At 32.6% G+C, this 72,089-nt stretch overlaps 4 protein-coding genes and 1 long non-coding RNA gene across 16 annotated transcripts; 2 read left to right on the forward strand and 3 right to left on the reverse strand.

Moving 5' to 3' along the window:
* Positions 1-20,587: 20,587 nt before the first annotated feature.
* On the reverse strand, positions 20,588-41,114 carry LOC130814782 (uncharacterized). Of its 6 annotated transcripts, none has more exons than XR_009042489.1 (20): positions 40,768-41,108; positions 38,878-39,203; positions 37,289-37,477; positions 37,126-37,209; positions 36,803-36,862; positions 35,109-35,156; positions 32,136-32,335; positions 29,055-29,498; positions 27,956-28,079; positions 27,652-27,849; positions 27,353-27,442; positions 27,052-27,114; positions 25,748-25,822; positions 25,621-25,671; positions 25,341-25,418; positions 24,729-24,863; positions 24,509-24,616; positions 22,749-22,814; positions 21,454-21,576; positions 20,588-21,337 (listed from the first exon to the last, which is right to left on the reverse strand). XR_009042489.1 is itself a non-coding variant. In XM_057680983.1 (20 exons), exons 1-19 carry the CDS (start codon positions 40,832-40,834, stop codon positions 21,694-21,696), a joined length of 2,475 nt encoding a protein of 824 aa, XP_057536966.1. In that variant the 5' UTR covers positions 40,835-41,108; the 3' UTR covers positions 20,589-21,576; positions 21,681-21,693. The 6 variants fall into 6 exon arrangements, 4 of the variants coding, with proteins under 4 accessions (XP_057536966.1, XP_057536967.1, XP_057536965.1 ...); XR_009042488.1 differs by having other exon boundaries at positions 20,589-21,337; positions 21,454-21,762; XM_057680983.1 differs by adding an exon at positions 21,681-21,762 and having other exon boundaries at positions 20,589-21,576.
* A 3,256-nt stretch (positions 41,115-44,370) lies between these two features.
* On the forward strand, positions 44,371-46,992 carry LOC130815708 (uncharacterized). The gene is made up of 3 exons (XR_009042625.1): positions 44,371-45,402; positions 45,871-45,942; positions 46,364-46,992. It is a non-coding gene; the product is annotated as an uncharacterized LOC130815708 (long non-coding RNA).
* Positions 46,993-47,635: 643 nt separating this feature from the next.
* LOC130815424 (12-oxophytodienoate reductase 3-like) lies at positions 47,636-49,927 on the forward strand. The gene is made up of 5 exons (XM_057681891.1): positions 47,636-47,948; positions 48,038-48,178; positions 48,541-48,671; positions 48,896-49,078; positions 49,163-49,927. The coding sequence occupies exons 1-5, from the start codon at positions 47,863-47,865 to the stop codon at positions 49,822-49,824; spliced, it is 1,203 nt and encodes a 400-aa protein (XP_057537874.1). The 5' UTR covers positions 47,636-47,862; the 3' UTR covers positions 49,825-49,927.
* A 1,862-nt stretch (positions 49,928-51,789) lies between these two features.
* On the reverse strand, positions 51,790-58,538 carry LOC130815229 (uncharacterized). 6 transcript variants are annotated; one of them, XR_009042550.1, is made up of 9 exons: positions 58,295-58,536; positions 56,106-56,230; positions 54,376-55,102; positions 54,129-54,268; positions 53,071-53,377; positions 52,834-52,973; positions 52,671-52,744; positions 52,423-52,539; positions 52,159-52,293 (listed from the first exon to the last, which is right to left on the reverse strand). XR_009042550.1 is itself a non-coding variant. In XM_057681620.1 (7 exons), the coding sequence occupies exons 2-7, from the start codon at positions 56,181-56,183 to the stop codon at positions 51,934-51,936; spliced, it is 1,701 nt and encodes a 566-aa protein (XP_057537603.1). In that variant the 5' UTR covers positions 56,184-56,230; positions 58,295-58,538; the 3' UTR covers positions 51,790-51,933. The 6 variants fall into 6 exon arrangements, 4 of the variants coding, with proteins under 4 accessions (XP_057537603.1, XP_057537604.1, XP_057537601.1 ...); XR_009042551.1 differs by having other exon boundaries at positions 52,423-52,556; XM_057681620.1 differs by lacking the exons at positions 52,423-52,539; positions 52,671-52,744 and having other exon boundaries at positions 51,790-52,293; positions 52,834-52,922; positions 58,295-58,538.
* Positions 58,539-60,009: 1,471 nt separating this feature from the next.
* LOC130815970 (putative B3 domain-containing protein Os04g0347400) lies at positions 60,010-66,919 on the reverse strand. 2 transcript variants are annotated; one of them, XM_057682524.1, is made up of 7 exons: positions 66,798-66,919; positions 64,389-64,483; positions 63,116-63,515; positions 62,877-63,004; positions 61,741-62,026; positions 61,505-61,650; positions 60,010-60,983 (listed from the first exon to the last, which is right to left on the reverse strand). In XM_057682524.1, exons 1-7 carry the CDS (start codon positions 66,805-66,807, stop codon positions 60,531-60,533), a joined length of 1,518 nt encoding a protein of 505 aa, XP_057538507.1. In that variant the 5' UTR covers positions 66,808-66,919; the 3' UTR covers positions 60,010-60,530. The 2 variants fall into 2 exon arrangements, with proteins under 2 accessions (XP_057538507.1, XP_057538509.1); XM_057682526.1 differs by having other exon boundaries at positions 64,436-64,483; positions 66,798-66,849.
* Between the last annotated feature and the right edge of the window lie 5,170 nt (positions 66,920-72,089).

Genomic DNA, 72,089 nt, shown 5'->3' on the forward strand with positions numbered 1-72,089 from the left:
GCATAAGGTGTAGGAGCAACGATTTTTGGAACGTTGCCTAAGGTCATGTCATTAGCTAGAGCCTCCTTATCAACACCCACTTCGTCCTCAGAAGGAGCTTCAACGAATTCATTACTCTCACTATTAATACATCCCAAGGCTCATTTGTATCTTCTAAGTTAAAAGTATCATCATTAGAAGGAGAAGAGGAAGATGGCATAATGGGATTTTGGGTTTCTTGGGAAGGGCGTAGGAGAAGGAGCAGAAGAAGTTACATTCAGGAATGCATTTGTTTCTACAACATTGACATCTTGATTCCATAGGGGCACCTCTTCTACATATAACTCTAAAGAAGGAATAGAGGTAGACTTTGAATACTCCAACATTGCATCTATAGCTTCCTCATCCTCAACCGGATGAGCTAATAATTCTCCACACATATTGTATTTAAAACTTACATTAACAGTACTTCTTGTAGTGTCAATGTCAATCTTAGAGCATATAAGATTTTTAAATTCATTCAAGTCCATGTTTGAGTTGCATGCAAACAGTTTACGTCTTCCCCCAACATACTTAACATTGCTACTACTTGATCGAATTGAACCATTCCAAAAACATACAACAGTCACACGAAATGAAGCTATTTCTACAACAATACGTAAAAAATCAACATCACCATCAAGTTCATAAATATATAAATATATAACAACATTGATTAAATATAGGATTTGCATTCAAACATTCTCTAAATTAAACTCAAATTTAGGGTTTGCATTCAAACATTCTCTACATTAAACTGAAACATTTTCTACATTAAATTCATGGATAAACAACCTCATTATGAAGATCATGGCAAAAAACAAGTACATTTAACACATTCATAGAGTTTAAGTATAAATGACCACTATAAATGATATACATTTTAAAATCAACAAGAACTAAAAAATTTATGATAAAAACGTACCTTAATAAACTATAGATCAACAAGAAGTAGTAAATTGCAAATTTATGAACCTGCATTTATGTAAAAGTTGATAAAGAATTTGTGAACCCTAATTTTCGAAAAAAGAAAAAAAACACAAAAAAATAGTACCTTAATTGAGTGTAGAAAGATGACAGAACTAATTATAGTAGAAATTTGAAATTTGATGAGATTAATTGAAGGATTGAAGTTGATTTTAATGGTGGAAAGAAGAGGAAGATTTCGTGGGTTATTTCGCTGATACAAAATCGGGTGAAATGATGTAGGAGGAAGAAGCTGCTGTATTTACAGACGCATTAGATCGTTGTTACTAACAGCGACTTGACCTTGTTGACCAGTCAAACATTAGGTCACTGTTAGTAACAGTTACATAAGCCTTGACTAAAATTTTGACCATTTCTTTATACTCGCTGTTAGTAAGAGCAATTACATACCAAGCTTAACTTTGGAACCAAAGACGCTTATTTTGGGAAAAAAGTTTGAACGAAGCTTGGTTTTTGAATAAAGTTATTAAATCATCTTATTTTTTTTCAAATTTTCAACAAAAGCTAACTCTATCTGCTAATTTGACGTGTACGGTGTACCTAACCCGAATAAGTGAATTTGGGTTGAGATTTTTTACCCAATGAATTAATTGGATTGACCCGAAATGATTTGTTTATTAAATAGGTTACGTGAAGGTTAAAACTCTAAATCTTAAATAAAGTTGTATAACTTAATTTATGAGTTATTTTTTTGTCAATCAATCAGTATAACCTCAGCTTAATTCATTTAATATTATCCTATTTTTCATAGTAAATACAAAATAAACAACTCATAAATCAAAAGTTTAAATTAACGCCTAAAAATAAGATATATTTAATGTTAAAGACTTTGAAATGGCAAAAAATCGTAAACGGGTTAAATAGATTGAAATTAGGTTGATCTAAATCGAACCCAACCTGACTCGATCTGTTTGATTGGCCTACTCAATATTTGTAAATACTTTTTGTAAAAATTATAAACAATATATATTAAAATTCTCTTTTTATACTTCCATTAAAATCAGTCAATTATTATTAATTGTTTTTTTTTTTGCAAAATGTTACAAACATAATCAATAAAATGAAATGTTGGAGTAACAATTTAATTTTTGTTTTACACCCATTAGTAGCAAAATGACAAGAACTGATGAGTATATCCATTTGAAAATGTAATACCGGTAGCTGTCGCAAAAATTTAGTAATAATGTAATTATTTATAAAATAATACAAAAATTTTAAGGATTGTATGCATTTTATTAAAAGATATTAGAAATATATGGATAATAATTAATTGCAGTGGATGAGAAATTAATATTTTAAAACCATTGTGAAATCAAAATGACGAGAGGAGTAATTTTGTTATTGGATTTTGTTAGAATAGGAAACATGTAAAATGTATGAATAAAATAAAAAATAAGTTAAATTAATTAAATCAGATTAAGAGTAAGTGGCCGATAAAAATGAACAAAAACCCATAAAATAAAAAAAAATACCTTAAATAATACAAACTTTTAACAATTTTCCTATAATAATACAAATTGATTAATATTGAATAATACAATGTTGGAGATATATTTTTGGTTAATTGTCAAAATCTTTCACCACCCTTCACCAAGTCCTCCACCATAGCCTCCACCAAGTTCACCACCACAACCTCCACCTACCCTCCTACTGTCTTCCCCCACCCCCTAGGCTAGCTACGCTGAATGTCTCTCACTGTGAAACACCCCCACCCCCTTCCCCACCTCCACCCTTACCCACCCCCAAAACTCAAAACCCATGAACCCATCCAGTATCTCAACCCCTACCACCTACAGATCCATGAACTAACCACCCAAAAACCAACTCCTACCACCTTCAAACCCATGAACCCAGAAACCCATAAACCCACCACCAACCTACCCCTACCACCTAGAAACCCACGAACCCAGAAACCCCCCACAAAAAAACCCACCCTTACTTACACCCTTAATTGACAAGGGGAAGGAGATTTTGTTATTGGCGGTCATGGGGAGAAATTTCGTGAATGAAAGTCAAGGGGGTGGTTGCTGCTTATTCACTGATTGATGGGTGTGGTGGGCCTGGGATGGGGGAAATGGGATGGGGCAGTGCACGGTGGATTTAGAGGACTTGCGGTGGAGTGGTTTGGGTGAAGGGGAGGGCTGATTTTTTTATTTGAATATTATTTATCTTTTTTTTATTAAAAATATTTCCACTTTATAAGAGATTATCTTTTTTACAAAATTTATCCGGACTAGAAAAGATCTTTCGTATCTCCATATTCCTTCAATTCCTTTCTCTCTATCCAAACCACAGTTAGTGTTTTTAGCGTCCTTACAAAATTAGAATATGTGATAAAATCTTTTCTCAAACTCTTATTTTACAAGAATGATTTGTGCACTAGGATGTCATTAAATAAAATAATACTCTATCCGTTATATATTGTTTGTTATATTTAATCAAAAGCATAAAAGCTTTTTGGTCAAATATAATAAATTGGAGGAAAAAAAATGAATTTTTTAAACTTATTGTTAAATACTCTACAACAATTTATTACAAGTAGCTTTTCACATGAATGTCATCTACCACCTTAAAAGCTTTGGACCACTAAATAAATTAACTAAACATGAAATCTTTGAGTTTTCAGAGTATCATAAATTACAAGCTGCCTTCTTTTTTTTTTTTTTCTCATTCTCTTTGTTTTAGCCACCAAAAGTCCAAAAGAGAAGTTGTTCGTTCTACAATCCAAGATCACAATAAGTAGCTTTAATTACTTTTCTTGCATGATCGTTTCTGATAACATAATCTACTTCCACATGTCTATATAAAACTTCTATCACTCATAACCAGATATGCCCACTTATTTTTTCCCCACATATCAATTTTAAATTTATATTTCTTAACTAAAATTTACTGAATATAATAATAATGATTCCTTAACAATTTTTATAGAACTTAAGTCGTAATTTAGCTATTAATAAACCAATAAAATTGAAGTGTCTAATCGTTCGATATTCTCGATGATTAAGTAGGGAAAACTTAATTAGTTAGAGTTTCCACCTTAGGGCTTAGATTCCTAGTTATATACTAAAATTATAACAATAATTATTTCCTATTTCTAATACATCCTCATAGACGAAGTAAAAATAGAACGAATGTTGGGGCTAGATGTAAAAGTGGTGAACAAGGGAAGTAATAAACCACCGGTGATCATATCGATAAACTAAAAAAGAAAGGAATATGAAATATCTAAATATCACTACAATATAATTTGCTTTTAGTAGGATATATTTAGCGACATTTAATTTAAATGTCATTATTTTAAATTTCTAATAGTATATATAAAGGATTTAGTGACATTTATTAGACTTTTTGCAACATAATAAAAAATCATACTAAAGTTTTTTGCGACATAGGATCTAGCGACATTTTTCACAAATGTGATCATAGACTATAGTAACAATTACATATGCCACTAAAGACCAAATAAAGTGTCGCTAAATCACTTTATAGTAGAATTTAAAATAGAAACCAATATTATTACACTAAAAATATGCATCGGTGGCATTTTTTTAATGTCACTAAATCCAACGTCGCAAAAAGTTATATTTGTTGTGATGTATGTCCAAAAACCACGTTTTCATGAATAAAACAAATATCAATCATAATATATTTAATAAACTGATAAACGACTATTAAAAACAACATAAAAATAAAAACAACATAAATATTTTTATCATAATAACAAAGCAAAGGCTTTTTGCAGCATACATTCTAGTTCTAACAACAAATTTCTAACTATGTAGTTTTGCAAAGACATTAGTTTCAACACTATATATAGAAATAATTGTTTGACGCTTGGACGACTAAAAATTAAGTTCATCGTCCAAAATCACATAGTAATTAGAACTAGATTGTCATGTGTCAGGATATACACCCAATCAGCATCAATATAAAAAAAAATAACTAAAAACAGCAGATTGAAAAAAATAAATAAATAAAAATCAAAACTCATCGTACGTATAATATATCGAAGAATGAGCTTTGGAACATGAAAGTACTTTTCACTACATGAACAAACATAATTACTCAACAAATACAATATATGACATGTTAGGGCGCGTAATAGTGAGGTATTGACGAGTAGGCAGAAATTGGGTGACAAAAATTATCAAACTTAATTTTGCCAATTTAAAAAAGATCAAATGCTTTGAGCATACATTTGAATTTTGATCATGATCAAAAATGAATTGTGTGTGATCTTAGGTTAAAAAAGTCTTTAGTTAGTTTACCATGATAAAAACACATTTAAAATTTTTTTACCATGGTAAAATTACGTCTAATAATTTTTTTACCATGATTAGATCATAAAAAGAAACAATTTATACGTTTTGCCTTTTCTAGAAAAACATATGTGGTTATTTGTGCACGAAACAAACTTAAGCTATAAAATAATATTTTCAAAGAATGAAAAATTGTCACAAGAGATATTTATTTTGTCCTTTTGATTTTGCTTTAATTATTTTTTTTGGTTCTACTTAATTTTCTACATATATTTTCTTTTTAGAAAGAGAATTTACCCATCTCTTATTTATTTTGATACCATTAATGCAATATAGATTTTTGATCTTGTTCTGTAATAACTAAACCACTCCTTCCTACTATTTCTGAAAATTTTGCAAGTAGCAAGCTTAAGGATACAGTTATAACTGAGGGGTTATAAAATGAAAATGGTAGCTACACCCTGGTTGTAAGTAGGGGTGAAAATTCAAACTACGATTTTGACTTTTCACAAACCAAATCAAATCGTATTTAATTTGGTTTTCAAATTTTTTGTCTAAAATCTTATTTGTTCGATCACCATATCATATAAGTTATTTGATTTGATCTGATTTAATTTAAATTTTAATCCGAAAAAGTTTTAACTCAACTTCAAAGAAAAAAGATAACTACACCTACTACTATTAGCCTACAGGCACTTCCGGAAAAAAAAACACACTAGACACTATTGACTAGTGCATGGGTATTTGTAAAATAATTTACATTATCATATAATTTTAAACTACTTTGACACAATTAGAAGGTTAGATTTTCATATTACCTAATAGAAGTACTAATATTTAATAAAATAGCTACTGGCTGAAAACAATTTATTATAAGAGTAATAAATAAATAATTTTTAGATAAGCTCCTCTTATCAGATAATCATACTAGTTAATAAAATCAGTAGATTAAAATAAACACTATAAATATCTACTATCTCCATATCATTGTATTTGTTAGCGATAAGAACATTTTCTCACACAATAGGTAAGATAAATGAAGAATCGCATCTTAACTATAGTAAGTATCGCCTTTTTTAAGACAAGATCAAGGGATTCAAAGCCGTATCATTCTCCTTTCCTCATCCTATTTTTTACTACTTTGTAATAAAATGAATAATCCTTCTTGCATGAGACCATCTCACAATAAAACCCCATTATACAAAAATTTGTGTAAAAAGAAAAGGCAAATGGGTGGCAGAGATTGAGCCAAGAGTGGGTACGGAGTCTGAAACAATAACTGCAAAACTGTAAATTACTTTATCTGTTACTTTACCTCAAACTGCAGTAGACCCACTTCTATTTTGACTTTTATTTCAGTTTTAGGAATTCAGATCACTGGAGACTGGAGAGAGATATATAGATACTTAAAGATGTACTACTCCATCATGCGTAACTTACAAAGATACTCCTACTTCTATTTGGAGTTGTAGCCACTAGTCACTAGGGAGGGAAACATATCAATAACCATTACTTTCTATATGTTTTAAATTATTGAAACATTTAGAAAAATAACATTATTCATTTAATATTTTTAATTTGTGATTAGTTTTTACTTGATAGGTTAAAAAATAGTCAAATGAAATCTTTTTTATTCATCTAATTGCAAAGATTATTAATATTAAATTTTTATAATTTTTATTATACATTAGAGATATTAAAAATTGAATTAGTGTATTAAACTACGTGAAAAAGCAAACATTATAAGTAAATTGACATGGAGAAAGTATTACCATTGTAATATTCCTTTGTTTTTCGAATTTGTTACTTAATGTAATTTGAGAGTAAAGAAATAGACAAAGAGTTTTTTAAAATTTTACTTTTCATATTTGTAATCATCTTTTATTTCATATTTTTCAATTCTAATCTCTTTAACAAATTCATTTCTTTGTTGCTCTTACCCAAATTGTATGTGTCAGGATTAAAAACCCTAATTTAGAGTCAAAAATAATTGTTAATAAATCAAAAAACAGTGATTAATTGCTAAGATTTAGGACCAAGGAAGTGGTGCTTGATGTAGGGAGTAAACTATTTTTTAACAGGAAAGGAATCCAAGAGAAATAAAAGGACAGTGCATTAATTACAAGTTATCTCATAGGTATATCTACAGTACATAGGTCACTCAAGTGGTAATGTCAAAAGATTACTTTTTCAGTTGTGGGACACGTGTCAGACACTAAGGAGAGTAATTCTGATTAGGGCATTAAATACAACGCGGAGAGACTAATAATAATACGACACGTTAGTAGTTGTTTTAATCGAAACAAGGAGGTTTTTTTTTGGAATTGCTGAAGACATTTGCTGGGAGTATTGGGGACATTCTTTGACAACTCAATGGTAGGCTATAAATACTCCATTTTACGCCATAAATAAGGTAACTAATCTTCTACAAAAGAGATAACTTTACTCTAAACATAAGAACTATCTTCAAGAGACAATTGGAAGAACATAAGAACATTTATTTAACAAGACAAGGTTGAAATCATTAAATTTATACAAAAGTCTCACGCTAAGAAAAGCCTAAACAATCATCCACCTTGTTGCCACTGTGTACTTAGCAGGACTTGTTAGGCAATTTATATCTTACAAATACTAACTTGGGGGGTTGAAGTAGGTCCCCGAAAAACCATTCTTGGCCCTCGTAACCTTTGTTGATTGTGCAAGTTAACATGACATATTAAAGAGTAATCTTATTAGAAGATTTACTTGATGCCAAAAACAAACCTCTAATCCAGCTTAAACCCTTGTTAAAAGACAATTTTTGAACTGATCTTCATTTAGTTGTTAATTAATTGTATCCCATACACATACGAGAACACAAATAGATCGAGCATTTTGTTTGTTCCTTTGAATCTACTAAATAATAGTAGTACCTAAAAAGAAATATCACTTCAACTTGTATATTAATATAGTAAATTTAAGACTTTATCTGATTTTTAATAGTTGTTACACTTTCACTTTTTACGCTATCTAATGTACGTTTTTAATCTTTAATATCTTTAATTTAATATGATAAAAAATTTAAAAAAGTGAATATTATCAAAATATACATTAAGCCGAATTAATCAAGATTCTACTTAAGTATCTCTTAGATTGTTACATTGAAAAATATACTTCCTCCGTTCCATAATACTCGCTACATTTTTTATTTTTGGCAATTTCATATTACTTGCTACATTTCCGTTTTTAGTAATAAAACAATCATTTAAAGTTCTACCTACCTCTATTTTTATCATACTCTATACTCTATAATAAAATAATATACTATACTTTATAAAGTAACCTAATAACTTATTTTTTCTTTTTCTTTTTCAATTAACAATAATAAAATACTATACTCTATAAAGTAAATAATTAGCTACAGTGTAGGTCAATCACTTTTCTTAATTTTCGTATCCATGCAAATGTAGCGATTAAAATGAAACGGAGGAAGTAGCAATTAATAAAATTTAGAGGAAGTAGGAGTGAAAGTAAGTAGAAGTAGTAGCAAATTAGGGATACTAGCTAGATTAGATGTGATGATCTGAGTACAGGGCTGCAAATAGCCTGAGTGAGGCCCAGTCCCCCACCCCTCTCCCTCTCTGAAGTTCCTTCTGCTAATATCTGAAATGATATGATATCCCCTGCTATGCCCTTTCTTTCACCCTTTACACATTGATTGGACCTAAAATAGTACTCACTTCATAACCCATCAATTTTTATTTTGGATTCTTTTTAATTTATTGTATAACTTTTATTTTTAAACACTAATTATAATGTAATTTTTAAAATTTTATTCAGAGAATTTATTATTTATTTTCATTTATTAGTAAATATTTACATTTTTCATTAAAACACTAATTTTCTTTTGTCACTATCGTAAAGGAACAAAGGAGTATAGTAGTAGGACTACTATGCTTGTACGTTGTGTGTGTGCTTATGCTTGTACTCTATCAAAGGAGCAATTGACAGCCTATATTTAGCCCTACGTATTTAACTTTAAGCATGTTTTTGCCTTAAATTAAATTCTTGTAAAAGCAATATAATTTGTTCTTTTTATGTTTGGCAAATTTGGTGGGTAGGGATTCAAGATTCGGGGCAAAGGCAGCTGACACCACTCCCTTCAACTGACGATAGTCTGCTTTTCTTCAAGTTCTATACTTCTAAATAATTGACCACGTACAATTTCATTTAGAAAAATAAGTCTATCCTTAAATATCGTCATCCTTTTTATTTTATTTGCTACCCTTCTAATGAAATTATGAAATTGCTCTTGGATTTTCAAAAAATTACGATTTTACAACTGGACTTAAAATTTTCTATACATACCACAATGTCACTAAAAATTTTCTTATCACACTAAAAAAACAAACTTACAAAAGCAAATTTTTAGAGCAAAAACTAAAAAGTTTAATCCGCAAACAATTAATCGAGGTAATTTTTTTTCGAATCTTATTATTTTAAATTTTAAAAAAAAAATCGAAGTGAGTCGCACAAATCTGTGCGACTCAAATTTTTTTTTCTTTTTCTTTTTTTATGAATTATTATTATTATTTTTAATTATATTATTATTGTTATTATTATTATTACTCTTATTATTATTGTTATTATTGTTGTGATTGTTGTTATTTTTATTATTAAATTTTTATTTTTGTTTTGATTATTAATTTATTATTTTAAATATGTTTGTTATAATTGTTATTATTATTATTATTATTAATTTTTTATATTCTTTTGAATATTTTTTTATTATTATTGTTGGTGATGTTGTAGTTGTTATTGTTGTTGTTATTGTTAATGTTATTAAATTTTCTTCTAATTTTATTTTAAATTATTATTTTTGTTATTAGTGTTATGATTATTATTATTGTTTGTGTTATTATTGTTATGATTATTATTAATGTTATTTTTTTTATTTATATTGTTTTTATTATTATGATTATTGTGAATTTAGAAAATTAATTACTATAATATTATTAATAATCGTAATAATAAATATGTTGTAACATTATATTTGTTGGTAATGATTAGTTAAATTTTGATGTTGCTAATTAATTATTGTTTTTTTTTCATGTGGTTAATTTAACGTAATGTTTGATTATGTTCATTTATTATTAATATTTACTTAAATTATCAAAAATTGTAGTAAATGGCTGGTAATCAAGGAAAAGGGAAGGGTTTATTAGACACTTGTTGAGAGGTAATAGTTCTAGGCCTACCTTACTCAGAGGGGACCCGCATGAGAAGGGGGGTAACGGGTTCTGCTAGGAGAGCTAGGCAGGAAGAGGCTGCCAGACACAGTATTGCCAAAGGTCGAGTGCGCTGGATGTAGTGCGAACCCCTCTTGATGACCAGGCTAGCAGCATCCAGAGTAGTTGAGGGGTTTCTAGTGATGATGATAATGATGCTGATGATGTTGAATATGAAGCTCCTGATTTTTGCCCAGTGGACTGGACTATTATCCGGGGGCGCGACGGGAGATTCGCACGTGGTGGCCCTAGTTCTTTAGCAGCATCTGAGCGCGCAGACGTAGTTTCGTTGATAATGAGCCGCCACGGGAGAGGAGGCGCTCACAGTCCGCTGGCATGGACTGGTTAGTCATATCGCCCCAGCCCGGGGGGCCGACAGATACTCGACTGATCCCTAGCTATGGCGGAATGGACTCTGTACATTTTTGCTCCTAGGGCATTGCTGAATGAGTACCCACGCACCACCTTCATCGGGGGTATCACTTGCTTTGATATCGTCGAGGTTTATTTGCCGGAGCGGACAGTGCGACAGGTCAGCTTCGTGCAGGCTATTCCCCCCCCTCCTATGAGACCAGCGAAGGCTGTGCGACCGGCACACGGTACCTACTCCGTGACATTTGCTTCTTCGGATGTGTACTTGGAGGCATGGAGTAGGTTCCCCTATAGTGCCCGCATTGGTGAGCAGACACTTCGTCGGACATCTGTTCCATCAGAGGCTGAACCTAGTTACATTGACTGGGGTCAGAGTGTGCTCGCACCCGTTCTTAGTCCCTGGCGAAGGACTGACTGCCAGTCCTGGTCCATCTCAGAGCACAGCTGAATACGTGAGTGTTTTAAATTTTTTTGTTTTTTGTTATGTCTTTGTGTTATTTGGATGTTGTTTTATATCTTGTTAACACCGTTTTTCCTTTTGTTTTTTTCAGTTTCTCAATGAATGGCCCGGCCGATTCTCTCCATTGGCGAGACTACCTCCTGTCGCGGAAATGAACCCCCGGGAACGACATGCGTTGGATTTATACCTAAATGATTGTAAAGATTTATTTGCCGAATGGCAAGCATTTAAGAGGCACGGCCCTTCATAGTCTGTATTAAACTAATTTACATTAATGCGTTTATTGATTTACCTCAACGCTTTTTACTTAAATTTAATTCATGTTTACATTAATGTTTTTATTAATTTTAATAGTTACTATACACAAAGAATTTAATGTACATCTTCTATGGTAATCACTATACACAATAGTATAACAATGCACTATCTACAAATTTAATTCGTGTATAATTTCTATAATACAACTGAATAATGATTTATACAACACGTTAAACTATGGACTATCTAAATTTACAGCATCGTTAGCGGTGTTATTACGTGGTGGTGGTCGTGGCCCGCATAGATTATTCCAGAGCATAATCCTATTAGTGAAATGTGTTTCAATATGTCTGCAAAAATTATCAACTGCTTCTCTCCAACGTTGATGGATAGGTGGGAGTGGGGATGAATCGTCGTTTGTTAAAAGTTGAACGAAATAATTTCCATTCACCCAACATATATGTATAACTTTATTTACGCTATGCACGCCCGGTGCTTTCCTTAACGGAAGAACCAAACTGTTGTACATCGGGTTACTATCAACAAAACCGTAATAAGCAATGCCAATGTTAAGAAATATTGTTGCGGAGTACAATGCCATTGGTGCATCCATCCAGTGAATATAAGGAGCAGGTCCGTTGCTGTGTGAACCTATTCTGAATATAGCATCGTCTAACGACTCCTGGGATAAATACAAACTTAGGTATTAGTCTCTGTTCATTTGCATTTCCATACACATAGCACGTCTTAAGAGAGGCCATGCCTCTACGCCTCCCAACTCTGTGGTGGCAATAGCTCTAAATCCACAGTTACCATCACCTAACACATCAATCCAGTCAAACAAGTAAGGAGGAAGAATGAATGGGATGTCATTAGGCCATGGAAACTGTGAATAATCACGACCTCCTGAATCATCTGCAATAATTGAAAGTAAGGTTAACAAGATTAAGCTGTAACAAAGTAATGTAAATAACGGAAAGGTAAGTCATGTACCGGATAAGTTGAAACTAAACTTAACTTCAATGAAGATTGCGTTTCTCGACCGCTGGATCTACCTGTAGATTTGTAATCTATGCGTGTGCCCTTTTAAACATGGTATTGAATGAGCTATTACCGCTACCAAGGTAATACTTGAAAGACGAGTGTTGGCTTTTAACTCTGCTGGTAGTCTGGTAGTCTGGAATCCATGTTCCAGCTAAATACCGAACGACCTTTGTGTTCCTAACCAACCACGTATTCATGATCACTTGCCATCTTTCTTCAAATTGGGCGATTGTAGAACTTTCAACAAAGGGGTTCCATCTACCTTTCTTAAATATTTGCACTTGTTTATTTTTTTTCCCGCCACACAACTTGTCCACCATGTTCTCAACGTCGTTTGCAAAATGCCAAATGCATAACAAATGCCGCACATCTACATTAAACACAACATTGAACGTACATATTCAATAGATAGAATGACAATAATTAATTAACCAAACCTTTTTACCTGGGAAGACGTCACGAATAGCTGCAGATAAACTTTCGTCTTGATCGGTTACAATGACGCTAAGAGTCTGAGCTGTGCCGAAAATATCTCTCAATCCCCGAAACAACCAAGAATATGACACAGCTGCCTCATCTCGCATCAAATAGAACGCAACCAAGAAGTTGTGATTCGTTGCCGTCATTCCGATCACTTCACACAATGGCCACTTTTGTTTGTTTGTTTTGTACATTGTATCTATCAACACAACATACGGCCACGTACGTAGCATTTGGATAGAGGTAGGATTTGCAACTAATAATCTGCTCAATTCCCCTTCGCTATCCAAGTCTGTCCAGACCACGTAATTAAGTTCTGTGGCCATATAAAGACTGTGTTGAAGGGGAGTCCTACCCTCCATCTCTTCTCTCCTTATTGATTGCCTAATATTATATATCTGATTCATACTCGTAAAAAAACCAAGAAAATTTTCTCTAATAGAATTCATAATGAAGGCCGGTTGTATTCCGGTTGCACTAAGCTGTTGTATGTGCTCCCGAATATCTACATTGATCCTATTCGCCCTTACATGACCATCTCTGTACACTAAGAACGGGTGGTTATGTCTTCCTTTTTCACCGGGACACACCCTTACCGTCCAAAGTCTTTCTTCTGGTTTACGAGTATTTGCTACAACCAAAAATTTACACCCGCAACTTCTACTTTTAGAACCAGGTCGGGCAGTATTATCTAGATTATGTAAATCACCCCTAATATTACCATAGCGGTGACATTTTAAATACACACTTCATCAGTTTTGTGCGACTTTTTTTTATATAAAAAATTACACCGATTCAAATCGAAAAATTTACGTACCGGATCCGATTCATAGTCGCTTTCGTTAGCCATAGTTAATCGATTACAAGTAACAGCTTGTTTAAAACCGATGAACGTTTTTAGAGAGTTTTTAGAGAGATAGTACCGTGTTTGAGTTCGTACATCATACAAAAACACGTCTGAAAATTCAATATATATAGAGTTGCGATAAAAATCTTCGGGATTAAACTGTTAATAGTGTTATTAAGGGGGTGTTTGGTATGAAATTTTTAATACTAAGTAAGGGATTCAATTACCATTACTCCACATATTTGTTTGGTATGATTTTAGGTTAATCCAATCCCTTTCTTGAAGGTAATGGATACCCTTACTTTGTTACCATCCATTTATGTCAAGTAACAAATTCTCTTTCTATGATCAATTAAGTGTTTCCCTTAGATTTTCATACCAAACAACATATAACTACAACCCATACCCTTACCCTTACTCCTCTTTATCATTTTCCTTTCCATTACATTTTATATTCCTATACCAAACACCCCCTAAGTGTGATTACATTTGTTAATTAAGTTTTAAGTCCAACGGCAATTTTGTAATTTTTTAAACTTTAGGGGAAAATTCGTAATTTTGAGGGGGGTGGCGATAAATGAAAAAGGGCGGTGATGTTTAATAACTCCCTAGACTGTGTAATTGTCATATTGTGTCAAGTCATACAGTAAACAGTTACATGTCTTAGGCTATTATGCATGTGAGCGACTCACGATTTGGGTTGGGTCACTTCCATCTTTATGGGCCTATCTGATAAAGAACTGTACTCTAAAACTGTTGGTGGTTCGATCAACTACAAATATCAACAGGTTGGTTGTTTAGAGAAAAACTAGACAAAAAGCAAAAGCTAATAATAAGTTTTATAAATAGCCTTTTGATTTTGGTTTAAAAATCAATTTTGTAACTAACTTAAAAATTATTTATGAAATATTTTTTAGTTTTTTGACCAACCAAAAAATCAAAAATTAACAGTCAATCTAAAAAGCCAATAAAAAGTTAATCATCAAACACTCCATTGTTAGAAGCATTATTTTAAAAAAGATAAATTAGTTTTAGAATTTAGTTCTCATGAACTTAATCCAATTTAATGCTTTCATGAATCCAAAGGGCTAAAAGATGAAGTCAAAGGACTAAAGAGTCATGAATCATGATAAAAAATTTCAATCCCTGAAGGATGGATGGGGAAGGAATTGAGAAGGATGAGGGCCTCTTTGTGTGTGAGGTCTTATAGGAAGGAAACATGTGTATATGGAGTTGGATACTAGTAGAAGAAACTAGTAAATTTTTATAATTAAGTATTAAGGATAATGTAAGTAGGCATTAAAAATATGATAAGTAATTAATCTTTAATGAGCTGGGTTTAAAATATGTCTCTTAAGAGACTAGTTGAAATTAATATAGATACAAAAGCTAATTTTAAATGGTAAAATTAAAACAATGATCTGATTGAACACCCATATTTGATCTAGTATTTCATCTTAGTTCTCTCACACACCTTGTCAGACACTATTCTTTCTGAATAATATACACATGCAAAGCAACTATTTTGTACTTACTATTGAGTCATTTAAAAGATAAGTAATTCCTCCGTTCTATAATACTCGTTATATTTTTTTTGGCAATTTCATATTATTTGCTACATTTTCGTTTTTAGTAATAAAATAATCATTTAAAGTTCTATCTACCCCTATTTTTATCCTACTTTATACTCTATACTCTATAATAAAATATTATACTATACTTTATAAAGTAACCTAACAATCTATTTTTTCTTTTTCTTTTTCAATTAACAATAATAAAATACTATACTCTATAAAGTAAACAATCAACTACAGTGTAGATCAATTACTTTTCTTAATATTCGTGCCCATGCAAATATAGCGACTAAAACGGAACGAAGGAAGTATAGAATAAAAGAGAATGGATTTTGATTCTACTATACTTCTTCCTCCTTTTCTTTTTATTTACAATATTTTTGAAATTAATATATTTAATTTTATATCAGCAAATATTACTTTATTATTAGATAATTAATATATTGAGAAAATTTTAAAAAATCTCATATTTGATAATTATCCTTTTAACAAAATATTTCACAAAAGAAGGCTACAATATCACCTAGTAAGTAGTGCAAAAGTCATAGTATTAAACTACAAATAAAAAAAATAGAAACGGAGAAGTACTTCTATAAAATTAAAAATTACTAAAAACATTACTTATAGTTTTACTAGTTGTTACATTTTACACTATCTAAATACCTTTTTGATGATTAGTTTTGTGCCACATGCATAAACAATAAATGACTAAAATATGTTCAGGAACAATTGAGGTTACTATTAATTAGTTTTAATAGTGAATTTTCTTTAGGTTTTGTAGGTGATTATTTATTTCTTGTTTAGATTTGTCCAGATTATTTTTGAAATTTTGACATCAACCTAACTCAATTAAGTAAACAAGTCTACTCAATTAAATACTATAAATAATCCTATGTTTTTTTGAATTTACACTATTTGCAAATGAATTTTTTTTTAGAAAAAAGGTAGAATATTGTAATAAATGGAAACATAAATAAATTGTGTGGATTGCTTGAATTATATTAAAGAGAGTCAAAATATGTGCATAATCTTAAAAGAAATTGTAGAAATCTTTTTATATCATAAGTAATTGTGACATGTTATATTGAAAAATTTTACTAACAATTGAAAAAAAAAATGAAGGAGCAAAAACTTAAGGCAAAATGAGTAAGACATTCCAAAGTACTTTAGAAAATTAGATCAAATTGAGAGATGGAATAAAGTATTTAATATACTTAGTAGTTTTTGACCCTGCCATGGTCATTATTTATCCGCAAATCAAAATATCTACGTATAAAATAATTATTTGATGGTTAATTTCTCGTGGATAGGAGATGATGTCATCTTTATGTTTCATTTATTTTGTATTTATTATCATTTTAATCATTTTGTAATATTTTTATTTTTAAACAATAACTTACTATTTTTAATTTTATGGAAAATTTCACATGGTAGTATCAAACTTTTCTAAAATACTAATAGTAACACTTTTGTAAGATTTTTACACATGATAACATACAGTTTATGCCTTATCTAACTGCTGTAGCATTTTCAATTAAATTCTTGTCAAATTCCATTTGATTTGCCATTTTAACCTTTTCACCCTTATTAAGTGTTAGTTATTATCTTTATAATTTTTTCTAAACCATTTTTATGCTCTCAAATGATGTAAGTGAGTACCCTCTACGTCCTACTTATTTTGCATTAATTATTATTTTGGTTTGTTTCACTTATTTTGCTTTTTTTAAAATTTTTTTTTATACTTTATAGATAATAGGTCGTAACTTTTTTAATTTCATCAATTTATTATAACTTTCTTTCGATCATCCATATTTTCTCTTTTCAATTTATTTTAATTTCTTAAAAACGCTAAAATTTCTCTTTTGTTTATAATCTAATTAGGATAGAGGGAGTAATGTTTAAGCATAGAAAGAATAAAGAGAAAAATGTGGTGAGGGGAAAGAGATTCTCAAACTTTGAATAATCTTATAATTCTGGTTCTTTATCAGAAATCAGAAGAAAGAAAAGAGAAAAGAAAGGAGGGGGGAGGGAGTGTGTGACAGTGTGTGGGTCAGACCATTTACTATCAAAGGATTCAGTCAGTGTCAGTGTGTCAGTAAGAGAGAGAAGGAGTCAGACTCAGAACTCAGAACTCAGAACTCAGACATCATGACTCAGAACTCACAGGATTCAGAATTCAGGATTCAGGGGACGCATGACACTGTTTTCCCCACTTCACTTCAAAAAGTCATCACACTGATTTTAAACTTCTCTTTTTCATTTCTCTGCTTCTGGGCCCTGCTCAGATTTACTCAACTCTGTACAATCTTTTCCTATCCCCTCTCTAACCCTGTTTATTCATATTATTGTATTGGTTTTATGTCAAATTTTTTTAGTTGGTTCAAATTAGATTTTATTTTCATATTAATTTTTAGATAATTATAAATTTATTTTTAAGTAGAATCAAATCAAATTTGATTATAAGATTGAGTGAATATTAAATCACTGAGTCTATTCAGAACACTTAATTAACTAATTCAATTTATCCATATCACACAATTGTGAGTATAATTAATAGAGAAAAAAAAATTAAGGAAAATGTAAAGTTAAATTTTAAAAAATGAGAGTTAGAGTAAAATTTAAAAATTGACACAAACAATAAAAGTAAAAGTATTTCAAAGTTAAAAAAGACACTAAAATTATCTTTAATTTTATCAATACAATTTATTCTCTTTTTATTTATTACTAGTATCTTTAAAATAGACAGAGGGAGTATGTACATCTCCCAAGTCCCAAGATCCAAGTACTATTACCATTAGACATTAACGACTCGTTTGATTATTGGTACTAAATAGTGGTAATGAAAATGATTTATAGTGTAAAATTTCATTAAAAGTTTCATATCATTCCCATGATAATAAAACTTTGATTACAAAAAAGTTTTTTATTTCAAATTTTCATTACCACCTAATACCACATCTCCCAATGGTAATGCATTGGAATGAATTTTATGAGGAAAATGAAATGATTGAAGTTGGACAAGTATGGTCATCAAGGTAGCCAAGAGATTTTTCAATTAAAATTAGACTAATTTTTCATTCCCATTACCACCGTTTATTACTACCCACCAAATAGACCGTAAGTACTATGCCATGTTCCTCTTAGCAATTACAAAAACTCATATTACTGCACAAAATATTTTATACAAATAATAATATCTAAACAATTATTAGCATATAGATTATTTGTTTTAAGATCGTTTGATTGATAAACAGTTCTCTCACAAGAATAACTCAATATTTTAAAGTTAATCTACATGTGTTTTTTCAAATGGTAAGTGGTAACTACTCCATTTGTTTCATGGGGTTGCAACAAGTACACTTCATCGTTAGGTTAAGGAGAATTTAGAAAAAAGATAAAAAAAAAAAAAGTATGTTATTTTTATAGGATAGTTGATGTCCTCAAATCTCTGTCATTTATTTCCTTCTATATTTTTTTTTACCTTTTAAACGCACATATCCTAAAATAAAGGGTAAAAACATAGAAGCAAAATACAGAAACATTAATTGCTAAACAAGAACATTCAGTAACTTTAATAACTTTCAACAGAGTATATATAGTAGCACTATTAATTTAGTGTAGTGTTGCAAATACTAAGTGGATGACATCAGGCTCATTTTAAGGGATACATGTTGGGATGAGTTATCCCACATCGATAAATTGAAAATGGTGTGCACGCTTTATAAGCTATTAGAGACCTTCTTCCCATTGTCATATGGTTTTAGGATGGTATATATCTCTTTGGCTTATGAAGTGTGTGCACTTGTGTCCCCCCGTTAATATGTTGGCATTCACAATAAGTCCAGCCTAATTTAACAATAAACCTAATTACTCTTTGTCTTACCATTCGTTATAGAGTAATTCCCAAAAAATCAAAAAAAGTCAATAAATTCATTTTTCTCGATAAAAAAAATATATAAATAAGATGAAAAATAAATTAAAAAAATAAATATGATTCAAATAAAGCGGGTAAGTTATGAATAAATATAAATTTGAGACAAATTTAATAATGTAAACTAAAAGTAAAAATATGGAAAAATTGACACTAAATTGTACTCTTGGAGTGCTGATGGTTAATTTCCAAAAGTTAAAAGAAAAAGAAAGAAAGTGAAAACAAAGATGAAAGAAGGACATAGACAAGTTGGGCAAGTTGTAAATTGCGAAACAAAAACTTGATATTTACTCATCAACCGTCAGATTCTTTTTTATAGAAACAAAATATTTACAGTAAAGCAAGCAGTGAGGGTACTACTTCTTACTTACATTCAAAATTATTAGTACTACTCTCTTTGTGGTATTTAATTCGCATATCTTTTATAGAGACGTAAATATTAAAATTGTTAGTTTATAAATAAGACATGTAATAAATACGGTAAAGAAATAAGTGAATGAATTTACCAAGTTATTAATTTGTGAATGAAATTAGAAAAAATTTGTAAACGTTGTACGTTGTCAAAGAGAAAAATAGGAGACAATCTGACATAAAAATCAAATACAGTATCACCTTAAATATTTACGGATATTTTTTATATACTTTTCCTTTCCATTATACTTGTTACATTTGATTTTTTTCGCAATTCAATGCGTTATTTTGTTCATTATTGAGTTATGCTGATCTAAAAATTATAAAAAATTAATTTATTAAAATTATGCAATTATACGATTAAAACAAAATTTCCCGTACTTTTTTAACGTAATATTTTAAATAAGCTTAAACAGTACATAGTACCAATAACCATAATTTAACAAGTATTTCAGAATGATAATGAATCTTTTTTTTATAACAAAATTAGAATTTCTTCGATTTAAAATATAGCCTAAAATATCTACTCTATATGATCAAAAATTTCTAATCAATAACCGTGATTTGTAAATTACCACAAAAAGACAAAAAAATTAATAATAAAATAAACAAAATTAAAAAAGATAAATTAAAATAACAAAACTCTGTAATTTTATCCTCACAAATAACCGTTTTTTTTCCTATATAATTTGTTTGTATATGAGGAAATACAACAAGTTTTCCAATGTTAAAACTTTAAAACAAAGGCTATATATAAATTAGTAGACTGTGTTTCAGGGCTTACAAAAGAAGACACAATCAATAAACAAATACTGTAGTGAGTCCTGAGTCCTAATAGGACTGTAGCCTGTAAGAGCTTCAATTATGCAGCATTTAGCCCACACGTGCAAGTCATCAAACATAAACGTGCAAAGATTAAGACAAAACAGTCACATTCGTTATAGCAGCTAAACTCTGCAGGAAAACGCAGTAATAATATTCTAAGCTTACAAAAACAACCATAAAACTGGAAAAAACTTTCAATATTTCATACAAAAATATGCTAAATCACTCTAATCATAGTTTTCTATGAGCAGAATACACTGTATATGATAATAATAATAATTACATAGTATATATAATATCAGCATTTCATTATTCAATACCATTGTACACGACTTTAACAAAGATGTTGTTTCTAATTGATCATTGCAGCAAACGTAATCTACAACTTCACATAGATAAGTGCATATGATCTTATAAGTCGTTCGACTAAAGTCTATTATAATACAAAACTGATGAATTATAAATCTTACACCCCATTGGAATAAAACAAGGAAAACAAATGTAAAATGTAAAAAAATAAACTGATAATATATTAATATGTGCTCGAGTTTTCTCACTCCTCCAGAGTCCAGTGTCCAGACACCAACAAAGAAAGTTGCTCCTAAGAGGAAGACAGCCATTTTGTGTTAACAATGATGAGAGAAATGGTGGTCCAAAACTTCATATCCAGCTCAATTGGGTTTTTATGGACCACAAATACAGATGCTCAAAACTCACCACTAAGGAAACATGGAACCCTAACAGGTACAAGATCTACTTTAGTGAAAGTCCTCTTGATGATTCGAAAGCGATCTATCGGTCTCCTTCTTCCATGTCCCTCTAAAAGATCTTATAACCGCGCTATATTACAAAAAAATTTTCTTACAACAATATTTACATTTGATGTATGCATTTATAAACTTGAGACTTCCGCGGTAAAAAGGGGTTTCACGATATGATACTACCATTTTTGTGTCTTTAATCTTTCTGATAGAAGGAAAGTACGAAATCTGTATGTACGGAGAATAGTTGTGTGTCGATGAATAGCTGCATTTATAAACCAAAACACCCATAAATGACGAGTTCTATGTACGAACATTGGAACTGATGTATAAGTTCATGTAGCAGACTCCAATCTTTTGGGACTAAGATTCTGACATTCTTATTGTTGTCGGTAATTATATGGGCAAGATTATGAGAGTGGAATGTATCTACTCTTGCAGATTTAATGATATATGTTGGGCAGATATAAAACAATGGTGTACTAAATTTAAGGGACCCAAGTTAGGGTAGTAATTTCAGGTAGATATCGTGAGAATATTAAAGCAGAGTGGCCCAGGAAAATCAGAAATTATAAGATAAGGTTTGGTTTGAGGTTCCCCTAACAGACTTGTGGTTATTGTTCTGTCTATGTTATGTACTAAGCTTATTGGGCTAAGACCCTCCTTAAGAAGTTCAGTCCTCAGTAGTTAGGAAGTAAGGTACTCGTCAAAACTTGCTCTATCGGTGATTCCAGTTCGATAGTCCTTATTTGACTTTGATGGCATTTATCTCAACATTTTTATTTTGGGAAAATTGTCAAAAATAAACCACCTTCTGAGCGATCCACTGAAAATAAACCCAGCTATTGTTTATTTTTATATAAACCCACATATTTGATATAATTGCTGAAAATAAGCTCAACTATTATTTATTCTTTCTTGACTTGCAAAGAAGCTTTGAAGATGGTTATAAATAATAGGTGAGTTTAGTTTATTTAAAAATGAATAATAAGTTGGTTTAAGCGGATTGAGCAAATATTGATTTATTATTGACAATTTCTCCTTTTATTTTCACCTGAAAATGTGTCATTTATCCGAAGTAGAATGGTGTGAAGTGTGGGATATACAAGCATGTCATGGATGCATTGATACACGAAAAAAGTTTACGGGACTTCTAGCAGGATGTTTAATTACATCAAGGATCCACTGAAATAGAAAGGTAAAATCCTTCCCCAAAAGCATTAATACACATGAAAAGCTTGAGGAGCACACCTTCATAAATGGTCGATCACGACTAGGAAAGGAGTCTATGAAGCTGTCCTTTAAAAGCAGCGATACCTGAAAATAAAAAAAGAACATGAAAATGATACCCAAATATATAGGTACTATCGATCAAGAACGAGAGAAAAAGAAGAAAGTGCACTAGCATGAACGTATGTCACCGATTGCATATAAACTAGGAGTAAAAGTAAAAAAGTCAATACAACAAAGGGATGCTTTTGTTCCTACATACAAAATCATCCAAAAATCATCCGATGGATTGTTCTTTTTGTCAAGAGTCATAGTAGGCGTCTAAGTCTATTCAAGTCTCTAGTCGAGTCATTTGTTACTCAAGAAACCTGTAAATTTTATGTTTTAGGTTTTAGTTAGAAGAGAGACAAGATGTAGATGAGTGTATTAATGGCTCAAAGTAGTGGAGATAGTCTTTGGCTACCAAAAAATGCCGGACGAGAAGGTAAAACTTGTGGCTATGAAATTGCGCAACGCCTCCATTTGGTGGGTAAACCCATGGGCAGACACAAAGAGAGGTTAGTTGATAGTTGACACCGCTTAAATCCAAAATAAAATCATGTAATTTATGCAAATATCTACCAGATAAGCAGGTACTATCATTTCCCACAAGAAAGACTCAGGTTCAAAACTTATTATCAACGTTTTACGTTTCATGTAGTAATTTCTTTTTTCGTTTTTAATACCCCCAATTCCCGAAGAAAGTAAGAAACCCTCATGTAAATGTCGATCGTCATTTCAATTCCCAAACCCTCTTCGGCCCGTTTGGTAGGTGGTAATGGGAATGAAAAACTTGTGTAATTTTGATTGAAAAATCTTTTGACGTCATGCTTGTCCAACTTCAATCATCTCAATTTCTTCGTAAAATTCATTCCCATGCATTACCATTGGGAGAGGTGGTATTAGATAGTAATGGAAATTTGTAAACAAAAAAACTTTTTTGTGATCAAAGTTTCATTACCATGGGATTGATATAGAACTTTTGATGAAATTTTACACTATATATCATCCCCATCACCACCAATTAATACCCCTAACCAAACGGGTCGCTTGTGTAAGAACATATCCTCCTCAAAACCCAAACACTAAAACAACAAAACCTTTTCCTCAATCCTCACAAAAAACAACACCGAACCCTACACCCATTCATAGACCAAACCTTAGAAGATGTTTAAGATGTCAAAGGTTAGGCCTTATTTCTTCTGAATGCCCGAACATAAAGGTAATTGCACTTGCTATATTTGAACTTTGAAGTGTGCAACAATTCTAGCTTTGAAGAGGAGGTCGTAACTAAGGAGCCCCATGTTCGAGAAGGGGAATATGAAATGCTTAGTCCTCATTAAGGAGAATGCTTAGTAGTGAGAAAGACCTCGAAAAGCAACTTGGCTCAAGAAGAAGATTTGTCATCCATATTTCATACTCAATGAACCATCAACAACAAAGCTTGTAGAGCTTCTCAAACAATCGTCATCAAGCTAAAATGCAAGGTTGTTCAATGGCTCAACTAAAGCAAGGGAATATTAATTACTCATTAGGAATTGTTTGCCTTTAAGCGTGGGAAAGGCCTTGGTTGTTTGATAGGCGGGTGATACATGAACGGCCTGTTGGGGTGAACAGGCACCAAAAACGTCAAATTATCACATCTGTTTTCCAACAAATGCACAGCAGAAGAATTTAAACAAATCTCATCTTTATTTACTATCTATAATGAGAAAAAACGGTGTCACAGTTCACAAGCATACCTTATCATCATTGGATTGTACATTAGTTATAGTGTGAGAACGAAGATTAGAGCAAAGGGAGTCTAAGTAATCCCGTAAGACGTCAGTGAAACCTTTGGCAGCTTTGACCTACAGTAAAAAATATACTTTAATGGTTGCAAATTAAACTAGAACCAAACGGGATAAGATGAAACAAATCAGCAAATAAAATAAGAAAAACAGAACTAGAAAAAATCAATACCTGTCCAACTGTACATTCAAAAATGGATCGCTTCTTCCCCAAATAGCTTTCTCCGACAAGCTTAGAATGATAAGGAGCCAAAGATGCTAGTAATTCCCTTTGTTGAGGCAGTGGTGGCATAGATTGTGATCTCACCTACACTCACAAGATAAGATTATAACTTAATCAGAAGCACAGCTTCATTTTTTTTTTTTTTCATTTTAGGGTGTACATATTGTTTTGAAGGAAAAAGTTTATATTATTTACAAAAATGTCACCCTAATATACAACTAAAGTGATGAAAACTAAAAACCGGATTGAGATATACATGTTGTGGCAAAAGGTGTACATATGTCTTAAACGGTGTACATATTTTTTGAAGGAAAAAGTTTGTATTATTTACAGAAATGTCACCCTAATATGTACACCATTTGAAAATGTATATACACCTTTTAGCAAATGTCCAATTATTTACAAAATTTTCCAAATAACCTTTGACCTTCCCCTGATTCGGAGGATAGGGGGAAGGAGGTGCTTAAATACAAGCCTGAGAGAGAGATAAAAAAACTCAGCTTCTGTTTCATTTCGGTAGTGAAGAGGAATAAAAAAGTTGAAACATGGCACTTGTTTTACCTGATTCCTGTTGATGTCTACTAATATGGCATTTGTTGACTTTGAGTTCACTTCGGAAGACCTGCTTTGTACACCAACCTACACATGCATGTTTCCAAAACTGTATCAGAGAAACACTTAACCAACGTTGAAAAAGCAATTAAACTTTAGAAAAAAGATAACGAAAGAAAAGCAGGATAATCTGATGTCGTTGACGGTCAATCAGTAAAGTTATGCGTAAATAACATAATTATCTAAATAATTCGAATTGTGACATTAGAAATTAAAAAACAGTACTTACTATGTACGGCACTGGTGCATCGAGAAAATCAAGCATATCATTGGGCAAAACCTGGTGATACAAGAGGAAAACGTCAAAAAGATGCTTGGTAGCTAATATGTCGAATAACAATCAAAGAAAAAAGTACCGGCATTAACAAGCTTTGCCACTGATAGGGACGTAACAAAGGAATAAGTGAGAGAACAGAGGCTGACAGCATTCCCTGCATAGCACGTCAAATTCATGTTTAACGGAGGTAACTAACATCATCGAATGAATTAAAAAATGTAAGAGCATAAATTTCAAGATACATTAGATTAGAGCCTCTACTTGCTTGTTTAAAGAGCACAGTCGCCATGCCAACATGAAGAACACAGATTTATGAAGACCAACCCTTTAACTAAGCTAAGCTATTCAATGCAAAGTGGCATACCATTTTGCAGTTCACTATCTCTTTTACTGCAAAGCGGCAAGCCACTTTGCTGCTGTAATGAATATCGACTAGAGGTTATTTTCCGGCAAACCTAAGCAATATTCATGTGGGAGTATAAAGTTTATAAAAGATAAATGACCCCATCTTGAAGTTAGAATTGGAGGGAAGTGGAAGCTTAAAAAAAAATAATGGTAGAGTAAAGCTTCTTTCATGGGGAAAAATGGAACTCAAAAGTTGAAACCATGTGGAAGCTACTCAGAAACTTTTGAGAAGCCTATGTCAATTTTAGCAGGACTAGAAGTTGTCGAAATTAACAGAATGACATAATTATACCTCGACTCATGACATAAGTGGTGACGGTGTTTTACACTGGACTAACCTACCACAATCCAATTCCTTTACCCGGATTTAGGATTAGTATGTGTGCTAGTTAGGTTTAGTAATACTTTAATTATAAAAAGTACCTTTATCAAAAAATGCGGTCATATAAGAAAAAAGTGAGACGTAATAAATCTTTACACCAATAAATATTCAGTTTTCACATATGAATATAAACTTAATTTTCGGTAATCTTTTATATAGGCCTTACTCATTTTGACCGTTAGTAGTGAAAGCTTATTGGTCAAAGGTAGAGGTGTTCTTTCGGGTCATCGGGTCGATTTCAGGTCACATGTTTTGGTCGGTTCAAAATCGGGTCGTGTGTCTACATTGAATTTTACATAATTTTAAGTTCATTTTGAAGTGGGTCAGGTCGGCCTCGGTTACAAGATCGGGTAAATATCAGTCATTAGGTCTGTTTTGAACACTTCTAGTCAAAGGGGAGCAAAAAAAATCAAGGACTGACAAGTAGCATCTCAATTCTCAAGTGATATTCTTCTCATTGATGCACATCAATTTGTTTAGTTACATCCTACAACTATATAAGATCATAAAAAATAAAAATCGAGCACAAAAGCCCTTCTCACACGAAGTTGCTAACACAGTAAAATCATGCAAAAACGTCATAAAAATACGCATACCAAATTAGGACAAACAAATATAATTTGTTTCTCTAGCAGGGCTCCAGCAAACAATGTTAACACCTGCAAGATTTGAAAGAAATTGTCACCAAACAACACCTACAATTTACATTTGAAGGAAAGTTCAACTAGCTTCATGTGTTCATTTAGGACAACAATAAATAACATTAAATATTTAGAAAGTAAGAATAGTTGAGTAACTCGTTGTTCCGATCATTTTTCCTATAATAAATTTATTAAAAAAAGAAAGAACAGGAAATTTGCAAAATGTCACATTAATTTGGAAAAAAAAAAAACTTACATGCTCAAGCCTTAGAAAACCACAGAGGCATGAAATGGTCACCACTGATAAAAATAAAGCCTCCTCCTCGGTTACTAACTCATTTAGTACCTTAAAAACAGAGAAAATCTTCACACACTGTCTTTCATATTTAATCCACCAAGGAAAAAGTAAACCGCAAATCTATACCATTATTTCTAAACCTTAAAAGCTACATCCCCAACTACGTACAATTACAATTTTCACGGTAAAAATTAAATGTCAATCTGATAATTGTAAGTGAACTCTAGATTTATCTGAACATGAAATAGTCTTAATACCTCTACCATCTCAAGGCTTGTCTTACATGATCTCAGATCAAGCGGTGAGCCTGAAACATAAAGTTCTCTTTGACGAGGTCTATGAAACTCCAGAGGGTGTAAATACTCAAGTGGATGGAAAATTATTGTTGAACCCCTTGGCGGAAAATCAAGCTTGTAATATTCACATATAATTTGCAAAGACCCATGTTTGTTTGCCTGTAAACATTCGAAATCAACATATATTAGCAATCATAAAATTAAGAAATCAGTTTTAAGAAAGCTATAAGATGTTGTCCATTTTTACGGAAAACAATATACATACCTTAGCCCACTCAAGTATGTCACAATGGTTGCTAAAATCTCCCTGGCCAGAGATAGATGTTTCTTCTTGATCAGTCTCGTCAATTTCACTCCTAAAGTTTCTGTCTTCAAAAAGAGAACCCTGACTACATGGCAATTGGGAAAAAATCATCCAAGTATGTTAGAGTTGAATAGTTGATGAATCATATGGAAGTTATTCAATCATATAAAGGCAATCCAGGCATGTATACAGTAGCAAAAACAGTAAAATAATCATTTTCCTTCATTACGGGTTCAGGCTGTAATTCGCAAATTATTCTTATTTAAATAAGTAATAAAAGAAGCACATTAGAAATACAACAAGGGGTAGTTGGCCATATACAAAAGGAGAACTATGGAGTCCATAGACATAAAAGCTCATGTCTTCAAGTATATTTTGAAGTAAATTTAACACCCATTTGACTTGATAATGTAACCATGAAGAGAGTAACATTCCAAGGAATAAGAGGCTAATCCAGTGTTAAAGAGATTCTCGCAAACAACTTTTCCCGATTCTTAAAATAGTCTGAGCAAAAAAGTACCGATGGCATGAGGCACCCTCAAGAGCCTGGACATAAACTAAAAGGAAAGGCTTTTAGCTTTCCAGACATGCCAATGAAAAGAACATAATCATTCACACAACATTCACCGAGCCATGTAAGTTTCTTCTTCCCTTTTCTTCGTTACTTTTTCTTTTTCTTTTCTTTTCTTCAATGCTGCCCTTTTCTCTTCTTTTTTTATAAGTACCGATGGCAATGGGACGAAGTGCTTCAATGACTTATAAAGCGTGCACACCATCTTTAATTTTATAAGTGCCAAAGAATGTGCCTCTCACTAAGTGAGACTCCTTCCCTTGTGCCTCGAAGATTACATTGCACTCCATCACCCTTCTCCCCAGCCGCCCAAAGAACAATTTTTTTCCTGATATGTTTCTGTCATCCAAGGGAGCCAAGGTCCAAGAGTATGTTGTTTAAACTAAAAAACATAGATTAAGAAATGCAGGGACTTAATCATTGTAAACAGATATTTAGTTACACACAAGCAAAAGAGTACATAAGAGAACAGAAAAGGTAATCACATACCTACAGGAAAGTTCAGAGCTGTCAAAATGTTGGTATCGGAGCAGTGGCCAAATGGCAGCTGGTACAGATTTTTCCACAATTGGCTTGCTCATATCGGAACTACCAATATCCACATAGCTTGTTTCAGAACTCCGTTCGGCTACGGATGGCTCTTTATCAGATTCAAGGGTATCATTACTTGTGTTTGTAAGAGAGTCTTCAGTATCACCTCTCAAAGATGAAGACATTCCTTCAAGATTAGAGTGGATCGGGTGTGTTCCTGCATCAGTTATTCTGGCGGAAGAAGTATTTCCACAAGAACCTGATACATCCTCTGAGACAAAACTTGGTGACACTCCTCCAGTTTCTTCTAAGCCATCTATCTTGTTTATGGCATCTGACCCTTCCAAATTTAAGACACATATATTTTTTGTTAAGCGTTCCAATCTTTCTTCCATGAATATACTGCAGAAAGTGCACCAAAATTTCTATGATATGAGATCTTTCAAAAGCATATAATCTTATAAAAAGAGTCAACATATTGTCTAAGAAATAAACTACATAAAAAAGCATGTAGATTGTATAGGATTGTCATTATAAGAAGAAAATCAAATCAGAAGAAGTATCAACATAACAATCTTTATCCATACACAAATCTACCAGATAGATCCAAGAATTCCTAAAGCAACTCATGATGACACATTTTTAGACGCTCAAGAAAAGAATACAATGGACAACAACCATTCCATCCAATAACACAGAGGCTGGTGTGAAAAAAATATAATCAAATTTTTGGTCTACTGAAAAGTCTTTTGAAGATTTATAAGCATATCAAGATGTGAAAGACAATATAACAATACTTGCCAATCAAACACACCTAGAAACGAGAAATAAATGGCACAATTAAAAGGCATTCAGTATCAAAATATCAACTGCACACATCAATATGAATCCCTAAAATTTTCATATATAAGCTATGTTGAAATTAACGTTTTGGCATTGCTTTTGTATAGAATTTATCCAATTTCTCAATACCAATGTCAGGCACTTTGCACTCTACTTTACAATATGACTAAGATTAAGGAAATATTTTGATTTTCTTCGTCACTTGAAATTATCTTGAAGTTGAACCACATATCCATAGAGTGGATGTAAGAGAAGAAAGAAAAAACATCAAATATTCTCATAGATTAAGGAAAGCTCGTAGTTTTAACATGGCAAACGAGCTATATATACTATTTTTATATGTATTTGTAACATGAACATTACACCCACAACCACAAGCTTCAATATTAGAATATGATTCATGTGTCCACACAAACTTCCCTTATGAGTGCTCTCGCTCATTGATGATCCTAAGCCCGATAAAGGAGGACAGTGAGCAGTAGATTTGTGAGAACCAGCTCAGTAAAACCTAGTCACGCCCCGTGATCATGAACCAAAAATTAATTCTCGGAGGTGTCCCCTACTTAGTGATGCTCTACACTTATGTCTGGGTGTAGTGGAAAAACAAAGGTTTCTAGGTCATGCCAAGAAGCAACGAGCTGCTTGAGTGTGGTGTCAAGCAGGGTAGGCATTCATTGTCCCAAAGCAACGCGACACGTTGCTCAAGTGTATGTCAAATGAGCTAGTGCTTATAGGTTTTGAGCATAGGAGGTCAAGGAAACCAAGAGTACTAAATTAAGAATATTACTTGATTGCAAGGTGAACCAATTCAATGCACTTAAATCCCAAATAGATGCCTTTTTTTTAAGACATCACCCTACAACATCTCCACACTCCCTTCCAAAAAAACAAAACATAACAAAAATATCTCCTAAACATAACACAAATCTCTCCTCAACAAAATATTCAATTTTTCAAGTCTAACTAATAGAAAGAATTCCATACGACAAGGTACCAAGAGTACTTTGGTGGGGCAATGAGAAAAAAGAGTACTCCCAAGAAATACATTAATATAGTGCAAGATATGTATCGAGAAGTGAAGACAAATGTTAGGATATATGGAAGGATAACAAAGGAATTCCTAATCACAATATGATAAAGTCTGGGTGGAAAAACTATAGAGCAACTATTAGGATAATATGTGAATGAGGTGTAACTCTAAAGCTAAAAGGCAAGTTATTTCGAATGACCATTAAACCAATATTGCTATATGGATCAGAATTTTGGGCTTATAGAAAGGATCATAGTAGAAAGATGGGAGGAGCAGAAATGCGAATGCTTTAACGGATGAGTGGGCATAGTATACCATGAGGGATTATATGGACCAGAATTTTGGGCTTATAGAAAGGATCATAGTAGAAAGATGGGAATCGCAGAAATGCGAATGCTTTAATGGATGAGTGGGCATAGTATACCTTGAGGGACAGAATTCAAAACAGACATATTATTATCAAGGGTTTAAGAGTTGCAATATCGAGGAAAAGATGAAAGAAAATCATTTAAGATGGTTTAGAGACGTGCAAAGACTAGGTATTAATGAACTGGTAAAAAGATTGAAAGTTGGAGCTTAGGGGCCTTAAAAAGAGGACGTGGAGGATTGGAGGACCGAATATGACATAGAGGGCTAGAGTGGAAAGGGATATGAAGGATTTAGACTTACAGATTGAGATGGTAGAAAATTAAAATAAATAGAGAAGAAAAATTCATATGGACGACAATTGAAACGGATATATTGGTTCATATAGTCGACAAGGCTATGACATTGTTGGCTTTGTTTTTGTTGTAACTAGTTTGAATAATTTATTAATAGTCAAATCATGATGGAAAGGTTCATATCCATTTATTTGGATATGAAAAATCAAACCACATATCTAAATGCTACCCAAATAAGAGTGTTCTTTATCCCTTTTCTTTATAAAGAAAATGACATCCAACTACAAATCATGAAAAAAAACATGCATAAATCCAAATATAAAGTTGTGACTCATGAGATAACAAGAAGTAGTGCAACACTGCTAAGCCTAAGGTCTAAGGTACATCATATGCCAAAGTTAATGAGTATATTTTAAAAAATGGTAACAAAGAATTAATTTAACGGCATGCAAGCAACAAAATTGATAACAACTCAACATAGATTTAAAGTAGGCATAAATTTACCTTTTCAACACACCGTAATGCAACTCGAAAAAAGGTACCCGTGAAAGTATGCAATAACAACGTTTTGTAGCAAATAGATATCGTCCCAAACATGAGCTGACAGGTTGGTTGTCAGAAATGAAAGAAATTAACCGGGAAGGTTTATCCACAAGTTCTTCCATCAAAATACAGCATCCATACAAAGTTGAATTATCAGCACCCTGGAAAAATCATCTGTGTGAGAAGTTGTCTAGCTTTAACTAACATATAAGAAACTCTAGAACTGTTTATTTGGCAAGATTCTTTTTCCTATTCAAACAGCACGCCATTACTCTAATGTCAAGTGGATCCTACCCAGGAAGGATTTTGGGGATCGGATGTGCACAACCTTACTCTTGTAATAACAAAAAGGTTGTTTCCGATTGACCTTGCATGTGGGCATCACCTACAACTTCCATAAATGAGTCAAAACCTGATGTTCAGCTTTTTATTAATCTCTTTCAAAGTTCAAAGTTTAGTATAGTATAGTGCAATGATCTCTAGATTCTGCAACTAATTAAGTTTCTTTTTCTCATCCTTATCCACAATCTAAAGGTTCTTTGAAGCTTTCTAAAATCCTGAACTTCATTAATCTTAAAAAGGAATTTCTTAAAGTATGTTGAGGTGAAACTTGCTGAAGAAAAGCGACTCAAGTTGTGAGATTAATAGGAAAGTTGGTATTTTTTTTATGTTTGCATGTTTTGAACAAGAAATTACGCCTAATTAGAATTTCCAGAAATTCCATTGATAAAATCAATTCAATATTCAGATGAAATATCTTAAGAAAATTTTGAACTTTTCCTTTCATTGATCCTGCATAGAATTCCTTTGAAATGTCTCTAAATCAATTTACATTTCAGACATAATAATTGAGGTTTCAATTTTCACAGCAGATCCTAGTGTGCATTATCTGCATCCTTTTGGAAAGAATGAAATTAAGTTGATTGTTAAGATGTTTGGTGGCTGAGTGGCTCCTTTTCATAAACAGGAAAAAAAATTACATTTATGCAGCCAGGAAAATGATCTTTAAGGTACTATGCAATTATGCTGCCAAGTATATACTAATCAGAAAATATAGATAGATTCACAAGAAGGTTAAGTACATGAAAGACGTGACATTTTGAAGACAATAAATCCAATTAAAAGAAATATGAAAAGGAAACATGACTCCAAAATCTATTTTGGAAGGCCTCCTTACTTTTTAGAGTTTAGAAAATCCGAAAAATCAGCACTAACGGGCTACTTTCACCAGCAAACTTGACAACAACCACTATTTAGTACATAAAGAAGCCATAAAGTTAGTAATAACTTAAGAAGTGCATAAGTCGGAGAAAGAAGAAAATTCCAAGGATAGCACAGGCTCACATATATTCTAAACAGCGGCCGAAGCAGTATGATACTATGATGTCAACAATTTCAGTATTCACACCAAGGTTTGATTCACTCCAAGCAAAAAAACGCGTTTTTTCAAACTTTTTTTATTTTTTGCAAAAGGTGCAATTCTTGTATGAGACAATGAGACAAGTCCATAAAGTGAGTGTTTTAAGACCTTAAGTGTAAATGAGAATTTAGTTAAATAAGAGGTATAGTCTTAGTTGGAATATGTACCACTTTTCCCAATTAAGATCCCAAATAAGTTTATGTGTTCAAATCTCATTGCCCTCTCCCCTAGCCCTCCATTCCACAGTCTACCTAGTACAAAAAAGAGGTTTAGGGTACTAAATTTACAATAACATTTCGACAGGATATATTGTTTGATTACAAATTGTTTAAGGCTAAGGCTTTTGTTTGGTAGTACTTACATTAAAATTTGTATTTTAATTTATTAATTTGGTACAAAGTAAGAACGAATTAGGTGAAACATTTTTTTTGTTTATTCAATAGTATGTTGTCATACCTACGGGTCAGAGGGCAACAACTTTGAAAACATATCAAAGGAGAAAGAAGAAACAAATATAAAAAGCTGGCGGGTCTTTTATGACAGCTGGACTTAACAGTTAATAAAGTGTAGTTACTGTATCTTGTTATGTCTATATATAGGCACATTGTAATGTTTTGTTGGTTGTTGATTGTATTTTGGAATTAATAAGAATAGGAGCAGCAGGGGCTCGAACACTGCAACATTCTCTCAAATTTCTCTTATCTCTCATAATTTTTTCTTTCTCTTTACTTTTCTTTGAATCTGTACAGGAGTGAATTACCAACAGACTGGGTATATCACATATGCATCTAGTTTAAATTTTTTGGTTGTTTTTGTTTATTAAAATTGTACAAATTGAAACCTCACTAGGTGAATTGTTAAATATCAATCTAGTTTAAACTATTTGGTGGTGTTTTTTTTTTTTTTTTTATTAATTTGTTACAAATTAAATTTTATCAGGAAGACATTCTTTTACTAGGAATTAGTTCTAATAGTATAACTTAAGTATATGGAAGCTTTGGTTTAAATATGCACAATATTAGCAGTAATTTTTTTATTTAAATTGTCAACATCACTTAATTTTTTTCTAGACTTGCCCCTGATTCTAAATCGTGGCCTAGTAAAAGGAAAGATTCTCCTATATCCTATTTCATGGACGGAGACTTTTCCTTTGAACAGAGAAATTGACTTGCCAACAGAACGGGAGAGTTCATTTCCATGAGCTATGTAACCTATGTTCATGGGTACAAAATAATGGTACAAAGGTAAGAACAAGAAGTGACTTCTGCAAAACGGTCTTCCTTGTCCCCTTCTATTCTTTTGTTGCTAGGAGTATTTTGTCTGTAATTTGCGTCTAAAAATAAAGTTTGAAGATTATATTTAAAATGAAATTCAGAAAACCAACTAAAAGAGTCTAAAAAGTGGCCAATATACGTAACATTAATATCATCATAAATTAATTCAACGTAGTTTATCACCTGTACCAAATAAAATATAACAGACAGTGGAAGAATTTGCGGGAGTTAGCATACTACCTGCTGCAAACGAAACACATAAGACAGCTCACTCTGTTTAAGATGTTCCTGCAAAGAAAAATAAATAACTTAACCAGTTAGGAGACATAAGGAAAAATTCAAAAGAAGACAAAAATCTGTATTGTATCGATTAATCATAACCCACTTCCAGAGTCCACCTCCCATGAAAAGGAGAAAGGAGGAAACAAAGAATGAGTAAGAAAAAGAGATGAAGAAATCTTAAAAATTAAGAGCTAAATTAAATTGTAGAAGCAATTTTCCAAGCAATTGTTCAAGCAATGCTCTTCACTTGCTGGGATGGATGCCGAATAAGAGCGTGGATTAAAATAAATTTGATGAGAAAAATCATATTAATGGAGCAAAAAGGGTACATTGAAAAAAGGACAACCTGTTCCAAAAACATAGGGATTATTGACCCCTAAATCCTAATAGCCACAAAAGAGATGATTGAAATGAGTGTGATGTCATTGACATTGTCATAAAATGAACAAGAGAGATAGAGAGGTTGTTATTCAATAATAGAACTACATTGTGTCCAATCATTAGTTTACCACAGACTAAGTCCTGCTTTAGAAGTGAAAAGCTTTTATAACTTCCTCGGTATGAAGTTGGGGCAGCCAAAAGACCTAAAACGTTAAAAGAAGATCTAAAACAGTCTTGATTGATGACACTTTTATACTTTTATATATCAAGGGCCAATCCGAAAGAAGTCAAGAACCTTTATGTTATCACATGGGTAAGGCATAAATCCAACCCCAAATCTTGCATTGGTGAAAGGCACTTAATGGCAATGGGGCAATGTAATGTTGCACATAACAAAACTCTACAACTATCTAGCTCCCTCCTTACTATCTCCTTTTTACAGAAATAACACCACTGCAACTTTTCATCACATACAGCATAATAGTCCTCTTCTTACGTCTCCTATTGCCAACTACAGCAACTAAAGTTTCGTTGCAGTAGACACTAAAGTCAAAACTTTGCTGTAAAAAGTGTTTGATGCAGCTAATATGCACCCCGTAGGTGCATCTGCTGGGAGTTGCTGGATCTGAATGGATGATTTCCTTTGTGTGAAACCTAGGCACAATTCTAATATAACGGATCACACTAGCTAGATGTTGATGGGATAATATATAGTTTAGAAAGTTTTTTGTGAACATAGTGCAAAAACAAGATCGCTTCGCATCAACCATGACAAGGATTTTCAAAAAAACCGAACTAATATTTCACACACTGTAAAGGTGTAAGAAAATCGTGTTTTGAGCCGCTGCGAGGATATCTCAAGGTTTCGTCCGATATTTGGCATTACGATAATCGCATCATTCCCGATGTCGCATCATCGTGTTGGTTCTGTGATTGCAACCATTATCGCATTTTTGCACTACGTAGTGAAACAAATTTTAACAGTCCCCTCAAAATGCTAAGACAGCTCAAAGAGGCGTTAGAAGAGGTACTATATAATATACTACTCCCACCACTACCACCAGCAGCCAATGCATCATCATTTGTAGAACATCTGAAATGATGCCCGATTTTGATCTCATTTGATAGTAAGCTTAGTTCTAATTTCAGTTCTCTCTCCGTGAAAGGAAGTAAAACTAGTAAATTTTATCATAGTAAAAAAAAGAGCATTTACTACTCCACCAAGATTAAGACATACACATTAAAATCGAAGTTGACAAAATGATAAATACCTGTCCCAGAAGGATCTCATTTAACTCGCTCATTGAAGAGCTTTTTTCAATAGCATGAACCTGTAAACATGTTCAAGAATCTTGTGAACACCCTTCAGAGAAAAAATAAAAGAACACTCAACACAAAGACCCTGTTTACATGAAGAGGTTATAGAAATCATAAACTTCTATATCCTTGATGAATAGAGATACAGATACGCATCAAGAAAGGATAATCCCAGCATATACTGTGGCACAGTAGCACTATAGCACAAAAAGATAGAAATTTTTTTCAGGAAAAGAAAAATAAATTATAAACCAACAAAAAGAAAAGCAGACTCAACCTCGACGCCACCTGGGAAGCAAAATGACAAGAGATCTCTGCAACTGAGTGGCAGCTGTTTTTCTGGAGGATAAACAAATAGAACCTGAGCCCAGAAGAAATATAAATTAGCCAAAGAAATGATGCCTAGTCATATTCAACATCGTAGATGTGAGGGTATTCACCTGGGGATCAAAGTCGGGCTCTACACGAGAATTATAATGACCACTTAAAGCAATTCGAAATTTCCCTGAACCTTCAGACTTCCTAGCAATTAATCGTTGTCTTAGGGCATGAGAATCGAAATTAGGAGGAAGTCCAACAACTACCATACTTTCGAAAATTTTTGATGGCTCTTTAAAAGTGCGGTGATCCTGTACATTTCAAGCAAACAAACATAAGGATTTACTATATCAAGTTATCAACACATTTGATAGTAGATGCCTGAATAGAACCTAATTTCTAAGTTTCATTAGGGAGCATATTCAGAAGAGTAAGGGCGATATAAGTGGCGTATCTAGAGATTATACTAAAAGGCTCCAAAGTCAATTTTAAAACACATTTAATAGTTAAAACAACATGAAATTCATATTATTACAACATACAAGTTAGATAGACACTATAGCATATAAAGTCATAAGATAATATAGTTCTAAGTTGACCATAATCTCTTGAAGGATTCAAAGGGTATGAAGATGCAGTAGGAGTTTATCAAATAATTATTCAAATAAAGGGGCTTTTTTCTCTTTTAAATTCAAATAAAAAACTATTTCTTTAAGGGTAATTCAACAAATCAAGCAAAAGTACGTATTTTAGTCCCGAAAACTTCAAAAAAAGCCAAAAATAAAAGGTAACATACAGGAGGCGCACGAGGTGCGTGCCTCCCTCTCACCTCCTGTACTGCGTTGTGCCTCGAGTCTTTGAGGCGTTTTCTAGTCTTCTAGGTGTGCTTCACGCCTAGGAACGCTTTTTAAAAGCAAGACAATTACAAGCTCATATCCTCAGTCCTCACGACTGTTTTGCATCCTGCTTTTATGGAAGCTTAGACACAATCACTAACTTAATGGAACTTCTAGAAACTTAAGTGGAATGATGCACAAGGCTCCCTCATACTTTATACTAATAATTCTACTTACGGAGGAGTGGATAAGACTACTTACGGAGGAGTAGAAGAGATTTGAACCTGTGACCTAGACTTTTGATACCATATCAAAGAACCAATTCAACCAAAAGCTTTAGGCTTATGGGCGAATTATATACTCTATCATTATAAAGACTTTTTTATTTAATTATTAAATCCTCTTTGTTGAGAAAAGTTATATAAATACAACATATAAAATGTTGAGCAAGACACTCATGAAATTATTCTAAAATAGTTATATTTTAATAGGCTTAATTAGCTAAAACCTCATGTTTTATGAATTAGCAAATCCCCCCTTTTTATTGTTCTATTACATGATCCAACATTTCACCCCAACCTAAAATCAATAGATTTTTCTTAAATCCCTAATATAACATAATATAGTAGGTAAAATAAGCTTCACCGCACATTCAAGTGGGTCATTAGACCCCATTGCTCATAACATGGCTTTGCCCGTGACATAAGCTATACAAATTCAAGACATGATTCATAAGGTGAGCAAAAAGTTGTAATGCACAACTAATGATGCCCAAACAACAATAAAAATTTACTATAAGCCAATCAAGAAGAGTAAGCACTGAAATGCCTCAAAGAAAATATCAATTCAATAACTTAAGCTTTGAAATATCATACCAAATACTCTAACTGAAAGCTGGCCCACTGACGCTTTTGTTTGGTCAACACTTCTGGGTTGTAAGTGGGACTTTTTTTCTCAAAAGATTGTGAAAAGCCTTTTAGCACCTTTGATACCTGATTTTGTATTCTCTTTAATGGGGAATCGCACTCATCATCATTTGAAGAGAATACTACTGATGGTCGCGGTGAGCTAACCGTTGTAGATGCAGCATTAACAGCTCTTGCAACATCTTCCGAAGATGGCATAGAGAGTGATCTCCATGGTTTGCTGCTGGAAGCTTCGGTTTCAGCCATTGAATCAACTTCCTTAGCTAATTCTTTACCTGAAGTTAAAAATATGAAAATATAACTTCATTGCACATAGTTTTTCGAGAAAATGGATTCCTTAATGAGATTAAAATGGTATGTTTGATATATACAATTAACAATAGGGGCATAGTTTAGTACAAAAATACAAATACTAAAGAGAGTACAAATCGCAAGCATTAATTGGCATATAAGAATGGTAGAGAAGCTTGAATACCTCATATAGTATTTAACTAAATTTATGATGCAGCATATCCTTATTCAACTGAGATTACAATTTGCAAGGGATATCCCCAAATTTGCGATTTCAACTTATAAATTTCAATTCATTTCCGTCGAATTTGGTGTGATAAAAGAATACAACCAAACTGAAGAAAGTTTTTCAAAGTGTTGGGAAAATCAAGATTTTTTCTGGAGGAACTAAGAAAAGATTCAAGGAGAAAACCCACACAAATTAACGGATCCTTGATTTTTCTTCTATTGGGGTTGTTTTGAAGCCAATCTTTTCTCCATGTGTAAGAAATGAAATTTTCAGCGAAGTAGATCGGCCATGATGATATTATAGTAGTCATAAAAGGAATAAAGGGTATTACAACTTTTGTTCACGATCCATTACCATTTTAGAGCATTCATTTAATGGGAAAAAGTAGATACTCATCACATAATATCTACAAGAAAAAAAGCAAAAAGATCAATCTAGTAGCTAATGATAATTTCTTCCCATTAGCTCAACGTTCATTCAAGGACCATAGTGTACCTTCACATAGCACAACTTTTTTTACTTAATAGGTGGTATCCACCACCCAAATTGCCATACCAGAGACAAAACCAAGTATTCCACTTAGCTTATATTTTTGAATGTTCCTTTTTTCCATTTTCCAATCCCGTTCTAGTATCGAGGCAATCTAGCAGCAGTTTGACGAACTCCTAGAATAGTGTAACATAATTCGCTACGTGAATTCGCAATTCGCTCTAATTTTCCCAAGAATAGCCCAAAACCGACCATTATTCGCGTTTTTCGATTTGCGAGGATATTAACAAATCATGTGATACTGTCCTAGAAACTCAATACAAAGGTTTGGCTCTCGTACTCATCTCAACAGGACAAAATGACAATCATGAGTGAATGTGATAAGTGATAACTACTAAAGATCATATTCTCTCACAAATTTCCTCCAAAACCCATAATTCCTAAAACAATCCAAGCTCCAACTTATTCAAATTTCACCTTTCCAAATTCCAACTATGATCAAAGTATCACAGAAAATACAAAAAATTTTCCCAACTTGATCACAGATAAAAAAAAATTCTAGCCCACATATGCTAAAAACTAGAAGAACAACTATAGCTTCATTTAAAAACCTTACAAGTTACATGAAAATCATCATCACCTAGAACACACAACCCAAGAATCAATCTTTGAATTGATAAAATATACAAAGTACCCATAAAAGAGCAGCTTGAATAATCTAAAAAAACCCAATAATTCAGCAAAATAACAAGCTAATAAAAATAATATGAACAACTTATACAGAATTAAATTGACAAATTTAAAAGGAAAAAAGAACAGAAAAGAAATACCTTTCTGTGACCGGCGATAATTCTCCCTCTCCCCGGAAGAAACAACTACAACTGGAAAGAACATCATGGTTAATGATGATGGTTTAATATACCCTTAATTTCCTTCTTTTTAATGTTATTTATTCCTCCATTCACATTCAACCATGAGCATAATTAAATTAAATTAAAATTAAACCGAATTTAATTAAGCAATTAAAGAAATCCCGCAAAATCTTCTATCCACTTCATGAAGAAAATTAATTTTCAATTTTATTTTTTTTTATCTTTTTCCCTTATTTTTCCAGAAACTATGGAATTTCTGCAACTATTAATCTATGTTTTTTTCTTTTTTGTTTTTTTCCTTTTTTTGCCTCCTTGTTTTTACCTTCGGACATTTAAGTGAGTTGGCAACAATTAGGTATTGGATTAAGATTAGGCTTAGACAAGACATGGGTTCTCATTAAAATAGATATAAAACTTTTAGTAAAAGTTTTTGGAGTAATACTTAAATTTATTTGTTTCCAATCCAATTAAATTAAAATAGCTAGTCTCGACACGAATTAATATAAAGACAGTTCTTCAGGCCCTAACTTATTAACATTTTACTATTAAAAAAAAGAAAAACCTTAAAAGCAAACGCGTGCACTATATCTATTTTAAATTATTAAAGTTAGTATTTTAACCTATTGAAGTTGATATTTTTACCTATTGGAGTTGGTATGTTGACCTATTAAAGTTGGTACTTGAAGTTGGTGTATTAACCTGTTAAGTTGTTATTTTAACTTATTAAGTTATTCACCCATTAAAGTTGGTATTTTAACATATTGAAATTGGTGTTTTAACCTATTGAAGTTAGAGTTTTAGCCTATTGTAGTTGGTTACAACAACTATATAATACTAATTTCAACAGGTTAACATATCAACTTCAACAGGTTAAAACACAAACTTAATATGTTAAAACACCAATTTTAATAGGTTAAAACACTAACTTTAATAAGTGAAAATAACAACTTAAGCATCATAATACACCAACTTAAACAGGTTAAAATACCAACTTCAACAAGTTAAAATACCAATTTCAATAGGTTAAAATACTAACTTCAATATTCTAACAACTTAACATGTTAAATATCACTCCAAATAGATTAAAATAATAACTTTAGAATAATAATTTCAACGGGTTAAAATATTAACTTTAATATATTCAAATACCAATTTTAATAAATTAACAATTTAATAAGTTAAAACATTAACTCTAAAAAGATTAACATATCAACTTTTGTCATCTACTGCATGACGCTTATTGACATTTTTGGTAATTCTAAAATATGTGATGAGCGGTAGACTGGTGAGTTTGACACGCACTTATAGATTATACTTCTATATTTACTCGAGCATAATCGACATATTACTTGTAATGACACGCACTTAAAGTGGAACTTCTTCCTCCCGTTTATGATTATAAGGTGGGTTGGGTACGTAATTTAAATAAAGCATGTTAAATTTGTTTTCATGCTAAACAATCTAGAGACAATTTTTCTTTAGAAGGCAATAAAGCCTCTCAAATTTTCAAAAGAATACATTGTTAATAATGACTATCTTATACTCATGCTTCTTCTTGTGGTTCGAATTATTTTTTAGTCATTGTTGATGATTTTTCTCGTTTCATATAGATATTTGCTTGTTGATAAACTAAGGTGTTTTAAATATTTATGTATGTCCTTGATGGATATACAAACCATCAAAATTGTTTAAAGTGATAACAAAACTGAGTTTAATTGTTTATGTAATTTGTTTTCATGTCACTAGTATATTAATGCAATATTTGTTCAAACAATAGATTGGAATAATTGATACATATTTTGTTCTATCTATCTAATTTAGAGTAGTATATTCAATTTTATCGATTTAAATTAATTTGTTTTTTTTTCTCACTCAATTAATTTTGCTGCATCACTTTTTACATTCACATTTTGCATTTTCAGTTACATTTAAATTTCAATTAAATTCAATTGTATGGAGAGATTAAACATACCACTCTCTAAAATTAATTTACAAGACAATTCACATTGGGTGTTATTTTTTCACCTACACTGCTACACAGCAAAAGTTGTAGCACTAGTATGGGGCAACAAAAACAAAAACGACGTGATAAGTTTCGTCTTATACACATTGCCCAAATGAATGATTTATGGGGATTATTTTTTATGTGGCCCAAAGGGTGTTGATTATTTAAAGCATGTAAGACAATATTTAAAGGTTTAAAATATAACTAAGCAAAAACATAGCAACGAGAAAAAAATCTGGGCTGCTCGATGATGTGCTCGTTCGAGCACGGTTTGTTTGGTCAAGCAGTGTGTTCCAAAACTTTCAGTTTGATATTTTAAGCATATGCTCGTTCGAGCGCCTTATGTGCTCGTTTGAGCACTTAGGAAATTTCGCGTCATAAAGCTTCTGGTAGTGATTTTGGCTCATGCTCGTTCGAGCACATATTATGCTCGTTCGAGCACTTTGGAACATAACATTTGTTCGTGGATCAAAATTTCGTTTCATAGAGTGTTGTGTAGTTATGAATTAATGTTTTACTTGATATAATTAGTAAATAGATTTGGATGAATCATTACTAATCTACTCTATAAATAAAAGTTGGTGCATGAAATCATTTACATCTTGGAATATAATTTCTGTCTCATCTTTCTCTCAATCTCTTAAAACATAAAAGAGAGTTATTGTAACATTTGAGAAATTAAATAAGGAATTTAAAACAAATATTAGTATGAGAATTATTTTGGGTTGAGTAAAATAAATAAGGAAAATTGGTTCAAAATAATCCCAACTATCGCTCATTGGCCATAAATAATCTCCACTATCGATTATTTTTAAATAATTAACTTTGACCTGAATTTGTTCAAGACATCAACTACAACCTGGTAACCTGACCGGTAACCTAGGATAGTAGGTTACCTCCATTTAAAAAAAAGAAAAATAAAAAAATAAATAAAGGAAAAAAAATAAGTAAAAACCCTTCTTCACACTCCAACCCACCTTCTCCACCACCAACCGACCACCCCATCACCAGCTTGCCTCCCACAGCCACGCCAGCAACAACCGCCACCATCGAATACCGCCCACCATCGAACACCAGCCACGCCAGCAACAGCCTCCCCCAACCCCCCTCCTCTCCCACCATTCGAACACCAATAAAAGAAAAAAGAAAAAGAAAAAATCCTCACCACCCAGGCGCACCACCACCCCATCGCAACCACCACCATTTACATCCCTCGCAGTCCAAATCTCTACCACCACTCGAAATCAATCCAACCCCCACCTGTTTTGTAGCCAAACATGGATGTGGGTTTGGTTTATTAATTTCAATTATTTTTGGGTTGAGGTGGTGCTTGAGGTGGTTAATCAATTGGGACTATGGTGGTTGAGTTAGAGGTGGGTGCCGGAAATTGGTGGTAATGCAACTTGAAGGATGGTCGAATGGGGTGCTGTTGTGGTTGCAGGCCGATGAAGATGGTGGCGCCTGGGTGGTGAGGGTTTTTTTCTTTTTTTTTCCTTTCTAGTGTCCGAATGGTGGGAGAGGAGGGGGGTTGGGGGAGGTTGTTGCTGGCGTGGCCGATATTCAATGGTGGCGGCTGTTGCTGGCGTGGCTGTGGGAGGCAGGCTGGTGGTGGGGTGGCCGATTGGTGGTGGAGGAAGAGGGTTGGGGTGTAAAGAAGTGTTTTTACTTTTTTTTCCTTTATTTATTTATTTATTTTTCTTTTTTTTTTTAAATAGTACCAGATTGTAGTGGATGCCTTGAACAAATTCAGGTCAAAGTTGAGATTATTTAAAAATAATCGATAGTGAGGATTATTTATGGCCAATGAACGATAGTTGGGATTATTTTGAGCCAATTTTCCAATAAATAATTATTAGTTAAGATAACAAAATAGTAGATATTTGGCTTATTCCTTACTTTTCCAATTAATATTTAATTTTGTTCTTTTATTATTATCCCTATTTCTATATGCTAGAAACCAAAAATTAAATTTTGGCACTAACATTACAAGTATTCATCTTCTCCTCAAAACCCCTCCTCCTCCTTCTATTTCCCCATGATTCTCTGTAATCTTGAGGTAGTAATGCAATGTTCGATTCACGTGAAGCCTTGAAGCAACTTCCTCCCTCTCCTTGCGACAGAACCGGGCAGCCATCAAACCCCACCTTCTTCCTCTTCTTCTTCCATCTATTATTCATCATCTTCTTCATTTGCCCTTTTTTTTTCCCAAAACCCTTACATTTTCGAAAACCCCAATCATTTTCCTTTCATTCTTGATTTCGAAGCAAACTAGCAACCAAATACATCATCTTATTCTGTCCCAGTTTTGAATTGTAGTTAACCTCATTTTCTCTCATCTTTTATGAATTTCGAGAATGCTTTTGGCAAATACAAGAACCATTATCTAATTTCTTGGGTTGATTTCTTTGGTGTACGACTGGGTCAGTGTAGGTGCAAGTTGAGGAAACATCTCAAGGCTGAATTCTTGCAGTTTCTCTTTCTGGATAATTTCGAAAGAACCAAATATTAAAATTTCCTCCAGTTTCCTATGATTTCTCGGCCAATCAACAGCAACTTCCTTCGTTTCGGTTGCCACTGGTTTCGAAGTGGTGTGTGTTAATATACCTTTGTTCCTCTTATTCTTGTATATTACTTTTATTCAAACAATCCTCTTTTGATCTAGTTACCTTTTTATTTTACTGATTTCTTATCAAGAATTATCACCACTATTAGATCAGTTTGTTGATTTCAAGATTTATGACATATACTTGCTTCAATTGAGTAAATAGATTTAACGTTGTTTGATATAAAATTAGTGAATTTTGAGATTATATAAATATTGTTGGGAAACAGTTGTGGTAAAATAATGGGTATTTGACGTTCTTTGATGAATTGGGCCATAAACTTTATTTCATGGTGAATTAAAGACTAGATTATGCACTATTATGATAATTTAAAAATGTTAGAATAGAGTTTTTGTTAAGATATAGCATTTAGGAGGAGATGTAATAAGTTATATGTTAGTATAGCAGCGTCGAACGCACTTAAATGATATTATGTTTATTGTTATGCTCCAGGAAATGACTTCGCTAAGGATCTTCTAGTTGATAGCTATGGCTTGGACTCAACTCGTTAAAGCAACGTTGTAGGTGAGTAGTAGCAACTCGTTAAAGGGTCTGATTAGACTACATTCTTGAAAATAAATTTTTTATTAAAGCTCTTTTGAAATTGAAAATTGTTGAGACAAATGTTGTTGTGACTGCTTATGTTAATATTATGACATGATCAATGGATCGGGCTTGCGAGCTGGTCATTGACGGAATTGAGGAACATTGTTCCCTACTCCCTGTTTTTTAGGCGAGTTGTCATTCAGATATTGACTAGCTTCACTTGAGAGCGACATAGCCTTAGAGCTATGGGGCACCTCTCAAACTAGACTCCTTGTGCGCACATAGATCTAGGAAACTAATGTTGCTTTTAAACCTATGTTTTGAATTATGGTGTTTTGTGGTTTTGGGTTGTTACTTCTCGTTCAGTTAAACCTGACTCCCTGTTGTTTATATCTTTTAGTTGTTTGCAGATCGGAATCGGTTGGGAACGAGGGTTAGCGGCGATGATTAGAGTTACAGAGATGTTATATTGAGCTGAGTACACGACAAGTGTAGTATTGTATTAGGTTTTTGATAGATGTATATTAGACTTGATTGTGTTGGTTATATTGGACTTATGGAGTGACTTTTATGATTACTTGGTATTTTAGTTAGATGTTCAGTTTGAGAATTAGTTGAGTTAGTTACGTTAAAGAACTGGCGACTCATTTGCTCAAGTTTTGAAATTGTGATTTAAGTTTCTTGGAAAACAGACCCCGTGATGACCCTTTTCACCTAGTCAATGGTAAGTCGGGTTGTTACAGTTATAAACTCTTTTATTGTTTTTTTGGTTTTGTCTTCTACATAAACACATAATCATTTAGTTCAATCGGTTCGTACTAATCGGTTGATGTGATTGATTGTATCTCATTGTGAATTTCCGGTCTCATAACCCAAGTACCTTTGTAGGGGAAATATTACAAAAGGAAAATATCGTTGTCGCCTTCAATCTATATCAAGATTTCTAAGTGACGCTCATCGTCGCAAACTAATCTTCTCTACGGTGTTTTCGTTCAATTCATGATTCATTCAAGCAACGAGTCCGTTGCCATACACAAAGAGGATACTACAAACATTATCTTGTATTTGTAGTTTATTTTTCGCATTATTATTTCTAATAAAGGAATGAGTCATGGGCATCATTTTTTGAAAATTTGAACAAAATAAGCAAATTTATATAAAAAAATTCATAAACTAGATATAAGGGAAACTTAATTTCCAAAAAGTTGTGAACAAAGGAAGCCCTGATCAAACAAGGTTAAATTATTCACATTCACTTTTTGTGCAGATTTCAATGCAAACTTAAAAGTCAAATAATTTTAATTGTGAATTTTTAAAAATTATAAAAAGTTAATATTTTGAAAATATATTTTGAGACGAATCTATCAAGATCTTATATGAATATGTTTTTATATATATATATATATATATATTGATGAGAAATCTAGTCAAAGTTAGACATTAAAATTCGTAAATTCTATTTGAGAAAAACATATGAAAACAAAGGGAATACATAAAATGGATACTCTCTCCGTTTCTTTTCAAACATCCCATTTGGGTTTTAGATACTATGCATGATAAGATTTATTAATATCTAATTTTTATAATTCATTTTTAATTTATAAGTTAAAACATAGTCAAACGAGATAATATTAGTATTTACAAATGTGATCAAACCAAATGGAGATTTGAAAGAAACTAGTGTTGGAAACAGCCGATAATTTCCAAAAGGCTACTCAGTCACTATCACTAGTAAGTATTCCCTCATCCACAGGCGATTTCTACTCCCACTATCAAAAGTGGATTCATAAATCATACTCCATTTTCTTCCTCTTCTACTTTTCAAAGTTGTTAAGTCTTGTTTGGTAGCAATAAGCATCAGTAAGCAGTAGTATTCACTATTCATTAAAGTATTCTGTAATGGCAAGCATCAAGGTTGAAGAAAACAAACCCATTCCCACGCTTTTTTCCCCTTATAAACTCGCCAAATTTTCCCTCTCTCACAGGTATTTGTTTTTTTTAACTTTTCAATTTTATTGGGTTGATGCTAAAAATCAAAATAATTTAAATTTCAATGTGATCCCAAATTCTTTAGGGTGGTTTTGGCGCCGATGACAAGATGCAGGGCGATAAATAACATACCAAACGAGGCCTTAACAAAATATTACGTTCAGAGATCTACTCCCGGCGGTTTTCTTATTACTGAGGGCACTCTTATTTCTCCTACTGCTCCTGGGTATTTATTTTTCAATATCTCAACTCTTTTTAGGATTTTATTTGCATCAATTTTTTACATAATGGGTATCATTAGTTTTGATTAATTAGCATCCCTATTTGCATATTTGATTGATAAATGATGTTTTGATCAATTTGTCTTTATCAGCAAAATGACCCCAAAAAGATTAAGATCAGGACTCTTGTTGATTAGTTGATCTATTGAAAATGTGAGATTTTAGATTTTCTGGTATGATTCATATCTCTTTTTTTGGACTGGATCTTAGAAGGGGAAATTTTTTTTAACATGAATTTAAACCAACTTGAATACATGATTACGTTTACGTTGGGGCCAGCCTAACAAATGCAACATCAATGGTGCAGATTCCCCCATTGCCCAGGCATTTACACCAACGAGCAAGTCGAAGCATGGAAGAAAGTGGTTAATGCTGTTCATGCCAAGGGAGCAGTCATCTTCTGTCAGTTGTGGCATGTTGGTCGAGCTTCACATACAGGTTCACTTAAACACTCCATAGAAATCCATGGTTACCATAACGCAATGCATTGAATATCATTTGATATCATTATTTTGAGTCGAGGACTCTTTGACCGCATCCTCCTTCATGGGTATGGGTTTTTGTCTTCCTTTCCTCCCCATACCCTGCTCATGATTCCAAATGAGCGGGATACACTGGGTATGATGATGATGATAGACATTTGATATCGTTGTTCTATATAGTGTACCAACCTCGAGGTGAGGCACCAATCTCATCAGTAAATAAGCCGATATCAGATAGGTGGAGAATTTTAATGCCGGATGGAACTACTGAACGATACCCTGTTCCTCGAGCCTTGGCTTCCCATGAAATACCCGATATTGTTGAGCATTATCGGCAAGCTGCGGTTAATGCTATTCGAGCAGGTCAGCAATTTCTTCATATGATCACCTCCTTGATATTGTTTTTTCTCTTTGCAGTAATTACACTGTCATATCTTTCATTGGCAGGTTTTGATGGGGTAGAGATTCATGGGGCACATGGCTACCTCATCGACCAATTTCTAAAAGATGGGATCAATGATCGTACAGACGAGTATGGTGGGTCCCTCACTAATTGTTGTAGATTCCTAGTTCAGGTGGTTCGTGCAGTAGCTACAGCCATCGGTGCAGATAGAGTTGCTGTAAGGATCTCACCAGCAATAGACCACCTTGATGCCTCAGACTCGAATCCTCTCGCACTTGGCCTAACTGTGGTCAAGTCCCTCAACAAACTGCAGATAGATCTTAACTCACAGCTTACCTATCTTCATGTAACGCAACCTCGTTATGTTGCGTATGGCCAAACCGAGTTGACTAGACAAGGGAGTGAAGAAGAGGAAGCTCGACTTATTCGAACCCTAAGGAAAGCCTATCAAGGGTCTTTTATGAGCAGCGGAGGGTACACCAGGGAACTTGGAATGGAGGCTGTGGCTCAAGGGGATGCTGATTTAGTTTCGTATGGACGACTCTTCATATCGAACCCGGATTTGGTGGAGAGGTTCAAGGTTAATGCACCCTTGACCAAGTACGTACGGAAAACATTCTATACCCAAGATCCTGTTGTGGGTTATACTGATTACCCCTTTCTTGGTAACGATAATGTTGATAGTAAAGTATTGGCTCGCCTATAATGTGAAACTGTGTATTGTATGATAAATTTTGTTGCATATGGAATTTTATGCAGACAAATAAAGCTTGCTTAGTTCTGAAACATATGGTTCACTTTTCACCTAAGAGGCATTATCTATCATTTGAACTTATCATTCCAATTATTTCAACTTTTTAGGTTAATCTATATTCGGTCTAACTAGATTACTACGTTACGAAGTATCTGTTTTATGCTAGCGTTTTTAAGGTCAAATGTAGCATTTTTCAATTTGATAGTACAATATTAGTTCGTTTATAATGACCCTTATCGAAAGTCATTTGAATCACGTCTTCATTCTTCTTTCCAAAACTCATCCAAGTAACATAATCAAAATTAAGATTTATCTTTAGCAATCAAACTTACAAAGTACTAATCAAAAGATAGAATGAATACATAAATTTGCACATACACATGAGTTTGTATAGAAGATAAAGTATAATTTCAAAGGTAAACGACTAAAACTCTATCTAAATAGTACACTAGACTAGATATCAATTTCCTCTAAGAAAGGCTAAAGCCTATTAAGAATTGACAAAAAAATCGGTAAACACAAAAAAAACACACAGTTAATTTATAACTTCAGATTGTTAACAACTTACTACCTAGTTAGACTAGTTGCAAGAAGAACTAATCTCCAACCTTTAGTTCCTTAGATCAAACATAGCTAGAGGTGAACATGGTCCGGTTTGGTCTGGTCTGACACTACAATCAGACCAAACTAGAAATTCTGGTCTTAAAATTTATCGGACCGGACCGGACCAAACCATTTTACAACGGTCCGGTCCGGTCTGGTCTACGATTTTTATTTTTATATTTTCATCTAAATTAACACATGTATTTATGCAAATATTTCACACCTACAATTAATAAATATAATAATTTGTAATTAGTTGATAACGTCAACATCATTCAAGTATATATTGCTATATAGAAATTACTACATCTTAAAATATCTAGGTAGCAACTTAATTTTTTAAATACAAAATTATGATTTTTGACCGGTTTGCGGTCCGGTCCGGTCTGGTCTGAAAAATAAAAAAACCGAGACCAGACCATTTAAACCGTAGACTAGACCAAATATTAAAATTTCGATTTGATTTACGATTTAAACCAAACTTTTTTCGGCCTTAAACATAGTTACCAAAAATTCAGGAAGTCAAAACAATTATCTGAGGCTGTTCAAATATATCATTAATTTTGAACAGTCGACAATACCAACGACTAACCACCACCACACGAAAGCCGTCGAACTTGATGAGGTGAAACACACCATTGAAATCAAAGACCATCGTTGAATAAGTCACGAAGTTGAGAAAAAAAAAAAGAAAGCTTGAATAGTGTGGCAATGGTAATTATAAATGTGTGAGAATATTAAGCATATAATAATGTATATTTGTATACATGTAATTACAATATGTAATCACAAAAACACCACTAATGGCAAGTAAAAAATCTTCTCATAATCCATACATTTCAATGACGAACACAACAAAACATATAGAAAAATGTTATGAAGATTTGGTAGGAATTTTTGTAGATTACACTCAGAGATACAATGGACCACAAGAAGAATATAAAGTGCTATGTATTCTATAAAGATGAAATATATTCAAAGATAACAAGAATATCATGATATATAATATGTATGAACAAAAATTTACAACTTCCTTGACCAAACAAGGATCATAATGAATTTATCCTTTACCACTATATATAGAGTTACATTCCCATTATGTTATTTCAACGCAATATGAGAATGCATGTATGTCTAGCCAAGAGACACAACTTAACATAAACAACATGTTTATTCATTGGTTTCTCGGTCCATGTTTATCCATTCGTTTAGCGCAACTACGGTATTAACTTGAATTATCTAAATAACCAACAATGTCAACTTATTTTTCCATAAATTTGCAAGGTAAGAAAAGAAAAACTAGTGCAAGATATATTACAAGAAATCTAGCCTCAAATTCTACCAATAAATCTTCACCTTTTGAGCTTATTATGCATCTAAAAGTGGGCACTAGGCAGGGGAAGATATTGCTCTTACAGTTAGTATGTTACAGACTTACAGTCACTGCATTAGAAGTTGTTAAACATGGTTCAGGTCTTCAGGAGCATCATGAATCAACCATGGTCCCACCTCCATGGGTAAGTCAAGACTCACCAGTTCTTGTTTCACACTAGCTCCTGAAACAAAATGGTTCAATCCACAAGCTTTAATTATATGTACTTTGATCATACGCTCCGTCACAAACTCAAATATTAGAGTGTCGCCAACATCGATTCCATACGCTTTCAGGAAATCACTCAATCCGTGGCCTAATCCTATACGCCCATCTGACGGTCTAGTTCTAACTCCAATCGACCATTTCCTTCCTTCTGGATCACATAGCACCACTATGTCTTTGTCCACCAACTTTTGCTTAATGGCAATTGCCTTTGGAATGTTCTGCAAATCAAATGAGTTTTAGGTTACAAGAAAATGAGCTACTCTTACATGAAACAACAGGAATTCAACCTATATATCTTTAATTCCGCGTGATTAAAAATTGGAAAATATTACCCAAAATAATTCAACCTTTTTCTTTGCATGGAACGTGGAATGTAGCCATGCTTTGCAATCCGGGATCGTCCGTCCCCAATCACCACGAAATGCGACCCAAATTGCTCAAGGTGACGTCTCGATGTACAAAACCTTTTTAAAAACAATTTCTTAAAGAAAAAATAATCATTTTAATTTAATATTGTTTATAAATATATATATATATATATATATATATATATATATATATATATATATATATATACACATAATGTATTTCGTACCCAATCGTTTCGAGTCAATCTAGGTTGTGTTCCTTGTTCCCGTTCCCGTTCCCCGTTCTAACCCGAATGTCGTTCTAGGTAACAAAGAGCAAGAGTTTACGATGTCAAAACATGCAAAAGATGAGCGACACATATGAGGAAAAACATGAATAAAAGAACGTACCAAATATGTATTTCTTGATAGCAGACTCCAAGTTACAGAGAATGATGAACTTTTGATTTCTGAAGCAACTCTGGCATTGCCTACAGTTACTGGTGTATTATTAGGAATGGTACGGTTAGTAGTCGGCTCCACGTTTTCATCTGTATGGATGAGTCGTATTTAGCTACTACACATTAAACTTTACAAAATTACGGGTTTTTATGGAAAAAAAAGGCTTTCAATAGCAATATTACTCACACGGTGTATTAAAAAGCTGTTTGGGTTCGATTTTCCTGTCTTGTTCTCTTTCAGAAGGATTAACAACTTGATTAGCCCGTACGACTTGAACTTGAATCATATTGTTAGACAAAAACTCAAAAATCAACACATCACCCGTCATTAAATCACTGTCATTAACAAACTCTCTCCATCCTTTAGCTAAATCCACACGACCATCTTGCCTTACTCTCAGCTCCATCGGCCAGCTATTTCCTTCGGTGTCCTTAAGTAACACTGTCTCTTTGTTGGAGTATGTCTTCCCAACTAGGATTGGCTTTGGAATTGTCTGCATTGAAACTTGTTTTAATAATCTTTCCATTACTCAAGTCGTCTCGGAAAATGTCAGTATAATATGCAGTCCTCTACCCCTATATGACTGTATATGTTGGAAATATAACCCACATGTGATCCACATCGGAGAATTAGAGAGCAATTAACAAAAATATAAGTTTGATGGACTTCTTTTCCTATTACTAATTGGTTTTAGGATGAAACCTCATCAGACTTGTGTGCAATCAATTCTCCTCTTGTGCGGATCTTGTTGTACATAAGCACAATGAGAAATACATCATGGTATCAGAGCCGACGATTTCCGATCAATTAGAAACAAAATATCTCGGTCTTCAATAAAAAAACAACAATGTGAATGTTCAAAAAGAATGATATTCCCGTACAATTAAAAATAATGGGCTCACATGTGAGGGAGAGTACATGTGAGGGAGAGTGTTAGAAATATAACTCCCACATTGAAGAATTAGAATTAGAGAATGATTGACAAACATATAAGTTTGATGGACTACTCCTCCTATTACCAATTCATCAGGCTTGTGTGCACTCAACTATCCTTTTGTGCGGGCCTTGTTGTACACAAGCCCAATGACAAGTCTATCCCTATACAATAGGGTCAAATACACATATCCTAATATGTGATTTTCTAGTAAAACATATTCTCTCCATACTCAAATATCACCTATAAGATTGTTTTTATAAAAAAATAAGAAGGGAGTTGATGCAATTTCAAGTTTAAAATCATTTACCACATAATAAAGGAAGTGGCTGGCCTTTCTCCAAGTCAAAGAGAAACATGCATTTTGTCCAGTAGCTGTCATCATACATTTCTTCCTTTTAGTAGTGTTGATAACGTTCCTCTGAATCTCACATGCTCCATATCGAATAGCTACAACACACCATAATATATTTTAGATCAAAATCACAAGTTAATACAGCTAGAGTAACTACTTACACACAATTGCTTGCAGCAAATGTCATAATAAATCAACTTACAAGGCACTCTAGGCCATGGAGTTACTTGTTTTTCCTGGACTCCCGGAGTTTGTCTCAAAAATTCAGAGCGTCCAACTTCACGGATTTTGGGTAGTTGTCTTGGAGTCCCAGCATGTTCACCTTCATGGACTATTGGCGGGTGTCTTGGAGATTCGGAGCGTTCACCTTCGTGGATTCTGGACTTAGAAGGCAATGCTGTCCATAAAGTTAGTTCTTCTTGATGGACTTTCATAGATTGCTTTGCAGAATCAAAGGGTCCAACTTCACGAATTATCTGTGGTTGTCTTGGAGTTTCCGAGTATCCAACGTCATTGAATATTGGTGTTTGTCTTGGAAATTCAGCGTACCCACCTACATGGATTATCGACGTTTGTCTTGGAGATTCAGTGGGTCTGCCCTCATGGATTTTCGGAGTTTGTTTTGGAGATTCAGAGGCTCTAATTTCATATTCCAACTCGAAAGTCGATTCATTTGCTCTTTCAGATCCATCCTTCTCGTATATTTTCACTTGGAGAATAGATGGTTTTTCATACTCAAAGAGCAAGAAATTTCCAGCCTCCAGGGAATGTGCTTTTATAAAACAATTAAAACCATAACTGAGATACACCCTGCCGTTTTCATCATTTTCCACATCTACCCTCCAACATTTTCTGGATCCAGAAATCTCTAAGATGAACCAAGGTGGTATTTCTCCTTCAAAGATATTAACGAAAGATGGGGGCATTGCCTATAAGATCAAATTCAATAACATGCTAATTCATTATTGCATACAACGAGGCCGGAACAATAGTCGTGCACTAATATATGGACATTAAATTTTCTAGCAATACTGGTCGTAGACAACGTGATCTTTATTCTTTACCGTAAGATCGCAATCAAATCAATCGTTTTTTAAAATAAACTTTGTTATTGCAGGGTTAAGATTAACACCACCCCCCCCCCCCCCCCCCCCCCGAAAAAAAGAGGGATGAAAATGACGTTGAATTTGATAGCCAACATGAGAAATTCAAACTCAATGTTGAAAAAGTGGGCATTCAATAATTTCATTTGGACACAGAACAGAATTATTAACTGATTGTGCGCATCAATGAACTTCCGGAAACTCAAGTGATTTGCCTTATCCATTTGGTCTTGTTTATACAAAAAAATTTTACCCTCGATAGGTTTTCTCTAAAGAAAATTTCATTTCATTATTCGATCATAGTTCATTGCCTGCAGCTTCTATGGCTTACTAATCTTAAGAGTTAAAAGTAAGACCAATAAGTTCTATACATTTTGTTTTCTACCAATGGATTCAAGATAAGTAGCTGCGCCAAAATGCCTTGATAAATTTCCTAAACTTTACGTGCCTATATAGTACGACTCTAGAGGCATTCCATATCATAATGCAAAGATACGGTTTCGGTCCCGATCGTGGGAACAGTCACAAAATGGATTTCACGGCCAATATGAATGATTTTGCGGTCATTGTGGCCTATATTTTGGTCGCGGAAAACTCAAAAGCCTTTAAAATACGGTCGCAATAAAATGATGCGGCCTTGTTTTTGCACAATGTTCCATATACTATATATCAGCTGATGATCTATCTAGGTGGAGTGAATGAAAGATTTAACCACTAAGAACTCCACCTTACTTGATAAGTATATCAGAATTATTATGTTTGCTGAACAATTATAGCTAATTCACATTCTGAGCTACAATGTAAGAGAATTAAGTGCCAGAGAAAGTACCAGTTTTTCGGTGTAGTTGTCATCGAGAACTTTCACGAAGGACCCTCTCCTGAATGATATCTTACGCTTGTTCTCCATTGCAGCCAGCACAAACCAACGTAGAAAAGTATTAAGTCAATGTATATCTTGCACAAAAGTTGAAATGAGTGAATTTTACTTTTAGTCCATTCTTTAGATAAAAAAACAGAACTGTGTCATGCAGGGATAACTTTGTTCAAGAAAGAGGTAGGTAATCATATCACTCGTATGTACGTTAATGCAAACTGTTTCCAGCTTAACAATCATGATACTTATTGTACCCAAGAAAAAAAAAGATTTATCGAGGATTCTGCGAGGGTGAACCCAACACAATAAACAAACTGACCAAAAATAATGTTTTACGTACGTTTATTCATTTGGATCACTTTCCTTTAGAATAATTTTCGATAGTTGCTTACTTGCCTCATTTTCTAAATTGGTAACATAACCTTAGAGTATTCCCTCTATACATTATTTTCAATCCTCTTCATATGGGTCATTTGATCTATTCATTCACTTCTATAAGTTTCTTTATCATATGGGCTCTTCTAGAAACTCATGCATCACTTCATGATTCATTTAAAGAAAACTGAGAAAGTATTTGTAAAACGACAAAGCATATTATTAGTATGAATAATCCTGTCTGGTTTCAGATTGTCACTTCTAAGTCGTCCTAAGTGCTACATCGAATTCGACTAAATGATGGGCAATCTTAAAAGCGCCCTCTAACAGTTAAAATATATAAAATTGAGTCTTGGTCATGGGAATGTCAATCTAAATCGAAACCAAAATCACCTGACTCAAACTGATTCGGTCTAAGTAGTTCAAAGTGCTACATCAAATTCAACTAATTGATGGGAAATCGACCCTATTCGACTTAGATCCAACTACAAATTTCAAAGAAGAAAATGCCTGCAGGGGCGACGCCAAAATTTTAACCGGGGGAGTCAATAGCAAAAAAATTATGGTGAAAAATATACACTAGCAAATTAATTTCATAAAAAGGTTAAAATTCTAAATACTTGTTTATAGATGAGAAAATTTTGCAAGTTAGGACTTGAAAAATTGAAGGATTGTATAAAGATTCAAACACAAACCTCAAATTTCATTTATACTCTTTAACCATAAAGTTTACTTGATTTTGTGATCCTTCATTAGCCTTTATATTATATATAACAAATTAGTAATAGAGCATGTATATGCTTCACTTGTGCTTGCGTAAACACCAGAACCAGTGTCTTCAGATCCAAACTGGAAAATACGGCCAAACGTATACCTCTATATACTCTACACCCTAATCGAATTCAGTGTTACTAATAAAAGAACACAAATTCTTGGTTGAGACGCTTTCATTGTGAGACGTTTTTCATACATGGCTTAATACCCCAACTAATACAATTATTAGAATATGAGCTCCTTATTTTGAGGTCATCTTACCAGAAAAAGTCTCTTACAATGTCTTGTCTATGTCAAGGAACCAAGCATAAGCTTTTTTATTTTTCATTTTCATTTCATTAAAACAAAGTTTCTGCTTGGTACTTTGACATGCACAAAATAGCACAAACTATGTCATTCATTAGTCATCCAACCATCCATGTCTCAAAGACTCAAACATTGCATTTGTGTTACATTTTCTCCTAAAACTTTCTAGTTTCAAATTTACGGGGTGTTTGGATTGACATAACAATTTAATAGTAAAACAGCTTCCATGGGTAATCTCCATTCCCATTTGCCAAACACCCCTTTTAAATTTGGAGGAAAATGTTTCAAAATAATAAAAATGGATTTTCCAACCAAAATTTTCATTTCAAATTAATTGTAAAATTGAGAAACAGGGTTCAATTCTCACTCCCTAAAATTAAAACTCTCTTCCCCTTAAGCCTACCACCAAATTAAACAAAATTGACAAGTAAAATAAAAAAAAAAAAAATTAAAAAAAAGGAATTTTTTTTTTTTTTTTTGAGAAAACCTATTTCATCAAACCAAACAGCCCTGATAGCAAAATCATCCACAAAAGTAGAGTCGAGAAAAAAAAAATTCAAACTTGCATGTGAAAATAGAAGAAATTAATAACATATTCCAATGCCATTCAAGCAAAATCAAATTAAATACATAATATACAACAAATACTTATAAATGGGCATTTTAATAACTAAAAACAGTAATCTTACCAGAAGCTGTTAGATTGTGAATTGCGATGGTATTAATAAGCAATGAACAGTGAAAGATATTCTCTTCTACCTTTCATTTTCTTAGGTTTGAGTCTTGAGTCTCACTCATACTCATTCACCGTAAATACAAGTGTAAAATTAATTTCTTGATAAAAAGAAGGTTAAAATTATGTTTGAGCTTTTGGAAAACAAATTTTGTTTCCAAAGTAGTTTTGCAGAAATTGTTTATTTTTTAAAAACAGAATTGTTTGGGCTTATGTTTTAAAAAATGAGTTTTGTGAAATATGTTTGGCTTTTTTTTTCTACTTTAACAATATTTGAGTTTTTTGAGCATTTCTATATGATTAAAAATAACATAAAATTATATAATTGACATTGTGGTCAAATTAAATAAATCTAACAATACTACTCACATAAAATTAAATAAATCCTAAATATTCCTAATCCTACCCAATTTGAAGCTATGACAAGTCAAATTAATTTGTTTGAGTTTAATGAGTTATATAAGTTTGTTTTAAGTTTAATATTTTGACTACAACATAATTTATTTAATAAATAAATTATATCGAGTTGACTATAATTTATTTAATAAATAAATTATATCGAGTTGACTATTTATTAAATTGGGTTGAAAATCTCAATCTAAATCCACTTATTTTCAATTAGGTTTGAATCGAATTAGCAGGTTAAATTAACTTTTATCAGACCTAGACTTTATCTTATATCATCGTAAGATAGCGCCCACAACATAAATATCAAACTGTATAAGTGGGAAAAATGAATTTTGCTATTACAAGATAAAATTGCATTGAAAAATATATGGAGTCATTTTTTGGGACATCTTTACAAATGGTTTAAGAAACAGAATGACCATGTCCATGTGATGAATCTCATAATAATTTATTTATGGGGTGGATGGAGTTAGCACTCTATGCCTTCCAAATTTGTCAACCAATTCAAGCCTATATGAATCGTATTCTGGGATTAAAACGTTCATGAACATCAATAAGAATTTTTGGTTTATTCTTGTGAAGTTTTTAAGTATGCAAATAATGATAAGAACACTTAATCATGGAATCCTAAGACCAATGAAAAAAGGCAAATGGGTTGGAATAACATAATCAAACAACACCAATGAATTACTGAAATTCACCAAATGTGGTTTATGTTTCTTTATAACCCCCGTGCTTTATTAATTGATTATTAAGTAATTCGTGATAGTTTAGGCATGGGCAAAGAAAGATCACAGACGCGCCTGTGAGAAAGGTGGATAACATCACAATCGATGGGAAAGAAAAGTCGGTTGGAATTTATCTAGAGATATCAAGATTGACATGAGCGAGTTGGAATTTGACTAGAGATAAAACTAGTTGAATACGTCAAATTTGTGTACTAGATCATTTGCCTAGTTTATGTCTTTTGTTTGTTTTATTTTATTTTATTTTTTTTTTATGTTTTTCTTTCCTTGCCTTACCTTGTCTTGTCTATGTTTTCACTTTTCAGTTATAGGTCCTTCGAGCTGAAGGTCTCTTTGACCACAAGTTCCTCTAATTAAAAAAATTGACTAAAACAACGTCAGGAAAATCGAAGTTGGTCCACCAAGTAAGCCAACTCAACTTTTGGATTCTGAACTCCATGATTAAAAACTCAATAAAAGTCAAGTCGACTTTTGATCCTGCCCATACCAAAAGTCGGCTCAACTTTTGAAGTTATGTACGAAAAGCTTAGAAATTTCCTCTCATTAGTTACCCATAACTAAACTTCATACATATATAATACTTGGGCTAAGCACCATAAGTGCCCATACATGAGTCCCTCATTGACTCAAGGCACATACATCATTTTGGCATTTACTTTGAACATAAATTCAAACTTAAGATTCTCAAGTAGATTCCAATTTCCAATCTAATCATATCTTTGATTTTACAAGACATAATAGTACTTGAAACCATCAACTGCTTCCCAAATTAACAATTACATTATAACATACTTCTAATTACACAAAATATCAGGTTGATTCTAAAACTTCCAGGTCTCCGAAAAGCATACATACCAGAGCAAATACGCGCTTACACCGCACCAACTCTTGTAGATATATCGAAATTTGCAAGTACTATAGGTCATTGATCAAGTTGCGGTTTTGAAATCGGTGCTTGTATCATCAAAAACAGACATGAAAGACGAGAACTAGTAATAATACTTTGCAGCATGCTAAGCAAAAGTCGCGTCAAGTTTCTTACCTACCCATGCCTACTTCTGGCTCAACGATGGCATCTGATCCTTCCTCGGTCATGACATCTTCTGGCTCAATCGCAACAGCAAACTCATTCCGAGTAGCGATGGCAGCATCAGTTTCTTCCCGAGTAGCGATTGCTTCTGTCTCGATACCAGCAGCTTCCTCATTATCATCTTTCGAGTCCAAGTATGTGATAACATCGGGTTCAACGAGTCGTTTAAATCTGTTTATACTCACTTGGATTAGGTTTTCGGACACGAAATCGAAAGTCAAATTGTCGCCATTTGTTAAGCCGTATCCTTTCCAAAATTCCACCCAGCCTTTGGCTAAAGCCACTCGGTTTCCACTCAATTTTTTAACTTCAACAGGCCAACACTTGGTTTCAGGATCACGAAGCACCAAAATATCTTTCTTCATCAAGTTTTGGGCTCTAACAACTTGTATAGGCATATGCTGAAAGTTAAAAGCAAAGCAAATTTAGAACATTGTCGGCCAATACTGATAAATTTGTTAACGGGTTTGTACACAACAAGAGCCGTATAAGAGGAGAATCGGCCGCACATAAACCCGATGAGGTTCATCCTATAAATCAAAGAGGAGTACTCATTAAGTATATATGTTAATCAACCTCTCTTCGATTTTTGATTTAGGATCACATGTGGTATTTTCCAACACTCCTCCTCACATGTGAACCCATTTTTTTAATTTGCAGGAGCGCCATTCTTTTCGAACCTGTTGTACACAATAAGACCCACATAAGAGGAGAGATGACTGCACATAAACCTGATGAAGTTCCATCCTAACAGCAATTGCCAACTCCCCTCTTGTGCTGGTCTTGTTGTGTACAAGCCCGTTAACAAAGTTATCAAATACTACTCCTTCTGTGAGCTAGCACATCAAAAGCATTCAGATCGACGATCGTTAACCAACATTATCGAGCAATACTCTAAGAATAAATCAATACTGATACTTACTAGATACGTTCTGGCAATGGACATCCTCCACACGAAAGAAAATGATTTTCCAGACATGCACGAAATTATTTTCTTTTTAGTCGTTGGAGTCTCAAAGGCATTATCGTTATCATCGGGGGCAATACTACTTGGTTGATCTTCTTTACCTTCAAAGACAAAGTCGGAAATGCGTTAAACGAAAGGATCGGATAGTATCATAATCCGATGTTATTCTTAAAATCAACACTTTGACTTACATTCTAGTTCGAACGGTTCATCTGGTTCATCAGATCGATGCTTAAATTTTGACATCTTGGTCACTTTAACACGGATTAGCTCGTCGGTCATGAAGTCAAAACTCAACTTATCCCCGGGTGAGACCTTGTTATCTGCCAGGAAGTCCTTCCATCCTGTAGCGAAGAGTGCGCGACCATCCCTTCTGTGTGCTAGTTTTACAGTCCAAGAATTCCCGTTGGCATCCTGAAATGTCAATTGATCTTTGCTCGGTAACTTCTTCCCCAGTGAAATCACTTTTGGGACAGTCTGCAGATTAAGTACTCACAGTCAGGCTTATAAAACACCCATCAAGCATAATAAAATGGCTTCAATCGGAGCGAAAGACTTCAGTCACCATTTGTTGTCCATGAAATCACAAAAACTGCTCGCACGTAGAAAGGTATTGAAGTCTCTTGGACTGAAGGTTACATGATATGAACATGGACACACATCATTACCATATTATGCAGAGAAGTTAGTGATTCTCCTGGTTTGAGAATGGTTATGCCGTATGGGATTCCGATGCTGCTACTTACTTTTGTAAAAATAGCAAACGTGCACCAGTTCAACCTTGCAATTCACGTGTTTTGTTTTTAAGTTCATGAGAGGATTAGTGAAACATCTTATTCACGTGTATTGGTTTTTAAGCTTTTGGTTGATCTGGTCTCTTTACATAGTATCAGAAGCGAACGTGACTTTGTCACAGTTTATAATCTCACCCACCCCTCATTCAAGTTTAAAACTTAGCATATGAGGAGAGCATCTATCCCAAAAGGCTCTCGCGTTAGGGGACGTGATATATATATATATATATATATATATATATATATATATATATATATATATATATATATATATATATATATATATATAAAGGGGCTTTAACCATCAGTTTAAGATTTTGGTTGAGTTGATCACTTGACTCTAGGAGTTAAAACTGAAAAATACGAACTAAAAAACCATGAACAATATACAAAAACCCTTGAAATATTTGAAGACAAACATAGATTAGAGATGTTACCTACATATAAAAAGGTCAAATACAAAAGTATAATTTGATTTTACAAACCATGAAAAATGGTGTAGAAATTTAAATAAAATGAAGACCGAGATTTACCAGCTGGTTAAATTGGTGCTTCTTATACTTGTGCATTGTAACCGAGAAACTCAAAGCGTTTTGGCTGACCGACACCCTGCATGATTTTGTGTATGACCTAGGAATTGCTTGCCGTGGTTTATATATGCCTGAAAAAATTACGTAACATAAGATCATTTCATCGAATCAATTAATATACGAGGGAATTCAAAATGAAGCTCATTAAAACAGTCAGCAAACGGCAACAACGTTTGACTTACATTTCCTTGGAGCTAAACTCCTTGTTTTTCGTTGCCCACATTCTATCGATTCTGGCTCAGAATCTACGGCTTCAATTTCCTCCACAGTTTCACCATCGGCAGTGTTATTGGGCTTATGCAAATCTTTAGTACTTTCCACTAACATAGTTTTTTCACACCCGTTTCGACCATATATTCTAACCAGGAAAATTGATTGTTCCTCGTACTCAAAGAGCAAGAAGTTGCCAGCTTCTAAGGAATGCGCTTCGACAAAATCAGCCCAACCACCTCGAAAGTACATCCTTCTATCCCCATCCTCTTCCACGTCTACTCTCCAACATTTTTTGGTTACTTCACTTTCGATGATGATTCGATGAGGTACATAGCCATCCATGTTCTTCGTAAAATCTTCAGGTAATTGCTTGAAGAAATTCAAATGTTCCAACAACAAAGCTTTAGATCGATTTTAAAGGGAACGACAAGAAGCATTTAATTTGTACTAGGAAGAAGCAACAAAAAAAGAATGTTCAAGGGCTATAAGAGGAATAGGAAGATGCAAAATCGACCGTCAAGACTAAACTTAGAGCACGATCGAACAGTCCTAGAAAATTAATGTTTATGCCTAATTAAAGATTATATAGTCACAAAAATGACTATAAAGCTATTAGCTAGGAGCAATATGGTATACCATTTTCTGGTGTTCATGTGACATGTAGATATTGCAAGGAACAAAATCTGTCAGTGAACCAATTCAACCAAAAGTTTAAGCTGATGGTTGAGGCCCCAGGATATGTTATGTACTCTAACACGCCCCCTCACACAAAAGCCTTTTGGGCTAGAAGTGTGGATGCAGCATAAGCCCTTCTCATACCAAGTGCTGGCGCTTAATACAGGTGAACAATATGGATCTTAAGTAGGATCATAATATTGGTAGAATTGTACAATCCTATCAAGATTATGAATATAGGTGATAAGATCATAACACGATCTAATGATCCAATACTACAAGGATAGTCTCAATCATAGGCCTTAAATTCTATGATTCTACCGATCCTACGATCCAAAAATCAAGAATATGGGTGATAAAATCATAACGCGAAGTAGAAAATATAGAAGTCTAGGATATATTAGGCCTTAAATTCAAAAATTTCACTACTATATGTACCATGCATTCTATACGATCATTTTTTATGCCTCCTACAGCCCCACATTCCCCCTTATAGATCAAAATATAGCTATAAATATGGAAAATAAACAATAATACACATTGTCTGCTGGATAGATTTATAGATACCAGTTGCTTAGAGTATTCACGACCAAGAACCTTAATGAAAGAAGCACCTTTGTTTGAACGCTCTCGCTTGTTGCCCATTTCACATTGCTTGGTCACTGTATTTGAAGCACAAGAGTCAGTTAAGGTTTGTTTTCATGTTCCAGCACTTTTGAACGAGAATGATCATCCTTCATATCGGTAACAACACAACAACACAACATTCCATTACCCCCAACACCATCCGATGACTCCCACCTAGGATGGAGTTTGGAAATCGAATGTATGCAACCTTGCACTTGTTAGTGACAAAGAGGTTGTAGTGTATATCGGTAACCTTAATGGTACATAAACATATACAATACAAGTGCATATTAGGTAAGGGTAACAAATATATAATATAACCAACGATAATAACATTTCATTAACCCAATGCCAATGCCCACTCCCATTCGTTGCCATTAAGTACAGGGTGAATCTAGAATATTAATATCAGCTAAGTTGAACAGTCATCTCAATATGTGTATAGAGTCATCTATAGAATCAAATCATGTATAGAATCACCTATAAAATTAATCAACTCATTGTTATGTTTTTGTGTTATATGTTACAATTTTGATATGACTCGGGTCATTGCCTAAATAGGCCCAGCCCCGAGCCTAGGTTCAGTGGCGAAGGCGAAGGCACATATGTGTCTATGGGGTCATTCGACCTCACTTGATTCTTCCGACTCTTGAAAAATTAGGTATATTTACTATCTATAGTGAAGAAAAATAAGCAATTGCATTGAACCCACATGACATATAGATAACTGAAAAAGAACCTAAGTGATTTAATTAGAGGTGTCCATTCGAGTGTTTAAGCGTATATCGAATGTATAACTTGATTCAGTTTAATTTTTATTCTTAATTACATGTAAATATGTTGACAATTTAATTTGATTTTTACAATATGAGTTATTTCATGTCAGGTTAGGTTCAATCATGCATACTCGATTTTGGTAAATCAAGTCAATCTTCAACAACTCTAGGTACAATATTACAGTGACACTTTACCAATCAATTTGAGTGAGTATAAATGTATAATGACTATGGATTCTTTGTTTAGATATCTTATGTTTAGTGGGCAAGTATAACTTCTCTCCAACAAATATTTTTTTGACCCTAATTCAAATTGAACATAAATTATTCCACAATCAAACATAATTAACAAATTAAGTTATGGACATTACTAATTGAAAAATTTTCGATTATTCAACATTGACTTGGGCTCTAATTTTTTGAACTCACTTGATATATGTCTGCATCCGCCACTGCCTAGGTTCCCTGATTAAGTGAAACTTCTCAATCTACTTCAGCATGCTGAGCCATCATTTTACCAGAGGCTCTTGTAAAAAGTGTGATAACGATCGCGTGGTAACGAACGGTGATTCGGTAACGTTAGTAATGCGGCCGATGAGATGCTCGGGAAGTTAAAATATCCCTTTAACGGTCCAAAATGCCTTTTTTACACCCTTAAAATGCAGAAAATATTAATTTCGTTTATTTTGAAAACCTTTACAATGCGGCCGATGAGATGCTCGGGAAGTTAAAATATCTATATTATTAGAAAAGAAAAAATTGATCTTAAAAGTTACCTCTTTTAAAAGTATCACCTTTGAGTTAATCTTAAAAATCTTACATTTTAACCGAATTGGTTTTAAATAATAATTCAAAAAATTGCAACTTTCACTCCTTGCTTTAAAATGTCTCATCCTTGAGTTAATTTCTAAAAACCCCAACTTTGAAGTTTTAATGAAACTGAATAAACAACACCTTGTCATTCGGCTAGGTAAGTAAACACTAATTCTTAACTGAGTTCGTCTCATCTTAAGTGAGCGTAAACTATTTTAAAAAAATTCTGTATAAGTGTGTATTTAGAATTTATTTTCTTTTTTATGGTTTTTTTTTATTAATAATTTATATGGACCCATCTTATAATGAGACGATCTTATACAAGACTTGCTGGTATGTAAATTGCTACTCCCTCCCTCATTTGAATAACAACATAGCATACTTTCACTTAAGCACATCATTAGGCTTGTAGATCCGCCCAAAAAATAATCGAGGTATATTTCCAACATAAACATCAGACAATAATTAAAAATTAAATAGTACGAGATACGATCATAATAGATAAATAGTACTCTCCCTGACTCCCTGCATTTCTTTTTATACACTTTAGACTAAAATTGTGTGAAACTTTTATCAAAATATATATAAAAAATTGAAATAGACGAATATTACAAGGCAAGTAATATTGTAATTTGTAAGTAAATAGAAACAATATGCAAGACAAACCAGCATATGCATGCAAAATTATATATTATTTGTATAACACTATTAATTGATTAATTTATAATCACAAAAATTAAGAGGAAAATTAATAAATAACCTTTTTCCATGTTTGTTTCTCTCCTTCCTCCTCTCCTTGTTCCAGTTTTCTTGACTTGGTTTGAGTATGTAAGCAAAGTAGAAGATACTTGAAAGTAAATTTTTTTTACAAGTTTAACTGAGATCATTGATTCCACGTGTCAGAAATGTGGCCAAATATATTACATGTCTATCATGCAAGGAAAAATCTCATAAGTCCCTGTTCCCAACCAGTAACAAATACTACTCGGAAAGTGGAAAATTCGTCAATAGGATGAAAAAAACCCGATCCTTAAATTTCGCCATCCTTTTCATTTTATCGCCACCCCTCCAAATAAAATTACGAATTTGCCCCTGATTTTAAAAAATTACAATTTTGCCACTCATTTCAAATTTCTTATTTATAATAATAATAATAATAATAATAATAATAATAAAATTAATAATAATAATATTATTATTATTATTATTTTCCAAAAAGAAAAAAAAAAAAATTGAGTCGCCCATAATTGGGCGATTGAACCGGGGTCCAGTCGCCTAGAATTGGGCGATTGAACCATGGTTCAGTCGCCCAGAACCGGGCGACTGGACCCCGGTTCAGTCGCCCAAAATCGGGCGACTGGACCCCGGTTCAGTCGCCCAATTTTAGGCGACTCAATTTTTTTTTTTTTTTTGCTTTTTGGAAAATAATAATAATAATACTAATAATAATAATAATAACTTATAGATTAATGTGGCCTATTAGCTCAGTTGCTTAGAGCGTTGTACTAATAACATAAAGGTCACAGGTTCGAGACCTGCACAAGTCATTATTTAATAATTATTAATTTTTTAAAAAATTAATAATTATTAAATAATGACTTGTGCAGGTCTCGAACCTGTGACCTTTATGTTATTAGTACAACGCTCTAAGCAACTGAGCTAATAGGCCACATTAATTAAAAAATTAATAATTATTAAATAATGATTTGTGCAGGTCTCGAACCTGTGACCTTTATGTTATTAGTACAACGCTCTAAGCAACTGAGCTAATAGGCCACATTAATCTATAAGTTATTATTATTAGTATTAGTATTATTATTATTATTTTCCAAAAAGCAAAAAAAAAAAAAATTGAGTCGCCTAAAATTGGGCGACTGAACCGGGGTCCAGTCGCCCGGTTCTGGGCGACTCAATTTTTTTATTTTTTTTTTTAATTATTAATTTTAATTTTATTATTGTTGTTGTTATTATTATTATTATTATTATTATTATTATTATTATTATTATTACTGTTATTATTATTAATTTTATTTATATTCTTTTTTAAGAAAATATAAAAAGTTAATTATTATTATTATTATTATTATTATAAATAAGAAATTTGTAAGGAGTGGCAATTTTGTAATTTTTTAAACTTCAGGGGCAAATACGTAATTTCGTGAGAAGGGGGTGATGATAAAATGAAAAGGGTGGCGAAATTTAGTAACTCCCTGAAAAAAAATAGGTTATATCTCTGAATAAGAATTGGTCCTCTGTATCTTTGGAACATTTTATAATAGTAAAGACTAAATAGAAAATTGATATTTTAATTTTTAAGGAAAAGTAAATATTTAGTGATAAATAAAGAGAGTGAATCAGATGAAATAAAAATAGAATTAATATATATGGATGAGAAAATAATAGATTATTGTCCAAATATAAAAATAAAGCAAAATGAGAGGTAGAAAAAATAAAGAAATAATGTGAATCATAACCAAAAAGTGGGAAAAAGGGAGTAAATAATGCTAAATTTGGTAGAATAGATTAAAAAACAGTCGGTCTCCTGAGAGATTGTCTCTCACTGAAAGACGTCTTTCAGGCCCAACCCATTAAAGCTTAATGCCTACTTACTGTATCCGTAATTTTTATTTATTGTATCTTTAATGCCTACTTACATCATCCTTAGCCTATTTTCCATAAACTTAATGCCTACTTACAATATTTTTAATGTCTACTTAAAATATTTTTAAAAGCCTACTTATATTATTCTTAATGCTTACTTAAATCATTCTTAATGCCTATTTATTGTATCATTAATTTTTACTTACAATATCCTTAATGCCCACCAAATAAAGCGTGCAATACTTACAATATTTTAAAGTTCTACTTATAATATTCTTAATATCCATCAAATAATTTACTCCACATTTTTATTTATATGTCTGCCTAAAGATATTATCCATCACATAAATTTGGGTTAAAAATAGGATAAATTTAATACTCGTAATAGAGAGCAGAATAGTAATGGAAAGTGGTGTTTGGCGGCGACTCACTCAGATTGAATATCAATTTAATGAAATTTTAGGTCCTACAAGTTAAGTTATTGGTAAATGCCAATGGTAACCCAAACATTAAATTAGGTAGGTATAAATGAATATAGTTAAGTGATTTTTGTCATTCCAAAACCAATTGCTCATCAACTTATATATGAATTTTATAGCTTAGATTAGATTAGATGATATGGTAGTATATGTTAGCATAGTCGCCTAGTGGGTAAGGGTTTTTCTTTTATCTTATAAATTTATCTAATCTATGCTATAAGGATATGGGTTAAGAGTCACTTGTATCCTTATTCAAGCAACCTTATTTAAAAAGATTGTTTTAAATATTTTATTTATCTATATTAATTAACATAGATAAAATATCACTTTGTCCGAAAACATATTTGAAAAAATATTATTATATAAAGTTGATTGAATGAGGTAATTGATTTTCTTAACCCATGCGTTATAGGTTAGGCAAACCTTTATCTTAATAGTAAATACTCAATTTTCACCACCTATACAATATTAATAATTCTTTATTGAGGTCGTTTCATTGTGAGATGATCTTAATTGGATCAGTCTAAACAATTTTAAAAAAGACTGTTTCCTATACAAGTGAGAATTAATTTAGTTTTTATTGTTTTTTTAAGTGTTTTTTACTAAGAGACCTTTTGTATGAATTTATCTTAGGTAAGACAGTTTTACATAGAATCGGCGTACATGAAAATAAAAAAGCTAAATTTTGTACGGTCATTTAACCCATTTTTTATAAGTATATTATTAAAATAGTTGATTTACCACATAAAACAAACATGAATAAAAGTAAAACTTCAAATAAATGCAACTTGAAACTGTGTTGGTTTGTCGCCGGCCAATGATGACGGTTAGATTCGAATTTGACCGGCTCGTTCCAGGAAAAAATCCGATCAAAATAGCACCTTGAAAGACATTTGCTATATGTACTGTTAAAATTTTTGTTTTTTTTAAATATTATTATAATTCGACTTTATTGAATGTTTGAGAATTTAACTTGAAGCAAAGTCAGAAAATACAAAAATTCGAGTATGATTAATACGTAAATGTGAAAAATTTTAATCTTATTCAGCAAAATTTAAATTACATGATCTAAGTATGACCGATTGTGTTACCTCTAGTACCCCTACAACTAGTCAAAGCACCCTCATGTGTAATGATTATTGTACCTGTTCTTTTCTTTTGATTTTTCAAATATAGTAGTACTTCTACAGTTTTACTTCCTATTTTTTGGTTTTCTCTATTTCCATCATTTTATTTTAGTTTGATTAGCTAAAAATATAGTTAATAACTCAATTATATAAATTAATTATTTAGTCAATTGTTGAGTAGATACTTCTATTTGGTAAAAATTATTTACTAATTATTGACTGTTTATTAAAAAAAAAGTAGATTAAAAGTTAAAAGTCAATCCTAAAAGCCAATCAAAAAAGCTACTATGAATAGTTTTTTTTTATTTTAACTTAAAATCTAACTTAAAAATCATTTATCAAATATTTATTTCATTGCTTGGCTGGTTGTTCTTTTTTAATATAAATCCCTTTATTCTATATTTTTGGTTCCATTACACTTGTTATATTTGACTTTTTACACAATCCAATGTGTTATTTTGATTATTTATATATTAAAATTATACACACTTTAAAAATTATAAAAAGTTAATATTATGAAAGTATGCGATAAGACGATTTAAATAAGATCTTACTTGATTAAATTTTTTCTTACACATTAGCTGCAATATAGTATAAAATAAGCTTGAATGATGAATAGTATCGATATCAAAAATGTAACAAGTATTTCAGAACGGAGTAACTATTTAATAAAGTTTTGTTAGTGTCTAATGGGTGCGATCCATCCCATTTGCTGATTTTTTTACTAGCCTATAAGTAGATCGTTGTAACTGATCAATTCCTTGCCATAAATACGGATAAAAAACATTTACTTTTAAAAGTATTTTTAACAAAATTGGCTTGTTTATTTCAAATTTCTTATATATCATAGGTGGAGGGTTTATTTATAAATTTTAAAGTATAACATGTCGAGATGAGCATGCAATTATTTCAAGGAAAAAAAATTCAGTTAGGTAATCAAGTTATCCTCAATTTGGCATGATGGCCATTTCATATTAAAATTTACTATATACTTTTACTTTTAAGAAAATTATTATATGAGACGGTCTTATTAAGAGATATTCCCCCTGTTTTTTTTTATCTTCCACATTACTGTAACGGGTAGTTTTAAAAGTTCTTCCACTTTAGAATACTTTCTATTTTTAGAAAGTTTTTATCTCACTTTTACCCCTTAAAACCTCCCATTTTTTTAATGTACCCCTTTTCTTTTATTTATAATTATTTTCTCTCTCATACTTTCAATACAATCATTATTTCACACTACTATTTAATTAAAATAATACCCACTACAACCTCATACTTCCAATACAATCATTACTTCACACTACTATTTAATTAAAATAATAGAACCCAAAGATTCTATCTTCCTTAATATGTGTGAAAAACCCAAAGTAAAAAATCAAAAAAAAAGGGAATACATCTTATACATAAGTTAAATAATTATCTAATATAATATCATGAGAATATAAACTTTTTATTTAAAATCCGTTCCCTACAAAACTATATCTCACAAGAATAATTTTCCTTGTAATAAAAGAAAAGTAGGAATGAGGACCGTACATGTAATGTGTGCCTTCTTGTTGTGGTGCATTATTAAAGTAAAGTAAAAGATCAAAAATTAGTAACGTGAAACATATTTCTAATTTCAATGTCTGTATATGAATATACCAACAGTCAAATGTCCGGTACCAAATATTTTCTCTGTTTCATAATACTTGCTATATTTTTTATTTTTGTCAATTTCATATTACTTGCCATATTTTTATTTTTAGTAATAAAACAACGATAAAAATATCTACTTTACCCATAATTTTATCCTACTCTATATTTTATTAACTTTAATATGTACTATATAAATATCTACTT

This window comes from Amaranthus tricolor, chromosome 6 (assembly GCF_026212465.1).
Source record: "Amaranthus tricolor cultivar Red isolate AtriRed21 chromosome 6, ASM2621246v1, whole genome shotgun sequence".
NCBI lineage: Eukaryota > Viridiplantae > Streptophyta > Magnoliopsida > Caryophyllales > Amaranthaceae > Amaranthus > Amaranthus tricolor.

Bases quoted from the DNA above. Each gene is read 5' to 3' on its own strand.
- LOC130814782 (XM_057680981.1), bottom strand. From the start codon at position 40,834: ATGATGTTCTTTCCAGTTGTAGTTGTTTCTTCCGGGGAGAGGGAGAAT. The intron at 29,499-32,135 runs GTAAATTTATGC...CACTTTCTGCAG, and splicing joins CATTACGGTGTGTTGAAAAG to TATATTCATGGAAGAAAGAT. The intron at 28,080-29,054 runs GTATGTGATTAC...ATTGCCATGTAG, and splicing joins AGCTCTGAACTTTCCTGTAG to TCAGGGTTCTCTTTTTGAAG.
- LOC130815424 (XM_057681891.1), top strand. From the start codon at position 47,863: ATGGCAAGCATCAAGGTTGAAGAAAACAAACCCATTCCCACGCTTTTT. The intron at 47,949-48,037 runs GTATTTGTTTTT...CAAATTCTTTAG, and splicing joins AAATTTTCCCTCTCTCACAG to GGTGGTTTTGGCGCCGATGA. The intron at 49,079-49,162 runs GTCAGCAATTTC...TTTCATTGGCAG, and splicing joins GGTTAATGCTATTCGAGCAG to GTTTTGATGGGGTAGAGATT.
- LOC130815229 (XM_057681618.1), bottom strand. From the start codon at position 56,183: ATGGAGAACAAGCGTAAGATATCATTCAGGAGAGGGTCCTTCGTGAAA. The intron at 53,378-54,128 runs GTAAATGATTTT...GTTTCAATGCAG, and splicing joins GCCACTTCCTTTATTATGTG to ACAATTCCAAAGCCAATCCT. The intron at 52,294-52,833 runs GTACGTTCTTTT...TTTGATTTGCAG, and splicing joins TATCAAGAAATACATATTTG to AACATTCCAAAGGCAATTGC.
- LOC130815970 (XM_057682524.1), bottom strand. The intron at 63,516-64,388 runs GTATCTATAAAT...AATTTCTTCAAG, and splicing joins GTGAATACTCTAAGCAACTG to CAATTACCTGAAGATTTTAC. The intron at 60,984-61,504 runs GTAAGTATCAGT...TTTAACTTTCAG, and splicing joins CCATTGCCAGAACGTATCTA to CATATGCCTATACAAGTTGT.